At 37.3% G+C, this 72,089-nt stretch overlaps 2 protein-coding genes across 3 annotated transcripts; one reads left to right on the top strand and one right to left on the bottom strand.

The window, feature by feature from the left end:
* Positions 1 to 27,121: 27,121 nt before the first annotated feature.
* Positions 27,122 to 43,319, top strand: POU1F1 (POU class 1 homeobox 1; the record flags this gene model as incomplete). Its single annotated transcript, XM_063305499.1, has 6 exons — positions 27,122 to 27,254; positions 31,294 to 31,407; positions 38,718 to 38,963; positions 39,129 to 39,293; positions 40,548 to 40,608; positions 43,106 to 43,319. Coding segments are annotated over 6 exons (933 nt in total), but the record flags the coding sequence as incomplete, so codon positions are not given.
* On the bottom strand, positions 43,075 to 59,921 carry CHMP2B (charged multivesicular body protein 2B). Of its 2 annotated transcripts, XR_010068088.1 has the most exons (7): positions 59,754 to 59,921; positions 49,489 to 49,580; positions 49,044 to 49,238; positions 47,375 to 47,477; positions 46,831 to 46,937; positions 46,516 to 46,700; positions 43,075 to 43,225 (listed from the first exon to the last, which is right to left on the bottom strand). XR_010068088.1 is itself a non-coding variant. In XM_063305498.1 (6 exons), exons 1-6 carry the CDS (start codon positions 59,785 to 59,787, stop codon positions 46,587 to 46,589), a joined length of 645 nt encoding a protein of 214 aa, XP_063161568.1. In that variant the 5' UTR covers positions 59,788 to 59,921; the 3' UTR covers positions 43,265 to 46,586. The 2 variants fall into 2 exon arrangements, 1 of the variants encoding a protein (XP_063161568.1); XM_063305498.1 differs by lacking the exon at positions 43,075 to 43,225 and having other exon boundaries at positions 43,265 to 46,700.
* Positions 59,922 to 72,089: the final 12,168 nt, after the last annotated feature.

Raw genomic sequence — 72,089 nt, 5'->3', positions numbered from 1 at the left:
AAATGTAATATTAATACTGCAACTTGAAATTCTAAAACCACTTTGTCTTTTTAAAAGAAAGCCTCATTAAACTTTTAATCATTGGCAGTACAATTCTAATGTTAAACATGGAATGCTCCAGTGTTAGAGATTCTGCATCCATTCTAGGCTAGAGCAAAAGTGAAAGCAGAGTGTCATTCTCTTATTTTGTGTTTTCTTATTTTTGTTTTGCTTTGTTTCAAGCAATAAAAGAGGTGTTTGGTTTTTTTTTACCAAAACTAAATCTAAATATTCTCTAAAGAATAGGAGTTGAAGAACTTCCAGAACAAAAATTTAAACCTCTGCTCAGCCTTACACAGTACCTCTTTCCCAGTCTTTAGAACTTCAGAGGAAGCCAAAATCTGGAACAGCCAACCTGTTTACCAACAATGAGGTAATGGAAAACCAATGCAACTGATTCCTCCTGGATACTGTCCTTTTGGTTATAGGATGACTGCATACCTCTATGTAATGCCCATGCATGTTAAATAAATAGCAGGGAAATAAATTAATTGCAGAGAGATAAATTCTGCATTTGTTTCTACTGGTTTTCTTTCAATTTGATAAAAAAAAACATTTGCCTTTGAATTTTCTTTCAAAAGAAGAAAATTTTGTTGAAATTCTCATGGATGAAAGATGATCTTGAACTTATCTAGGGATTTTGTGAATGTCCTATTTTTCACTATACAATCATTTCACCAGCAATCTTCAGGTTCAGTGGCTTCTATTTCAATTAAATGCCAAAGGAAGATATCATGAGGGAATGCCTCTCAAGAACCTTTTTCAGTTATAGTTCTATTGTAACTGTGAAAAGGAAATCCCTCCTTGAGAAATAGTTAGAGAATTTCTCCTTCCCCTGGATGTGGGGAATTAAGATGTGTTTTATTTAAAGTTTGCAAGAAAATTTGCCCACTGGAAACATTTTTAAATGTTTCAAGTTGGCTGTGTTCTACTGTATCTAAACAAAAATCAGAAATGGCTTCCCTGTTCCAAGAGAACAAAAGTGTTTCAAGTATTCTGGAAATTATGGGAATACAGAATCAGTTGCTGCTGCCTTTTTCTCCCAGGCCAGTATTTGCAAGTGTTGTTTATTTTTTTGGAAATCACCTCACATGTCCAAGCCCCCTAAAATTACCTGAATAGCATTAATAGCATGTTACATTACAACAAGACCATGCAGAACACATGTGCATTCCAAAATTTAGCAAACCAATATTGTACTAGCTCTTTTCACATTTACACGTTCAATAGGATTATCAACTTACCTGCTACACAATGTAGTCTACAAATACACCTTGTAATATCTGCCTGCAAAATAAAGCACAGAATGCCCAGGTAACCCACTCTATCCACCTTATGAAGTCTTCCCCGTAGCAAAGAGTTTTTTGTAAAAACAAAACAAACAAAAAAAGACAGTGATGTAGCCAGATTGTATTAATGATAGTTTGCAGTTCATATATTATCCACAAGATGGCTTTATATAACATTTGAATAGAAAGCTTGCTGTGATAAAAGGTATGTGTATATTTGTGTATTTTGTATGTACTTTTATAAACAAGCATGAGTGTTTATATTCAAAGATTCTTGAATATGAAATATGAGTATTATGAAGAAAACTTCTTTAAATGGGTTTCTATAAATCCTATATTAATTTACCTAGACCTATGACCTCTATACCCAATAGGATTCATTTCTGAGCATAATATTGTGCTATTACTATTGCTTGATAAATATTAGTTTAAACTAGAATATTCTTTGAATAGGTATTTATTTTCTATTTTGTTGTAATTTTATCTTAAGTGTATTTATTTAACTAGAATTTTGAACTAGTTAAGAAGTTTTAATATATAGAATTTTGCACTGTATCCTAAAAGGATTGCTTAAACATTTTAGAGTTGTAAAACTTTTTAGGATATTGTCTGGAATAATTTTATTGCTGTTATCATTGTTAAGTTTTCGTAACAGTTGTAAGTTCCAAGCAAAACTTAAGGGACGATTACGTACATAGGTTTTTAAGATGCTGTAGGTAAATAAATGACACATCATGGTTTCTCCAAGTGAATCTTTATTTTAATCTTAACATTATCCATAGCAGCAGAGTTGTAGATGTCATCAGCGCTTACTGCTTACATCTTGAAATGTGGCCAGTTTGGATTCAGGTTACCCTTTGTGGAAGCTGGTTGTCAACCATTTGTACAAGATAGTTTGCTATTTTCCTCATTTGGGATTCAACCATTTTCAATTGTCTACAGTATAATTTCCCTGCATTTAAGCAAAATAAACCCTATTGGCTGGGATACATGTATATATACAATCTGAAACAAGCCTTATGGCTAGAATGAAACAGGTAGAAAATGATTGCAGGGTTTAGAGATACAAACATAAAAAACTAATACAAATATTAAAAAGAAAAAAGAAAAAGTGTGGAGAAAAAAATAAAAAGGAAAAATATATTAAAGACAAAAAGAAAAGAGATATATAAAGAAATGACTTCCTCCTTCATCACGACAAGGACAAACAATTTCAGTAACTTATCACCTTCCCTGATACTACCACAAAAGATCTCTTCTTCCCCTATCTCATCTCTTATCTAAAAAACACATTCTTAAAGCCTTGTCATTCAGTGGTAATCAGCAAAAATCCATTAAGAGTTACCAGAAACAACAAACCAACTTTATATTCCTTCCCTTTACTTTTAACCATCTTGATCTTTAATCCCTTTAAATATTATGCCAGGACTTGATTTCTTTTCATTTTCTCTTTGTCTCTTTTCAGAAGCACCTTCAAAACATTAACACATCTCTTTTGTAAATACAAAATAAGAAAGGCACTATTATCCAAGGCACTATTCTGGTTTGTTATTTGTATATCCCTTTTAATTATTAAGAACATCAGTCAGCTTTATTTGAAAATCCAGTGTAATATATTTTTCATGTAACCTGTCATTTTTAAATCCATATTCGAATCAGTCTCAGTCTCTCTTTTGTCCAGTAAAACCTGTTCCTCTTCTATAACCTCTTTTAAATCCATTTTTATAATAGCATATAATCTTAAGAGTAATTTCTGTGTATTGTTCCAAAATATTCTTGAATTATTCCTAAATTAGAGCATTTTGCTGTATTAGTGGGTCTCTTGTCCTTTAACTATAATCTTAAGTTCTTTCTGGTTCCCTCTAGTGTCCAACCTTCAAAGTCCTATCTTATCATGTCTCCCCCTGCCCCCACCAATCAACAACATTTTCCCATGGGAAGGTTTCTTATACTGAATTTCAAAATCTTCATATTTTTATAAATAGAATTCTAAACAACCCACAGCAAGGATTTTTGTCCATCTGACCTTTTAGTCGATTTAAAGCTTTCCAAAATCAATGTTCTAATTACCCTTTTGCTGTTTATTTTATTTTATTTTATTTTATTTTATTTTATTTTGTTTTGTTTTGTTTTGTTTTGCTTTGTTTTATTTTGTTTTATTTTATTTATTTTCTATCCTGCCTTTATTATTTTTTTATAAATAACTCAAGGCAGGGAACAAACCAAATACTCCTTCCTCCTCCTCTTTTCCCCACAACAGAAACCCTGTGAGGTGAGTTGGGCTGAGAGAGTGACTGGCCCAAGGTCACCCAGCCGGCTTTCATGCCTAAGGCATGAATACTTTAAGTCTTTAAACTTGCATAAAGCTTCTTTTGCCAAGGATTGAAGCAGACTTACATCCTTGGCATTCTGATGGTTCTTAATATCAAAAAAACCCAAAAACTGTTTACAAGCAATTTCCAGAAGTGATTAAGAAAGGAAGTATGTGAACCCAGTTTCCTTTTATAGGCTCCAACCATGGCTAAAGCAAAGATGGTGGTCCCTTGGCTCCTGGAGCTCTAAACCTACCGGAGACCACTGTTTTACAGTCTCCCCACAGGGAGCTGCTGTCTGGAGCATGTGTGGGCAATCCCAAGTCCTTTCCTTGTCCAAAGAGGAATTCCAAGAAGCAGGACCATACGCTGGCTTCTCATCCTGCCACAACTGTCAGCTCTGCTTCAGTTTGCCACTGCTTCCCCAGAAGCCTGAGTGATCTTATCTTGCATATTATCTTGTGCATCTTACTTAGCCTGTAAATGACTTTTCTTTGCAAAATTATTTCCAAACAATTTTTAACAATCTGTTAAAAGAAACGTTCCAAGCCCATGTAATTTGAAGTAAGCTAACTTGATTAGGAAGTGTGGTAGGTAAAATAGCTCCATGATGAAACAATTTGATGCAGGATGCATATGAAGATATGGAAAGATTGGCTATAATAATGACTTAAATCAGAGAAAGAATGACACTGAAAAGCAGCAGTGAACAAGCCAATTCTGTGATGTTTGGGATTTTTCCAAATTTATATTTAGCAAGATAGTGCCTACTTTTTGCCATGTTTATAAAGGCCTGCCTAGATCCATGTACCTTGCAAAAAGGAAAATAAATTTCCAGAGCTGAAGTTAATCAACAAGAGTAAGATGGATTTCACATCTAATTAACCTGCTAAGAAGTTGCACTAGCAACTTTGACTAATGTAATTTCCTCATGTGTCTCCCCTTCAACTTTTGTAGTGTTCATTGAAAAAACATCAGCATATCTATGGATCATATGCAGGTTGAGTTGAATGTCCATCTTAATGTGTATGTCTTAATAGTGAATGGAAATTGCTTTTGGAAAATTTGCAAAAATCTGCCGCTGTAAAGATAAATTCAGACCTTGAAACTCAAGTTTACATAAACTGGTGTTATAAATTATTTGAGTAGAAAAAGTGGCAGTGAAAATGGCTGAAATGTTGTGAACATGGATGTGTCTAAACTGTCTGTAATCTAACTTTGCCTGCTTGTACTCTTTTAGTCATTCACAGTTCATTTTTATGTCTATCTTGAAGTGTAAAAGAATAAAAATGTTATAAAATATGTTCAGTTAAGAAAGAATGCTGTGAACCACTTCTGTAAACTATGGGCAAAAGTTATCACAGAAGTCTTTATTACATTTTTATTGGTAAATTGTTTTATTTCATAAACAGTCATTACTGAAGATTCTCTGCACTGTTTACATGTGTACATATGTTGATATGCACGTGTGTGGTGTATATAGCTTGTCCTTGTTTGGCCACTGCCTTGTTTAGTGACCATTCCTAGTTACGACAGTGATGAAAACCTCACATCTATGACTTTCACAAATATGTAAAGTAAAGGAAAGCTGAGTTGTTGTTTCACTTAGCAACCACTTTACTTAACTACCAAGTTGCTGGACCTAATTGTGGTTGCTAAATGAGGACTACCTGTGTATATAAATTTAATTGTGGCTAGAACAGTTACTCACTATAAATTTTGTACTACAAATTTTCTTTTGTATCATTTTGCCATTCACAAGACCTTAGCAGGGAAAGAACAGCAAGTTTGTTACCAATTCCTTAACTTTTGTTAAGATTCTGATTACCATTTTAAAGCCTTTTTTGTCACTCTTATCGTCACAAGCTAGGCTCTAATGAAAGCTCTTATCTGTGTCTAGTCAGATTCGATCCTAGTGTTCTGCCTGTGGTGCCTTAGGCATCTCTTCTGTCACTTCATCCCCGTCAGGCCCTCTGAAAACCAAGCAGCAAACTAGGTTTGTGCCCAAAGAAGGTCTGCATAGGCACAATCTGATCTAAAGCTTCTGTCGCTGCCTCATTCTAGGTAGCGACCAAGGCTTCAGTCAAACCTTGTATCAAAAATTCAAGAAGAACACCATGCTCCCTCTGAAGCCCAATAGAATCCATTAGGAGCCTGGGGCAGGCTGATCAAATACCCTACCTTCCTGTGGGGAGTAGAGGAGGGTGCTACAATAAACTTCAAAGTTACAAGTTAGTGCTCTGTCCCTGAGAAGGGATAGATGGCAATATCCCCCAACTACAAATCATATAGCCAAATCATATAGCCACTGCCCCTAAACAAAAGCCCAGTCCAAAGTGAGCCTCCCCACCACCACCCATGGATTGAACCCACAATAAGCTGGGTCAAGTCCATGATTGTCATGGTTGCCATGAACTCCCACGCCATCTCTGAGTTCACTCCCAAGGATGGCAGATTGAATTCCCCCAGAGTCATAAGTCTGGGGAACTCTATCGCCAGGCTGGATGAATTTCTGCAGTGCAAAGAAAAATGAATCTGGAGTTATCTGGTATTCAAGTGTAGTCAACTGGATATTTTTATTAAAGGAAGAGTACCTAAGACCTTTTTTTTTTTGGAGATAGATACTAAAAGCTCTGGGCCAGACTTTTGTTATCTTTACAATTGATAGAGACTATAAAGCACTTAACAGACTTTAGTCAACAAACTATTTTTCTCCCTAAAAAACACTGTTTTTACCAACAGGAACAAGGTATTTTTAAAAAGCGTAATGCGATGGCTTAGATCTCTTAAGTTATGATCTGGGAATCATTCTTTAATGCTAAACACTAAATTAAAGAATTCTCTGGCAGGTGGTGACCCCAAGTAATATCAAGTAGTCTTCCATTCAAATATGAAAATATTCATTTAATAAATTTATATATTTATTTTCTATTTAGAGTTTGCTAACCATGACATGCATAGAGCTATACACCTAATCACAGTTCTGATACTCTGCATGTCTCCCATGCAAAAAGTTTCAACTGGTTTGGAAAGAAATTTAAAAATTATGATATTTAGAAGATATAAAGAGGAGATTCTCAAATGTTGCCTGAAGAACAAGACTAAGTGTTGGATTTTGAGAGCACTTCTGTCCAGGTATAAATTTTTCATGTATGAACAAGAGGTATAATAGGCACTGGCAACAGCTAGTGTATTTCCTATATTTATCTTATTAAGATATCTGTTAGAGCAAGTGCATGCCTCCTGAATTTAGCTGTCTCACATTCACTAGTAACTTATTAGAATAACAGTGTGAGGAACTAATTCACAAAGCATAGTTATTTTGTTTTTATCTGATAGTCTGTCTGAGAACTGTGTATCATGCTACATGCTTGTGTTAATGACATGAGGCTGGTCATATAAATGGTGAAACAGTAAATCAAGTGTGTACTGGGAAATTCATTACATATCTAGTTTCTAACACACACAATCTTTCTGCTCAGTTTTTATATCTATATAACTAAAAGCAATATTTGCAGTCGGGTTAGAGATCAACATATTAAATATCATGAGGACATATTCCCTTTAGGCCACTCAAGCATACATTAATGAAGTATGGCTTCAAAAGCCAAAAAAATTGTCTTTTTTTTTTTTAACGAACTCCATCATCCTGATCTGACAGCAAATTATTATATGCCAGTCTTGAATGTTTGCTTTGAAACAACAGCATCGGAATCTTCATGGTTTCTCCATATAGGGGGCAGTGCAAGAGACATGACCAGCTACTGTATATCATTTGTTCAAGATTCTGTATGATAACTTTCCTTCCAAAACTGCCACTGCAAAAGTTACAATGAGCCAAGCTAAGAGGTCTTCTGGTATAGAGCTATAGAAATATCTTGCCAGAGTACAACTCTTCTTTCCTAGAAAGACTGTTAAATACACATACTAAGCTTAGATCTCTTTGCCACTTATCCTTTGTTTGAAAACACATTAGTTTTGGAAATCCTGCTCTAAAGATTTCCATAGCATAAAATGAAACGTGTTGTACGGAACCAAAGACACCAAGCTATTGTAAGAAAATATACTGCTCTCTGTTGCTCTGTATATCAATATAATGTATATATATGTGTGTATGTATGTATGTGTATGTATGTGTGTGTGTATATATATTATATATATATATATATATATATCAATACACAGGCATTAAGGGTGACCATTCCTGTCTCCAAAGGAAGAAACACAAGATCAGATTAGATATACAATAGGACATTGCAAAGTTATCTCTTAGAAATTTAGATTGGGAATTCTATTTATACATGAAGGTTTGTAAGCCACGTATCATGTGACTTTTGGGGTGCTGAATTTTGCTTCAGATTTGCAAAATCTGAACTCTTCATGGTCACGGTCCAAATGTGATTATTGAGGCTTGTCATACTATCTGGTTTGTGGACTCTGATCAAATTGATAAGGTGCTATCCATTCCATCTGTGGGCTAGAACCATGATCCTCCTGGCTCCTCCAGGTGGTGGCATGGTTAGTTGGATTCAGGAAGTGGTTAATGCCTCACTGCAGGAGAGACTGATGCCAAAAGACTTGAAGAAGGCTATGGTCTGCTCCCTCTGTACATCTTCTTTTTAGAGAAGGTTGTTGAGATGATGGGGAAACAGCTGAAAAGTATCCTAGGAAATGTGAATTATACAGAGTTTGGTCAATCAGGTGTCAAGCTTGGGCAGGACTGTGTTCTGCAACTGAAATCAACCCATTTGATATATGTATCTGGTTGTAGTTTCTCTTTTGTGGGGTGGTGGAGGCTATGGCTTGGAGGAACTAATGGCTTGGAGGAAGTGATCATGTCTACTCTTCAGAATTGTTTTCCTTCAGAATTATTATTTGTCCATTAATGATTAGCTAGAGAAAGATTAATTACTGGCTCCTGGTACTATTAATTAGCAGTCTAGATATCTTTTGGTGTCTTCCTTTTTTCTTTAATGTTTCATATTGCCTTTTAAAATAATAAGTGAATAGGAATTGAAGGACATTTTTTTCTCTGTGCATCCAAAGGCATTTATTTAAAGTGTTCCTCGCTGGACATGTTCCCAATCAAGTCCTGATTCAGATGCCAGTTTACTGTTTGGGATCACTGTCTTTTATTGTGAAGGATTTTTCAAGCATTTGTCATACTGCTTAGAAAATACTCTTGTCCATTTCTTCTTGCTTATGGAGTTGCATCGTTGCAGAAGGTAAATTGCAGAAATTTGAAATTTCTATCTGTATTTCCCTGTCAACCAAAGGCAAGCACTGCCAGGATAAACTCAGGCAGGAATCTGAGTGTATCAAATTGAATCAAAATTTCCCAGAACGTTCTGGAGAGTATTCTCCCCATTCTTAACCAAGCTGCAGACTCTAAGGAAAATAAGACCTAATATGCAAGGGCTGAAGCTGGTGAGGAAGAAGCTCACTGCTGCTCATACTAGACAGACATATTGTGCAAATATGGGGCAGGTACATTTCAGTTTCAGGGATGGAAAAAGTTATCTCACTTAATCTCCAAAGCAGATATTTCCCATTCTACAAACACCACAATCTCATCATTTGTGGATTGACTCCTCAAGATACCATGCTCTTCTTAGTTATCAGTATGTTATTTTATTTTTATTTATTAAAAAAAAGTTTGTATCAGTTGAAGGAAATATATGTGAGTTGAGAAATTCAGCCATTTTTAAAAAATCAGTAAATAACTGCCGTGTTCTAGAAATAGAAGTGAATTTTTTTAACCCTGAAACATGTAGAACTATTAATCATTCCTTTTATTTTGCATGATGAATCTTTTTTGTTGTTCTTAATCTTGTGTTTATGGAAGGTGGTATTTGAAGATAAGAAACCTGCTAGAAATCAGAGGAAGCAAGTGGATGAAATCATGCTGTCTTCTTTTCTCTGTTCAACAGATTTCACTCTATTGTGGATCATGGAAAGCAAGTGCCATGATTTCAGTTGGATGAATACTTTGTTTCAGGAATATATGATTAGGATTGTAGGATTTTGGGGGGGAGGTATGGTGACCTGAAGATGGCGCTGCTAAAGCAGAACTGACAACTGGGGCAAACACCAAGGAACCAGTGAATAGACTGTTTCCTTGGAACCTTTTTGGATAAAGAAAGGTGGGAAATTGCCCACACGTGCTCTGGACAGCTGCTCTTTGTGAGGAGACCACAGGACAGCAGTTTTTCCTGAGCTGGAGTACCGGGATACAATGGGATCAGCCATCTTGCTTGCAACTGCAGTGGAGACTTTTAAAGGACACTAAGTTTGCAAACCTCATTTTCTAATCACTTTTGGAAATTGCTCATTAACCACTTCTAAGCTATTAGAGACCTTCAGAACAGCAAGTGTGAAAACACTGGGTGAGTCTGTGTTGAATTCTGAATGAAAGAAAATTTTATCCATAAGCCTAAGAATTTAAAGAATCTAAAATAAACAGCAAAAAGCTAAGAGTCCAAATAAAATTGGAATATTGAAACTTTACAATAAGATTTTGGAATTAATCATAAATAACAAACAGCTTCTCGTGGGAAATAAATCCTGTTTTGGTTTTTACAAGACATAACATAAGCAATTTTATGGTTTCAAGAACTGGATACTAGAGGGGACTAAATATTTTAGGTAGAGTAAAGATATACAGGCATGTAAGTTGATGTAAACTTTATGAAAATAAAAATATTGCAGGAGACTTCTGAAGAATGGAATCAGAAAATAGCAGCCACCATACCAACAATGTTAGTAATGATGTCTGCTTTTATGGATAGATTATCCCCAAAAGATGTTATTGAAGAAACATCATATGTAGAACAAATTTTATATGACAAGATAGATATGGTATTGAAAGTATATTTGCAACTGACAGGCCAACAAAATGATTTGGAGAAGGCTGTTTCACTCGATCTACAAGGGAAACTGTCTGAGATATTGGAATTTGAGGGAAGAGGGTACAAGTGATACACCAGGAGAGTGTCCTGGATAATTTTTTTCTATTGGATTTATAAAAGAGGCTTGTTAAAGCCTTGAAGAACTCTGTGTGATGGGACAATGAAATGAAGACAGGTGAAGTCCTGTGACAATATTTGAATGAATTAAAGATTAAGACTGTTAGAAGTGAGAGGAAGGAATAGGAAGTTGGTTTGTTTAGTCAAGGTTAAAACAAGATAGGTTGTTGCTTCTGGCTACCATTTGTGGACTTTCTGCTGACAACCCCAGGGTGAGTGATGATTGCTCCATCCTGGCAGGGACAATTGAACTCTCTTACGGCCCTAGAGCCATTGCGGCCAAAGCTATGGTGGATTCTGGGTGCTCCAGAAATCTGATCCACCCGGACATTGTCGCCGCACTAAAATTGCCTTGTTTCCCCCTCCCTAAACCGCTGGCATTCCATCAACTAGACGGTTCTACAGCGGGGGGGGGGGGGGAGACCAGCCACTCAGAGGACTGGAATGGTCACCCTGACAAGGGGCACCCACAAGGAATCAATAAACTTTGTGGTGACCCAGATAGGATAACTCATAAAAGTGCTGGGGATCCCCTGGCTAGCACGCAACAACCCACACATAGACTGGAGGACACGCTCCATCAAGTTCAAAGACGGGGTCTACCAGGCACCAACACCGGACAAACCATCTGCTCCGACGGTGGGGAGGGCAGAAGTCGTCGACCACACCCACGACACCCCCCCCCCCAGAAGGACTGCCGGAGCAATATGCAGACTTTGCAGATGTCTTCGGAGAAGAGGAGGTGGACCAATTAGCCCCCCACCGCAAGACGGATTGCACAATTGAACTCCCAGACGTCCCATTACCCAAGCCCAAGATCTACCCCATGACCCAGAGAGAATTAGCGGTGCTGCAGGAATTCTTGGATAAAAACCTCTCCAGGGGCTTCATAGAACCAGCAAACTCACCTGTTGGAGCACCCATCCTATTTCGGGAAAAGAAGGACGGCACCCTGAGACTATGCACCAATTACCGTGGATTAAATTCCGCTTCCCTATCCAACAAATACCCCCTACCCCTCGTAAAGGACATGCTAGCACACCTGTCAAAGGGAAGGGTGTTTTCCAAACTCGACCTCCACGACGTGTATTACAGAATCCGCATCAGGGAGGGGGACGACTGGAAAATGGCATTCAACTGCCCCTTGGGCTCCTTCCAATACAAGGTACTGCCATTCGGTCTTGCGGGGGCCCCGGGGGTCTTCATGCAACTCATCAATGAGATACTGCATGAACACCTATTCAAGGGTGTACTGGTTTACCTGGATGATGTCCTCACCTACACGAGGACGCAGAGGGAACATGAGAGGTTGGTGAGGCAAGCCCTCACTAAGCTACGGAAAGCCAAACTCTACGCTAAGCTGTCCAAGTGCGAATTCCACAAATCGCGCTTGGACTACCTAGGGTACAGAATCTCTGACAAAGGAGTAGAAATGGACCCCGCGAAGGTCCAGGCAGTTTTGAGCTGGGAACGCCCATGCACCAAGCGCCAGCTTCAAAGCTTCCTCGGGTTCGCGAATTTCTATAGGTCCTTCGCGAGGGGGTTCGCGGAAATCGCCCTACCCTTAACCGATTTGCTCAAGACCAAGGACGTTGGGGAGATGCGCAAGGTAAGAAACCCGGGGGCCGTACTTAATTGGACTCCTGCCTGTCAAACCGCATTTGACAGGCTAAAAGCGCTGTTCACAGCGGAGCCAATCCTAGCTCACCAGGACCCCGAATGACCTTTTGTGGTGCAGGTGGACGCCTCTGACTTCTCAATAGGCGCCATCCTGCTGCAAAAGGATTCCGCATGAATCCTGAAGCCATGCGCCTACCTCTTGAGCAAATTCTCGGAGACAGAGAGGCGCTGGCACGTATGAGAAAAGGAAGTGTTTGCGGTTAAAGCAGCGCTGGAGGCTTGGTGTCACCTTTTGGAAGGGACGACTTGCCCGTTTGAGGTCTGGACAGACCACCGCAACCTCGAGGCGCTCCGTACGCCCCGGTGCTTCAGTCCCAAGCAAATACGATGGGCTCAGTTCTTCAGCCGGTTCAACTTCCAGCTGAAGTTAATACCAGGCAAAAAGAACTTCCTGGCAGACGCATTTTCCCGACTACCCCAGGATGTGGAGCCTATCTCCGACATTGTAGGGACGGTGCTTTCTGATTCCCAGCTGGGTATGGCAGTGGTCACCCGGGGTTGTGCTCGGGGACAGCCTGCCCCCCCTCACAAACAACTATGACACAACCCGCCCCTAGACGCAGGCAACCTCTAATACCAGGGGGGCTATGGGCAGATTTCGTAACGGCATTGAAATCTGACCCCTGGCTCGCCAACCCCAACAAGGTCACCATGGACCAGGACCTCGCATGGGCGGAGGGAAGGCTATATGTACCCAACTCACAACGGCAGGCGATCCTCAACAGATCGCATGACAGCAAACAGGCTGGTCACTTCGGGTTCCTTAAAACCCTATGCCTGACTCGGAGACAGTTTTGGTGGCCCTCGCTGAGGAAGGATGTCAAGACGTATGTGGTGTCCTGCCCAGTGTGCGCTATGGCCAAGCGACCGGCTGGCAAACCCCAGGGGTTACTGCAACCCGTAGCCAAACCCTCCCCCCTTGGGATGAAATCTCAATGGACTTCATAGTCGACTTACCGCCCAGCCAAAAGAAAACGGTCATTTGGGTGGTAAAAGACTACTTTTCAAAACAAGCGCATTTCATCCCCTGAGCCTCGATCCCGTCAGCCCAACAGCTGGCGAAACTGTTCCTAGTCCATGTGTACCGCCTACACAGATGCCCCTCCCGCTCGGTGACCGATAAGGGCACACAATTTACCTCGAGGTTTTGGCGGGCTTTTTTGAAAATGATAGGTACCCAGCAAGCCCTGTCAACCTCCTGGCATCCCCAGACAGATGGATCCACAGAGATCCTTAATGCCACACTGGAGCAATTCCTCCACTCCTACATAAACTATCACCAAGACGACTGGGTAGACCTCCTCCCATTTGCAGAGGTCGCATACAACAACGCGATACACCAAAGCACCGGAAAAACCCCCTTTGGGGTGGTGTCGGGTCGGGAGTTCGTCCCCATCCCTGAACTACCTCAGCCTCTGTCCCCAACAGTGGCCGCCTGTGATTGGGGTGAGAAAATTGCAGATTCCTGGCCGGTCATCAAGGATGCGCTTAAAGAGGCACAAACAGCGTACAAATCACAAGCAGACAAACACCGGCGCCAGCAACCAACATTTCAGGTGGGGGACATGGTCTATCTATCCACCAGATTCATAAAATCGCCGCAACCATTGAAGAAGCTGGCCCCCAAGTTTATTGGACCATTCCAGGTGATACAAATAGTGAACCCAGTCACGGTGCGCTTGGACCTGCCCCATAATCTAAAGAGACTGCACCCGGTATTTCACTGCAGCTTACTCAAGCCAGCAAGTGATCCCTCCTGGTGGCACCCACGCATGCCCCCCCCACCAGTGATGATAGACGGGCAGCAACACTTCGAAGTAAAGGAGGTGCTTGACTCCCACAAGCGGCGGGGCTCCCTCCAATACCTCATAAAGTGGAAACACTTTCCACACCCTGAGTGGGTCGCTGCCCGTGACGTCCAGGCTCCCGACCTGATCCGCACCTTCCACACCGCCTACCCCTCCAAACCCGTGGCTTAACCTTCCCGATGGGGGACAGTATGTCATGATCACCATTGCGATGCTTGTGACATCGCAACGGCTCACATAACAATACAGGGAAATGGGTACCGGGCAGATTAAGGGAAAAGGCAACTAGCTAACAAAAGAGAGCAACAGGTGCTGGCAACAAAGTATCGACTCTAGCCGGAGGTGCGGAAGAGAGAGATACAATGTTGCAAAGAAGGTAATTGACAAGACCAGACCACGAGGCGCGCCCGAGCTGTCAAAAGATTACGAACCTGATCGCCCGGCAATGAACCATCACCGGCCGGGAAAACAGTCCAGGAAACGCCCGAGGCACAGGAGGGGCTCCACGACCCCTCACCTACCGGCAACGGAACCAATGGGGCTCAGGGCGCACCCGGAGTAAGAAGGGGTGGAGCGCTGACCAGCACGGGCTATTTAAATCCCGTTCCGGCGCGCTCCACTCACTCTCAGCTTTTCTATGGGCATGCATCCTATACTCAAATAAAACCAGAACCTAAGCCTACACTAGCATCTGTGTTTTTACTGGGTAGCAGGCAGAGCCTGACACTGGTCATCTTAATGATAAAAGTAGAAAGGCACTGAAAGTATATACAGGGGCATTAAAAATGAGACTTGACCCTGAAAAATCTGAAGATCATTGGTTTTTTATGCCTGTTTTCTCCTGTAAGAAAAAGAAGAAAGCATGCAGTACAAATTCTGAAAGGAAAAAAAAGCTCATCTATAGGTAGAATATATGATTGCAAAGTTTTATTTTATTGCCAATGCTTGAAAAGTTAATTAACAGAACTTTATCCTTTTTTCAGATGAGTTATTACTCCTACAGGATATTTTAAAAAAAAACACTTTATTTTTTAAAGTCATTTCAGTGACCTTCAAACTAAGCTGGTTTGCAGCTTGAATATGCTGATGAAATCACTTATGTTGAAAGTTGTTTTGTTTTCTAATGAAACTCTAAACGGCCAGCCATGCTGAACAGATGATGTTTTCTTCATTATAACCTAATATTCATTAATACACTCTGTAACCAAAGTTCAAGTATGAATATAAATGAACAATAGGATTTACAGGGTGTTCATATGATAATCTCCATTAGGTCTTTAACTTTCTATTGTTGTTTTTCTAAAACCAGCATGACCTTTACTTCAAGCTGATTTTTGAAAAGAGAAAACAGTATCTTACTATGACAAATACTGAAGCAATTTTTTTCTCCTATGATTACTGCCAATTTATAATAATAATAATTATTATTTATAAGTATAAGTTAGCTTCATATAGATTACCCAAAGCATATCTCAGGATGTGTTATTGTATAAACTGAAATCATTGTAGGCAAGCATGAAGTTTTGATATGGATACTATTTTCTTCTCCCTCCCTCCCTCCCTCCCTCTGTCCCTCCCTCTCTCTCTCTTTTTCTCTCTCTGCTTATGGTAAATACATTCTGCCAGATCTATTTGATGATAAGTTGAGACAAAGGGCAGGGATTCAAGACGACAACTTCCTTTATGAGCCAAAGGAAAGGTAGAGGTCATGTGGTAGACTAGCTAATAGAGAATATATTTTTTTCCATAAGTGTTGAAAAGTAAATGATATACACACATACAAAGCAAACATACTAACCAATAACTATAATAAGGGTCTTTGGATAGTAAGGAATCCATGTTTTGCAAAAGAGAGTTTTGCTGGAGATGCTATTTCTTCTCATTCTTCCCCACCTGCATATATCCCAAATTTTATTCAACCTAGTTTGGTCTCTTTATTGGGGAGGGAATTGTTTCTTTTCCATTACATATTCAGAACAAATCTGCTAGCATATAAACTACAAGAAAGGGAGATGCCGCAAATGATACTGGCAAGTTTTATCATGAATTTCCATAAAATTAAGTATATTAGCATTGTATCCACTATGGAATTTCAATAATATTGAAATTTGTATTGTATTGTATTGTATTGTATTGTATTGTATTGTATTGCATTGCATTGCATTGTATTGTATTGTATGCAAAATACAATAACTTTCATATTAATTAGGTGTAATTCTATGTTTCTCCCTTCTATGCTTCTCCCTTCAATAAACATTACTAGCTTTGTAGGGGTTCTGCAAGACCAAATATTTGAATAAGCAAGGTCAATAATACCTAATAGTACTATTATATTACCTAATAGTACCTAATAATCTGAATTTTAACAATTAGTTGGACTGCTTGGTTATCTATATACAACATATTTGAAAAAAAATGGTGTATGCCATTTCCAAACATGGAATTTATGGAAACTAGTATTTTACCTTATACACTTGTTGCCCATGCATTTGTCTTGTGAGAAGCGTGGGAACACCCTTTTCTTGACTACCTGATATTGAAGCTGTGATATACATTCAAAGGTTGTTTTTCATCAATCTTGTGTGAAGCAGGTGTCCCAGGAAAACAAATTATCTTACATTTTTATCCTTTAGCATGTAGGCCACAGCTTACCTCAATCAGGCTTTAAAACTATTGTCAACTATAATGTAATTATCCTGGTTATAGTCCAAACCTAATGAAGCAAGGCTTGGCAACAGGAGTTAATGTGCCTTCTATATGTTTTTAAAAGCTACCTGCACAGCTTTTCATCCATGGGAAAGTGTTTTCCCATAAAATCTCTTAATCCTATCTCTTTATCAGTTTTCTTGGCTACACTGGAGGTACCCGTCTTTGATATGGCTTGTTAAGAAAATCATTCTTTTTGTCCCAGTAATGTAAACTGTTAATTACAGTATTCTTAATGCATATAATAAACGATCAGGTGTTTCGTTTAGACTAATTTGATTGAATTTTGGTGATTCATGACTACTGTTTTACTATTGCTTAATCAAGGCTACCACTGGAATATTCTCATCTATTCGTATTCTAGATGGCTATGATCCTTGGCTCCATGACAGGTTTTCTGAATTTTGCTTCTGTCTCCCCAAACTCCACATCCTCTCCCCTTCAATAATAATGTGCTTGCATTCCTATTAGATGCCTCATCTTCAGACCTGGCTTTGTCCATTTCTAACCTGATATAATTATTCCATCTTGATGTTGTCTTTTATCCTGATTTCAGGTTAGAACAATGAAGATATGGTAAATATTCATCAGTTTTGCTGGTAATTCTCTTGTAATGTAGGGTAAGCTTCTGTGCAACTGAAGGAAACTCCTCTGTTCATAACACCTAGCTATGAATCTAAAGATTTTCATTAGGTTTAGGTCCCTTTAAAAGAAACTTTAAATTTAATCGACTTTAGTAGACTGTTTGGCACAGTCCTAATTTCACATTCCCGATAATATGAAGCTTGATGCTATGGGGTATTTTTCTGGTGAAGAGATGTAGACATGCAGCAGACAATGTCTGTCTGTCTCTGTGTGTGTATACACGTTCATCTGGAGAAGGTCTGTCTATATGGTCGGTAAGAGTTGACAACGACTTGATGGCACATTATCTCTTGGTCTCTTTCTCTCTCTTTCTCTGGTATAGCATTCTTTAACTTTTCCCAGAACTGCATAGGTGGCGTTTATCATACATGCACCAGAGTTGTATGACTACAATTCCCATTTATGTTAGCTACTAGTCTATATTTGGAATGACCTCACCTTTATTTACCTTTACCCTTCATAAGCATTTTCTTGGCATTCCTCCAACTGCCATATGGGCCCTGGAAATAAGGAATGGATTTTTTCTGTACTTACTAACATTTATTGTAAAAGTAGAAATTATCCATGAATGTAAACATACTGCTTTGAATTCCAAATGGGAGAAAGCCATGAGAGAACTGTAAATACTGTAAATACTAGAATAGTTTGATCCTCAGTTGAATTCAGCTGACCCACAAGTGAACAGGCAGGTAACATGTAAATATATAGAAAATAAGTTGTATATCCTGTTGATAGTATTATATTCTAACTGGTGACAGTGTTTTTTAATTTATATTTTTATACGTTTGTCAACACAATATTTTTATGCATAAAGAACTGTAAATATTATCTGTAAATATTACTTCTAAATACAGTATATCAAAACAAAGTCCTGTAACAACCATACATAATGGATACATATATCCATTTAAGTAAACGTGAAAATTCCTTCTTGGTGGTCATAAAACAATATAAAACTCTGAAAACACAGTTTTTGAGCATTGGCTCTTAAACTGCTTTTCTGGTAATATTCTGAGAGCTAATGTGGTGTGGTGATTAAAGGAGTGGGGAGACCCAGATTCATATCCATGGCTATGAAAGCTGGGTGTCTTTTGGCCAGTCACTCACTCTCAGCCTAACCTTCCTCATAGGGTGTTGTGGGGAAAACAGAGAAAGAACTTAAAGACAGATACCCAGTGCTCCTAATGAAAGGCAGACTATACATCAATCAGTCAATCAATCAATACTTAAATAAGCCCTAGATTCTTTACCAGCCCCTTTAAACCAGCATAAAAGTACATCTTTATCAGGAGCTCCTTTTCAACCTTTCACAGGGCCTTTTTGGCATAATCTTTTTTTTTTTCCTTGAAAAAAAAGAGGGAGAGGGGAGAGAGAGCAAAGCAATCTTATGGTCTCTGGAACAGTATCCTAGAGGGCATAGGATTATTTATGTCTCTTCCTCCATGATTGGAGATGAAGGTGACAAGATGAGTAAACCATCAACAATATTATTTGCATCATTTGGGTTATATAAATATATTTCCTTGCTTTGTTTGCAAGCATTGTTCTTTTACTGGCAGAACCTTTGGTCTGTGATGATGCACTGCCTAAGACATAATGTTATTAAGTGAAATTAAATGCACACAAAAAATATATCAAGAGAATAGCTGATATTGTTCCAGTAAGACCTCAATGTAGTAATTCTGCTCTTCAGTAGGAGCATTCTAGAAACAGATTGATCTGAAAAGCCCCAAACTCTTGCCGCCAGAGTGGGAGGGAGCCAGAAGCAATGTTTATTGTGGTGGGATATTTTAAAGAAAACAAAATCCCTCTGACTGTTTGCTTGGTTGTTAGATTCATATCTCACATTTCTGCGTAGTAGCATTCACGATACTTTTTCCTCCAATTCTATCCCTACAGGTACCGTGAGATGATGATGATGATGACGACGACAACAACAACAACAACGAGGGTAATAATATATTTGATAGGCTGTGAAATAAGGAGTAGAAGCAGCATACAGAGTTAAAAGCTCATGCACTGGAGAAATATATAAACATAATACCAGTCACCCATCATCAACAAGGCACTTATCACGAAAGAGTGATTGGTCCAAAGTCACCCACTGAAGCAAATCCAAATCCAAATTGTCCCAGCTCTAGTGCTGTAGTCCAAACAGTCCATCATATGGATATCATGTGGGCAAGGGGAATAAAAAAGGTAGTCCAGCAAACTGGATAGTCTAATCTTGGACCATGGATTAGACCAGGGTTTTTCAACCAGGGTTCCGTGGAACCCTAGGGTTCCCCAAGAGGTCACTAGAGGTTTCCTGGAAGATCACGATTTATTTAAAAGAATATTTCAAATTTGGGCAACTTTACATTAAGGAGGTAAGTTTCATTCTTTATTTTTAGTTAAGAACACTGTTAATGCATAAATATAGGCCTACACGCGAAATGAATATAATCATTTTGTAACTTCTGGCCTATATTTGAGCCTGAATGTGCAAGGGTTCCCTGAGGCCTGAAAAATATTTCAAGGGTTCCTCCAGGGTCAAAAGGTTGAGAAGGCTGGATTAGACTGTTATTCTTAGATTTGGGTGGATTTGGATCTAAGTGTCCGTCCTTTCCTGCCCCTCTGCCCTGGCCTGTTCTCAGCATGCTTCTTTTGAGATTTTCTGAGGTTGGATTTTGTGATTTCTAAAACAGCAAGCTGTATAAGCTGGCAGAACCAGGAAAACGGATGTTTTCTTGAGTCCTAATAATAAAGACTGGTACATAAAACAATATATCCAACCTGTTTTTTTCCCCAGACTCTAAAATATATTTAAGATTATTTTGATTATTCATATTTATATTCCCCAAATATAAAGGAAAAAAATACGATCTCTACAGTCTGGGATTCAATATCATGTATAACATTTAGCTTCTCAGCATTTACTGGGGATGGGGGAATCCTAGGCAGGTGTTCATAAGAATGGATAATGCTGAGGAGCTTTCCTCCCCATCATGAACAGAAATTGGGGTAAAATGACTCCCTTCTACAGCTTTATCCAATATTGTTCCTTCACAAAAGCCAGCTTGAAAAATCTGCAAAACTCACTCTCTTGTTTCTCCTCATTAATTGGGTGTCTGTTGCCTTTGGGTGGGAAAGAAGGAGTTTCCAGAGTGATCAAGCAACACAGCCTAGCAAAGCCCATTAACATGGATAAAAGGATTTCCTGGTGGTATAAATGCCTGCACACAACTCACTGTGCACCATAACCCGCATTATGTATATATGCAAGTAATGAAGTTGGCCAACCAAATTTGAGCTGCTGTGAACTGTATAGGATAGTCTTGGGAGGAAAGCAAGGCAAGGCAAATCTGCATTCCTCTCTTCCACTCTCACTCTTGTTTTTCGTTTATTTTTGGTGGGAATGAGCTGTCAAGTCTTTTCTTCAGCTGACACCTTCATCCCTTTGACTTCTGACTCGTCTCCCACCCTGCCTCTGATAATGCATCATACTGCTGCAGAGTGCTTACCCGTCTCCAATCATGCCACTAATGTGGTGTCTACAGGTACCTTTTCTCTTACTATAAAATTGCTACTTTTATCAATATGCCATTTTACTGGCTTCAAATTAGCATCTTTTCTATGCTGTACAACTACTTCAAGAAATTATTCAGGCAAAATCTGTATATAACTATAACTGTATTTAATTAGCTTTTAGTATCTTTTAATTACCACATTGATTTCACATTGCAACTTGAGGCTAATCTTGTAATCAGTATTTGAATGACCATCAAATTGATGTCATTTTATGCGTTGTTTAATGATTTGAACTTAATGAAGCAATTGAAAATAATACAAACTTTCTGCCTTCCTTTCTAAAAACTTCTGGCATAGAATGGAAAAAAAAAATGGAAATTTTACATTTTATGAAATGACAGGTAATGATTTAAATGACTGGTAGATATCTGTGAGTGCTCCAGTCCTGAACTAATCTATTTTGATGCTAATAATGCAAAATTAGTTTATTTTAAGTGATATGAAACAACTTGCACCTGCATATGATTCTGTTTATGCTTCTTTTCTCAAATGGATGAAATTTAGTCTACAAAATATATAACACATTTATCAGTATTGTAATAATCAGTTCATTGGTATAGAAAGCAAACTGTCTTGCTGTTCATGTAAAAAATATTGAAATTCTTCATTAAAGACTATAAATTAATTGCAATTCAATGAAAATTTCACTCTTCACCTCCTTCTATCCTGCCTTATGATTTTTTAAAAAATGTTTTAGTTTTTTTCTGTGCTAACCCTCTATCCATCTACACCTAATTTACAAGTATGGATAAAAGATAAAACTTGACCTGTACTTTAAAATAGTAATAGCAATGTTAGTAATTACTTCTAGAACAATCTTTTAAAATATTAAACAATAAAAGTTATATACAAATTTAACAGCTTTGTATCCTACATCTTAGTATGTTTATTCAGAAAAACATTTTCAATTTCTATCTTCTACTCATTCTTCAAAAGGAGTGTGAAAGTCTTGCTGATATATGATTTTAGTATATTTTATATAATACCACATCAATTTAATCTCTGCTAGCTTAGGGTTGTATCTGACATACTGTAAGTCTTCAGAACTTCAATGAAGTTTTAGTTGAATTAGAACTACAGATATTGAAATTCTTGATTGCATTTGAGAACTTGGAAAAGTAGGAATTATTACCCAATACCTCTTATGGGTACCAAGTTGGAGATCCTGCCTCAATGTAGTGTTCATATGTATGTATGTATGTATATGTATATGTATATGTATATGTATATGTATTTATGTATGTATACTGCCTTTTTATTATTAAAAAAAACTTCAGAAAATAATGTTTAAATTATTGATGGAGAAGCAATATAACATATTTTCTTGCTGAAAGATTTTAATTTCATCTGTATTTTATTTTCTTTATTTCCCAGTGCTATGCTTGTTTAGTTAAAATAAATCTCAATGTATTCAAAGAGACTTAATTTCAAGTAAGCATACATAGACTTAATTGTTTTCTTTCTAGTACAGTTTTCATCATGCCACTGCAAAATTAATCTATAGATGATTTTCTTGCTGTGTACATCACCTGATATCAAGATATTTTAGGCATTTTGAACTGTGTTTGTCAGTGCACATTCATGGGAGTTCTATTGAAATTGCCTCCATGCAAAGAAGTTCATGATCAGGATGCTGAAATGAATGAATGGAAACTATCCAAATTAACAATATAATCAATTTAAATAAGTGCTTTAAACAATTTAAAACAACAATAACAAGATAAGTATCCTAGAATGATTTCTAAACTCTCCCTTTTGCTTTTCTAAAAAAATATTTATTTTTATTGCTTTTTAAAATAATGACATAAAAAGGAAAAAAATACACGTTATATATGTCATAAAAATATATAGCAAGTGCTTAAAAATAAGAATGTAACAGAAATAAATAAATAAATATATAAAATATGTGTCATTACAACAATAAAAAAAATCATTTCTATATATATTTATCTAATGCAAATATGACACAAGTGTGTGTGTATGTGTATTTCTAATACAATTCTATAACCAACATGCTTTTCCCTAAACCAGTATATTTTGTAAAAATGAGTCCCATATTTAATTATACTTACTCATACAAAGTCTATATCTATAGGTAATCCTTTCAGGTGGCAAGTGTAATCAGGTCTTCAATCCATTGAGTAAATAAGGCCATACATTTATCTTTCCAATGTTGCAATATCAGTCTTTTGGCCATAGTAAAGGCATGGAGAATCCATTTATGTTGTCCTGTTGTCAAATTCCATGTACTAGGTTTGTAATTCAGAAAAAAATATTGTCCTCTGAAAATTTTAGCTTTTGTCACACAAATTTATATGATCCACTGTTTTCTTCCAAAACGTAGTAAGTATAGCACATTGTAAAAACATACGTTTTAAAGAAGCATTGTCCTTATTACATCTCCAACAGCATGTTTTCTTAGACAATTCTTTTCTATACAAATGTACTGGAGTCTAATAAATTCTAAATATAGTTTTTTGTTCTATAAGTCATAGTTTAAGGTCCATTGACATGCTTGCTGTAGAAGTTAAAACACTCACCCATTGTCTAGGCAATATAGGAACTTCTAATTCTTTATTCCATTCATGTCAACTTTCCCTTTTGTTTAACTTAAAAGACCAAAATTTTATGTGATAGCTTTTTGGAACTGGTAAATGATGCAAAATAAGGGACGCAGTGGTGCTGCGGGTTAAACCGTTGAGCTGCCAATCGGAAGGTCGGTGGTTTGAATTCGCATGACGGGGTGAGCTCCCGCTGCTAGTCCCAGCTCCTGCCAACCTAGCAGTTCGAAAACATGCAAATGTGAGTAGATTAATAGGTACCACTTTGGCGGGCAGGTAACGGCATTCTGTTTAGTCATGCCGGCCACACGACCACAGAAGCGTCTACAGACAAACGCCGGCTCTTCGGCTTTGAAACGGGAGATGAGCACCGCCACCTAGAGTCAGACACGACTGGACTTAATGTCAAGGGAAACCTTTACCTTTACCTTTTAAATGATGCAAAGGGCCAGGATTATTCTCAAGGTGTTAGTAAATAGGCAGGAACTGAGGTTTGGGGTATCCTTTAGATCAGAATTTTGATAAGATCAAATCTTAAATCAGAACTCTGCACTGAGCTTGAAGGAAACCAAAGGCATCTCCCTATTGATAAGGAAATCAATATTTGGTTTGTTTCATTACTCTGGCATTTTACTGAATTAACACTTTAACACATTTACATCTTTTCATATATGATCTGCTACACAGTTGTATCCTGCAGAACAAGTTTTCAAACTAAGAATATGCTCAAGGAGAACCAATAACAAGTCTGAAAGCTGTTTTGAAAGGTGGTGTGCTCTCTCTCTCTCTCTCTCTCTCTCTCAAATGATAACTCCAGGAGAATTACTTATGGCATTAGTTGGTGAAAATGTGCTGATATGCAACATGTGGGTGAATGATCATCATTACCTCAGCCAGCAATAGCACCAGTGCCCTATCTTAGGAGCATTCTGATACTTTCTGTGATTCTGGTCAATAAAGATTGCTTAGGGAGGCTTGAGCATAGTGTTCTTATTACCTTAATTCTGCAATTCCCAGTTTTGCTCACATCATCTTCGGTATCAGAATTATTATTAGCACAGAAGACATAGTAAGTCAAAATAATTTAATAAATCATTGGGAATTGTAAAAACACTGAGTCTAGGACAGATTCTCCACCCCACAAAATCTAGTAGTTTCCAGTCATGTTGAGACTGAAGCACCCTTAATTCCAAATCCAAAAGTCTTTTTGACTAAAATTGTGATCCAAGCACAAATGGAGGGTGGCAGTGTGGAGAAGGTTAATCAATGCCATAATTCTGCTGGAATAATAATAATAATAATAATAATAATAATAATACAAATTACCTGAACACTACTAAACTAGTAACCCAGTGATTCTTCCCAGACAGGGATGTGTGGTGACCAGAGACAAAAGCTTCTTCTATATCTAAACAGCTGCACTTCTGAATTAGAGGCATATGAGAAACGCTATACCTCACTACATTGGCTGTCCTGCCAAGCAAGATTTTAAGCACTGCAATCAGTTCTTCCTGGAAATCCATGATAAAAAAGTCCAGCCCAATGAAATGTCACTGATAAATTGTTCTTTTATAATGCTCCCTCTGAATTATTTCAGTGATGCATGAAAATCAGTATGCCTAAAAAAAAACAAGCTTCTTTCCCATTAACACAAATTAAGCTTCTTGAAAATTGTGTTTGATTCCTAGATTTCTAGCTGTTAATTTTGAAGTAGTATTAAGACTCATGAAGCAGACAATCCTGAAAATATACTCTACTATACTTTTTAAACATTAAGCTCTGACCTGTAGTTACAGCAGAAAACTCTTTTTGAATTCAAAAGAAATGAAGCAAGTAAAACATTGTGTGGAGATTTTGATTTACTGAGCTCTTTCAGGAGTATAATTTATTTCTGTTTTAATTATTTTAAACCTGCTCCATATATGTAATAATTAAAATCAAAAGTAGCCTACCACTGAATTGTTTATTTTCAGTTGGTGTTAGTTATCATATGCAGCCTTCTTTTTGAATGGCTCAGTGTATATTTGGATTGTAGACACAAATATTCTTTAGTAATTTCACTTTTTGAAGTTCCCAGGAAAGGATAAACCCTTAAACTGCACATATTTGCAAATTTGCATGGATGCTTTTAACTAAGAATGTTGGTTTAAAATATCATGGCTTTTCTTTTGCATAAAAAAGGATGATTAATGTATTCAGGAAGACATTAGCCTGGTTAATTCTTAACACAACCCATGAATATATTTTTTATTTATTTTGTTTTACATGATTTGATCTTATTTGTTAGAGATCACAGTGCTGGTCTGTCTTAAACATGCCCTATTATTATGCTTCAATGCATAATCTTGAATGATTCCTAGAATTTGTTTGCTTAGCCTTGCAATATGTACTAGTAGAAGAAATGGAGGGAAAATTAACAGGAACTGACCATGATTATCTGCAAGACTTAGTCTGGAATAATCAAACAACATGTCATTCATTATACAATTGACACATGAGAATATACTCATAATGACTATTCCTAATCTTTACACAGTCAGGGTGCCATTTATACAGAAAACAATACATTTAGACTGAAAGATGTAATCCAAACTTTCCAGTTTTGTAGGATACATATTGCTCAGATGTTTCCTTGCGGGTATACTTATCATTCTCCTTGCAAAAAGCATCTTCAAGTCAAAGACGCTATGGGCAATTAGTCAGCTGAACCCAATCTTCTTTCTGTATGTGGTTGAGTGCTTTCAATGATTTTATCTTCAAGTTGTACTATATTTCCAAGTAAATCATTCTTTCAAAGTGTTTTACAGAAAAAAATAATTTAAATTTAATTTTAGGGAAGTATGTTTATAGATTTTAAAGCAGATTACTCTGACCAAAGGTTCATCACAGAGAACTAAATACAGCTGTCATAATATTGATCTTTGTCATACAGTAAAATACTTATTTTATGTTACATATTTGAAAATTGATTGTTTTTTAAATTCATTAGTATGCTGAATAATAGCAAATAATATTAATAATGTATTAAATTTTTACTCCAGCTAACTCCCAACAATAATAATAATAATAATAATGATGATGATGATGATGATGATGTTATATTTTGGATAATAACTTTTTTTAATAAGTCATATGGAAACCAGTTCACTAAATTGATATGTAAATATGTGACATGAATGGAAACATACATAATTCAACATGTGGCAAATGTTACTTTCATTGTTTCACCATCTGCCCAGTTTGAACTTATTCCATGTCCCAGCCTACAACTTTAAGCAGGCAGAGTAAATGTAATTGAAATGTAAACTGGGTCTGCAGACATTAAATTAGATGACGGAATTGCTGCATGTACAAATCAAGCACTATCATATTTTTAAGATGTTCAGTTTGGAGTCATGACAGATCCAAAATCTAATGTTCATATATTTTGATAGATATATTTTATGAATCCATGTATATATTCTTACTGGTCTCATCTATTTGTCTTTGAACCCAACCCTTAAATGTGCCCATATATGCTTTTCCATGGCAACTATGGGAAATATGCCATCAGGTCTGCATTATTCCGTTCCTTCTTGTCATTATGGAAACCAGCAAACCACATATGGGATGATGGCAGGTAAGAAATACTTTCTGAAGCATACATGCCATAGCAAACAAATCTGTAACATTCTGGATCTGTGTGAATAAAGACTATTCCAAGAGATTGTTCATTTAAACTATGGCCATTGCCAATACCTATTGCCAAAGCGGGTGCTAGTCTAAAAGCCTAAAAGTTCCATAATCATGGGTACTTCAAATTCTTTTTTGGTCCTATATCTAGCTAACATTGCCATGTGCTTAGTGTTATCACATAGTACTGGCACAAAGAGAAAACATGGGTGCTAAGCATAGTAAAACTAAGCCCCATTATCTTGATTGTCTCTCCATTAAGGATTTATAAATTCATACAGAAAGAGGTCTGATCCATGGGAAATACCTTGATAAAGGTCTTTATTTGCTCGTGTGTCATTATTGTAAAAATAAAGTCCCCTTCGAGTTGAGCTGAACTCCCAGTATCTTCAAAGTTTATTTATGTACTTTTCTTGACAATATGCCAGAAAAGGCTTCCCTTCAGGGATGTTTTTTTTTTCCTTCTTTTTTTCAAATTCCCATTCTACTTTATAGACCTTGGAGGACTCCCATCCAAATATTAATTAAGTCTGGCCCTGTTTAACTTCCCAGAACTGTTACTGCTACTTTCTTAGACTAGTGCCAGGATGTATTACATACTTCAGTGAAAAATTGTTTTGCTTTATTGTAATTCATTTATTTATCTTTAAGACAAAGAGGAGCAACAAAAGAAAAAGGAGCTGTGGGAAAGGGAAAGAAGCAGGCATTCTATTTAACTAGTTTTTATGGTGCATTTAGAACACTCTGTAGACCAGTGTTTTTCAACCTTGGCAGCTTTAAGGTATGTGGACTTTAACTCCCAGAACTCCCCAACCAGCACCAAAGTCCACACTTCTTAAAATTGCCAAGGTTGAAAAATACTGATGTAAACCTTTGCAGAACAGTTCATACTACTTCTGATTATTCACCTACTCTACAAATTTATTTATGTGTTTATTTATTTTTCAAATTTCTATCACCGCCCATCTCTCCCGAAAAGGGGATGATAGCAATTGATAGCAATTCTCCATGTGGAGAAATAAGTAAACTTCCTAAAAGAATCTTGGCATCCATTAAAAAGAAAAAAAAATGCTTCCAGCTGTAGCTAAAGTTTTTTAAAAAATGCAGATAAGAAATGTCAGTACACTAGTGGAATAATGTTTCTGGGAATCAGAATCTGGGTCTTCAGTTCCTCACTAGAGCTCTTGACATCTCTCTATGACTAGCAGAAAGAAAGTAAAGGTAAGGAAAGTAGATATATTACATTTATGCCACATATTTCTCCAAGGAGCTCAAGGAATTATGGTTAATGATAGATGGATAATTTGATTTGATTTATATTCCACAATTTTTACATATTAAAGTACTCAAGACAGCTGTTTTCCTTTCCATTTTATCCACAGCAGCCTAGTGAAGAAGGGGAGACTCTATAACAGGACTCAGATCACCATTTTCCTGCTCTTTAAATTCCTGCTTACTGCTGAGCAGGAATTTGAAACAGATCTTGGCAAACCTCTAATCATGCTGTTTGATACAAAATAGTAAATAATATAGAATGTAGAATGTGTGAATTTTATTGGTCTCAGACTGGGAATTACCTTGATGTAGTAGGACAGCTGAGTAGCTTTAGTGACTGAGAAAAATGCCATTGGGAGAAGGACCTTCTGGTAGGGTCATGTTAGCCAGTAAGGTCTAAGAAACTAAGAAGAATCCACAGTGGAGAACAGGGGAGGACTGGTCCAGGTATAAGAGATTTCAACAACCCCAGAAGAAGGAACTGCAAAATCAAACCCAGAAGAAGGCATAATTAGATCTGGAGATGATAATGTGGCCAAACCAGAATTGAAAGGAAGCCTGGTCATTAGTGGCATCAGTATTAAAACTAAGTTCTTAAAAGAACACATACAATTGGGACTTGGAATGTGAGGAAAACAACTCAAGAAAATTAAAATTGTCAGAGCATAAATTAAGCATAATGAACTGAAAGTTTTAGGAATAAGCCAATTGGATGGATAAGAATGACCATTTGGTTTTTTTTAAAATCACATGATTACATGATAATATCATGATTCCATGCTTCAAGGTATGCATGAGACCATATGAAGGTATGGGATAGCAATGATACTCAGAATGACCATTAGTAAGTGCTTGGCTCTAACTCAATAAATGGTAGGATCATATATATTAGAATTATTGAATATTCAGTGAACATGAATGTTATGCATGGGAATATTCACTTACTACAGACACAGTGGTGGAAAGCTGTGAGGAATTCAAGGGAAAACTGCAAGAGGTGCTACATAAAACAAGAAAAACACATAGTGTTACTAATAGATGATTGGAATGCAAAAGCTGTAGAAATGTAGGAACTGGAAATTACAGAAGGATTTGGATAAGATTATTGTCAACATCTGTGTCAAGCAACATGAATGTAGACCTTACCTGTGGACATATCCAGATATTCAATCCAGTCAGTCCAGATAGTTCCAGATGCAGATTATGGAAAAGATCATGATTTATTGGTATGAGGATAAAGGATAAAGCTATAAAATTAAAGAAAGTACACGTTCTTTCTCACTGTAGCATAAAAGTGTTGTTATCAAATATACCAACTGGCACAAAATATGCCATCTCAAAGATGTGCTAACTGTACTTTGGAATCATATTCTGCCTCCTGAGAGAAGGAGAATAGGGATACTGTCCATACTAAGAGGCCCAGGGGAGTAGATGGGTGGGATGGGGAATGCCTCCTTTATTGACAGTTACTGGGAGCAGAGGACCAATTGGACTTTTGCCCTTAGTTCTTCATTCTTCTATGTGGGATTGGAGACCAAAGAAGCCATTCTCTGGTGCTCCTCCCCTCCCTACTTCTCCCCCCTCATTTTTCCTGATGCCCATGTCAAGAGAAGTGGGGAGAAGAGAAGAAACCCAGCCCACCTTCTCTTGCCATGGATGGCCATTGAAAGGGGGGGGGGGGGAGAGAAGAAGGGGAAATAGGTATTTTATTTATTTATTTATCTATTTATTTTCTATCCTGCCTTTATTACTTTTATAAATAACTCAAGGCAGTGAACATACCTAATACTCCTTCCTCCTCCTATTTTCCCCACAACAACAATCCTTTGAGATGACTTGGGCTGAGAGAGAATGACTGGCCCAAGGTCACCCAGCCGGCTTTCCTGCCTAGAGCAGGACTAGAACAGTTCCCTGGTTTCTAGCCTGTTACCTTAACCACTAGACCAAACTGCAGGTGCAGGCTGCACATTAGAAACCTGCTCTTCCACCTGATTTCCCTACTTGAAAAAGGCAGGCAGAGAGGTTGGGAAATGGTTCTGCTGCCTGCACTCCCGTACCGCTGAACTGTGCAAGTACCAGAACCACTTTTCATGGCTTAAATGCCCCACCCCGCAAGCATTGGGCATGACTGTGCCTAAGTTGCAAAGAGTATTTTAAACATGTACCCAATAGTGTACCAGCACATAGCTAGGACATCCTGGTGACAAGTAATCTCATATGCAAAATAACCATATCATAGACTAGTAAAAGCAACTGTTGTTTGCAGGGTTGAGGGCAGTAGAGGAAGCGAAAGAAAATGCGTAATCTGGGTAGATGGGATGAAACTACAGGATTGTTCTTGAAAGAACACAAGGTGTTGCTGGAGATAAGTCAAGATGGCAAGCATTTGTCCATACAGTGATAAAGAAGTTAGCTTGACTCAATGGCACCTAATTCTCTCTCTGCACCTCACTGGCTTCCTCCTTGCCTAAGGAGAATGAGAGGCGGTATTTTGAACTGAAATATTTCTGAAGTAAGGTTAAATATCTAAGGAGCACCAGACTGACCAAGCCCGCAGTAGATGGATACAATATAATACATTTTTTTAAAAAAAAAGTTGCTGGAATGTTTCTCATTTATTAATGCTACCATGGGTTAGGACTAAGGTGGAATTCTTCATCTATCAATTGCTATTCTTGCAGTCTCCTCTCCCCCCCGCCCTTCTCTAATAGGCATCAAGCCTACAGCTCCAGATATGCTGGCAGCAAGCCTCTCTCAAAGCCGTATTTTGCAGACCTGCAGTATGTCTCATCCCAATGTTGTGAATGGAGTTGGCACTTTGCAAGGCAAGTCTCTCCCTTCTAGTGACATTGTGCATTTCTTATTTGATTCATTTATTATTATTATTATATTATTATTATTATTATTATTATTATCATTAGATTGATTGATTTAATAAATTTATATGGTTGCCCATCTCATATACGTGACTCTAGGTAGCTAATAGTGAAAACAAAATAGGAACCAAATAAACACAACCAGTGATTAAAAACATAAACAACCTAAGACAGCATAAGAGAAAAGCCAAGAATAATCAAACAACGGGGTTACCCACACTATCAGGGCCGCAGGCTTGCTGGCAAAGCCAAGTTTTTAGAAAGGCCAGCAGGTTTGGGACAAGTCTGATCTCAGGGGGGATGATATTCCAAAGGGTGGGGGTACGGTAGAAAAGGCCCTCCTCCTGGATCCCACTAGATGACACTGTTGTGGATAGGACTTGGATCATGCCTCTCCTGCTGGATCTAACAGGATAGGTAGACTTCACTGGGGAGAGTCAGTCCTGTAATTAACCCAGCAGCAAACCATGAAGGCTTTAAAGATAACCATCACACCTTGAATTGCACCCAGCAGCATACTGGCAACCAATGCAGCTTGCAGAACAGAGGTGTCATGTGTTGAGTGACTGGCACCCATAACAGCCCATTCCACCACCGTATATTTACTATTTATCTGAGTAAAATTTTGTTCAGGGATTAAATATGCTACATATCCTGATCTGTAATCAGGACTAGCCCTATGTTAGACAGCATAAGCAAAGAATGTGAAGTGGCAGATACTGAGTAGAAGATCATCATCTCTAAAACTGTTCTGGGCGGGGAAGCAAAGTTGTGTATGTCACAGAATCACCTCAGGGCTCCGTAACCTAACCTGCTGTTTTAGGGGCTATAGAGGATTACTCATCAGCGACAAAGTTAGCTACTTTGTATAAATGGAGAGAAGGCATCCTCTTATCTTTTGCCTCAAGAAGCAAAGTAATTTTAAGCAGCTGTTCTTGAAATCACTTATATTATGAATTCAGCTATAGTAACCCTGCACATCTTAGAATCAAAATTAATAAATTGTGATTCTCTTAATCATCAAGTAATAATAATATCATTAGTTCTTGCTCTTTCAGCATTACATAGCTCATGAATTGACTGTTCACATGACTGGCTATTTTTGCTAGTTGGCTAAAATATCACTGAAACTGTATTTAAGGTGTGGCTAACTTTGCATCTAACTCCAGCCAGCTAAGTTTTTGAAATCCTATTTTTTTTTTTAAAAAATGTGCCTTTTATCTCCACCCTGTATAAAATCAATACAATATTCTATGGGGGAAAAAATCTAGTTTGCTTTTTAGTTTCAGTAAAACAACCATCCCGTATATTCAAGTCCAAATAACCATCTTCTATGTAGTTTTTTTCCCCCCAAATTAGTTTTCTGTGACTTATCTCAGTGGCACAGCTTGAGTTTCATGTGTGGGTCTCTCTCTCTCTCTGTGTGTATTTATGTGCCATAAAACTGGTTTTGAATCTTAGTGACTACATAGATATAACTTCTCCAGGATGATCTGACCCCAACCTGGCCCTTCTGGTCTTCTAATGGTGTACCCATTACCACTGGAATCACAGAATTATAGAATCATAGAGCTGGAAGGGACCTTAGAGGTCTTCTAGTACAACCCATTGCCCAGGACAGGAATCCTCAGACTATTCCAGATAATTGGCTGTCCAATCTTTGTTTGAAAGCCTCCAGTGATGAAGCACCTACTACTCCAGCAGATGGGCAGTTCCACTGCTTAATAGCTCCCATGGCAGGGAATTCCTCCTTGTTTCGAGTTTGGCTCTCTCCCTATAAAGCTTCTATTTATCAATTCTTGTTGTGTCCTTGGGCACTGTGAAGAATAAATCCACTCCCTCTTCCCTGTGACTGCCTTCAAGTATTGGAAGACTCCTACCATGTTTCCCCTTAGCCCTCTCTTCTTTAAACTAAGTATTCTCTTCCTGTAGTCTTGACAAGGTTGCATTGTCTCCTTTGGCAGCTGCAGCACATTGTTGGCTCATGTTTAATCTGTGGTCTACCAAGTCATGTTCCATCTATCTTGTAGCTGTGCACCTGGTTTTTCCTAATGAATGTGGAACCTTACATTTCTTACCATTGAGCAGCATTTTGCAAATAGGTACAACCCTATCAAGATCCTTTTGAAATTTGAGCCTGTATTCTGATGTGTTACAGTCTCTCTCACCTTTGTATCATTTGCAGATTTTCTTAACATTTTTCTAGCTCAAGTAATTTATAAAAAATATTGAAGAACACTATGCCCAGGACAGTATTTTGAGGGACCCCCATGTGTACCTCCTTCCATGTAGACATAGATCCATTAAAGACCATACACTGGGTATTGTTGTTCAACCTACTGTGAATCCATCTAGTTGTAGGATTATCCATCCTACAGTGTTTATAAAAAGACAGGGTGTAGTCATCTTTTTCAAATGCCTTACTTAGGGTAGGCTTAGGTATATTACATCCACAGCATTCCCTTGGTCTACTAATCTAATCACTTGGCTAAAAAAGCAGTAAGATTTATCTGGCATGATATATTTTTAACATACCCATGCTGGCTTCTAGTAATCACCATGTTTCTTTCTAAGTGCTTGCAAACCCATTATTTTCTCATCTTTTTTAGGATTTTCCCAGGTATTGATGTCAAGCTGACTGGTCTGTAGTTTCTGTGTGGTTTGTAGTTTCCTTCTTTATATTTTATCAAGTCCATCAAGCTTGCTGCTGGTTGTTCTCTTCTTCTAGTTCCTTCCACCTTTCCCAGAATTATAAACTTCTCAATCAAGCTAGGTCCTTTTCATAATGTGCTGAAAATATGATAATTTGAGCCTGGTCATTTGTGCCTCAAATGAGAACTCTGGATTGATTTGTTCTATAATCCATTTATTGTTGTTTTGGCTATCTTCGATATTTTCAGGAGCCTTGTCCAATACTAACATTCAAGAGTCAATATTCTTTCTATCCCATTTCTTCAAAAGTCTTTCACTTTCACTGCCATACAATATCACAGGGCATTGCCTGAATGATACTGATCTTTGTATGGATAAACTCATCATAGCATCTAAATATCTTTACAAGGCCTTTATTGCTATCCTAACAAGTCTATAGCATAGTTCTTGACTGCTTGTTCCTTTACAGTTGATAGTTGATCCTATTAACTAGTGTAGATAGGCAGAAACTATCTACTACTTCATTATCTCCGTTGTCAATACTAAGGCTGAAGGCTGCATTTATTGCCATTAATTTGGTGTTTGTTATATTTTATATTTTATATATTTAATATTTTTTACATTTAATCTTATGCCACATTTTTTCACTGTGTTCCTTGATTTTCATTAGTAGAGCTTCCAGATCATTTGCATTATCAGAATATTGTTATAGGGCCAGTCAGTCCCTGCTCAGTTACCTGTGGTCTGCAGACCACCTTGCCTCTGAAGATGCCAGTCACAGTTGCTGGCAAAACATCAGGAAATCTGTTGTATAGACCATGGTCACTAAACCCTGAAGCCCAACACTGCCCAACGTGCTCATCTTCTTTCAGTCCAGCCTCCCTCAATATATATTCAGCATACAGAATGAATAAATAAGGAGAGAGTACACAGCCTTGTCTCACTCTTGCCAACCTGGAGCTAGTGTATTTCACCATGTTCTGTTTCGAATATGGTTTCTTGTCCTATGTATAAGATTTGCATGGTGACAATGGGATGTTCTGTTATTCCCATTCTCCTAAGCACATTCCACAGCTTCACTTGGATGAGCCAATCAAAGGCTTTTCTATAATCAGTGAAGCACATATTGACTTCTTTTTGGTATTTGCTGGATTTATCAATCATCTAGTGTGAATCAGCAATGATGTCTCTTCTAAAACCAGCTTGAACATCTGGTATTTCCCTTTCATATAAGGCTCTAATCTGTGATAGATGATCCTAAGCATTATTTTGCAAGCATTTGATATTAAGTATATTGCATGATGATTTGTACCCTTTGTTAATCCTTCTTTATCTTGGTTGCTGTGTTGTTCTCCAGATTTGCTAGAATCGCTTGGTTAGAACTTTTACTCTTCCTCTTCTGTTGCTTACCATATTTCTGTGAGTAATCCATCAATTCCTGTTGTCTTGAAACTTGATAAGGACCAGATTGTTGATCCACCTTCATATTCTAGTACTACAGGTTCTTGTAATTAGGGAATATCTACTAAAATATCTTGGATGTCAGTATCTCTACTGTATAGTATTTCAGTATACTCATTCTATCTTAAATAAAGATGGACTTTCTTTGAATCAGTTACTATCTGTCCGTTGCTGGCTTTCCAATTTGAGGCTGCAACATCCTTCTGAATTCAGAGAGCTTTTGAAAGACTTTCCTTCTTTCTTGTCTGTTTCCATCTTCAGTGTCTTTACAGATGTCATTGTAATACTACTTCTTGACTTTTAACAACTCTCAGAAAATCCTTAAGTTCTTTCCTAAAACCTTGGTTTTCTTAGCTTTAGCTTCTCTTCTCTTGGCAATTTCCACAGTTTGTTCTGACCTCTAGTTTGCTTTCTTCTGTTGCTTGCCTTTGCCTATTTTCACATTCATCCTCAATAACTTCTTTGATTTCATTTCATAGTTCTTCTGGTTGCCTATCCATGTGGTTCAGGACTGCAAAGTAATTCCTGATTTTCTCTTTGAAAATGGTGGATATATACTCAAGATTATATTTTGAAAACTAGTTGGCAGTTTTTCTTCTGCTTGAACTTAACTTGGAATTTGCACATGAAAAGTTTGTAATCTATTCCATGCTCAACCCCTGGCCATATCTTTGCTGTTATAGTTGAGTTCTTCTATCTCATGCCAATAATACACACAATTTGATTTCTGAGTACTCTATCTGGCGGTGTCCATGTACATAGGTACCAATTTAATCTTTTGAAAACTATTAGCAGTGAAGAAATCAATGAATTGGCAGAGGTTTTCCTGCTTCATTTCTGTTTCCTAGACAGTGCTCTTCAGCTAGATTTTCCTTATTTGCAGATTTGGCATTCCAGTCTCCAACCACAAGCAGCACATCTTACTTACATGTTCTGTCAGTTTAAAAATTGAACTTGACTATGTAATTCATCAGCCTCCTCTTTTTCTGAATCACTAGTTGGAGGATAAACTTGGATAACTGTCATATTAAATGATTGTCCTGAAGTCTAATTAATATTATTTGATCATTGACTGCATTGTACCGAAGTACTGGTTTTGCTCTATCCTTTCTAATTATGAAAGCAGTGCCATTCCTTCTTTGCTTTTCATGTCATGAGTAGCAAATGGTATGATCTTCTGACTGAAAGTATCCAATTCCAGTCCATTTCAATTTGCTAATGCCTAAGTTATCAACATGTAGTTGATTCATTTAATCTTTCATTGTGCTGAGCTTTCCCATGTTCATGCTTCTTACACTCTGTCTTTACAGTTTTGGATTTTCTTTTCCTGCATAGCAACATAAGCAACTATACATCTTGGAAGTTTTTATCTAGCTATGTCATAAACACTTTTAGTAGTCCAAAAGATCCTCAGCTCTTCCTCAGTAACGTATGGAATGCCATCCAACATGCGGGGCCCACCATCCAACTGTATATTGTCAGTCACCTTATCTTGTGGTTTTCTTGATAAATAAAGGAGCGTTTAACCTTCTCCTGTGCAATATGAAAGTATGCCTTTGTCACTAAAGTGATCATCCACTTCTTCCTGTATTGCTGCTGCCCAGTTTAGATGCCTACTTTCTTTAGGTGGGCAACTGTGATGACCTTTATGTCTTGGGTGACCCTGCTGGGAGTATACAGTATACTCTTGGCAGACACTCTTGGCATTCTTCTCTCATCTCTCCCAAGAACAGATATGCACACCTTTGCCATGATGAGGCAGCACAGCATGACTTGAGGGGGATATATATTCACAGGACCTTGTCAAAATGATGAAAGCAGCATTGTGCCATCATACTGCAAAGTTCCACCCTTTCATATGTATATGCGATGTCATAATGCACATACAGAAGAGTCAGTACTTGCAGTACCATGCTACTTTTGTCACTGCCCTGTCTCCTCCTGCAGATGTCTCTGTATCAAAAAAAAAGTTAATAACATAAAAGAATCTCATTAGCTGAATTTAATTTTTTTAAATATTTTCCCTGTAGGTTATGCACTATCCAGTGTTGCTTCTAAAACATACAATTAATTTAGTTATACACAGTTAAGAAAGAGTGATAAAGACTTCTGTAAGCTTATACTGATCAATATACATTAGTTTAACCTAACAATTTCAGCAGATGGCTAATTTACCATATTTCTCAAGTTTACTCATTTGAAAATTATTGATCCCAGGAAGTAAAGATACAAATCATATGTTTTTTTTTTCAGTATGGTATAGTGGTTAAGGCAGTTAGATTAGGGACTAGGGGGATTCACAGTCAACAATTAGCCATGGAAGCTCACTGGTGACACAATCAAACCTATTTCACTAGGTTTTTGTAGGGAAAAATTAGAGAAGGAATGCTATGTACACTTCCTTGAAGTCCTGGAGGCTGGATATGCATCTCTCTCTCTCTCTCTCTCTCTCACACACACACACACACACACACACAAACACTACATACATACAAACATCCGCAGACCATATCATTAACTATGATCTTGGCAGTTGTGACAATGTTTGATTTTACAGAATTGGCTGTAAGTATTCTGGAGATCACATCATTTCTTTGCACCTACAAACCTATTTGAGTACAAGGGCAACTAGCAAGAGATAGATAAGGATAAGCGTCTTCACATGCTTTCTGTTTCTCACCTGGCCTGTTATTAGTTTAAAAAGTCTCTATGTTTAATAAATAAAGACACTTCCTATTTCTTTCTCTTTTGTGCTTCCCTCTCATTAAGATGAACTTTAGATAGAAGTGGTCGTTCATATATTTCTTAATACATCTAGCTTTTACTACAGACATATTGAATATCTGCTGGTAGTCACTGATAGCTGGTCTAAGCCCACACTCTACATCCAAGACAACTCTGTTACGAACATTTTTCATTTTCATTGGGACATTTTGCTATGTACTTACTATTTTTTCAGCACTTTGTTAATGTTCAGGCACATGTTCTCTAACAAGAACTGTGGCTGAATTCAAATCACCAACGAAGTAAGCTTCCATTAGCCATTCTTACCAATGTTTGATATACTCCTAACAAAACTAATACACATTTTATCTCCTTAACATTGGTTTTTAATCAAAAGTTGTACGTGTTTTGTTTCTGGACAGGTGGTCTCACTCCTTGCCTGTATAAATTCCCTGAGCATGCTCTAAGTGCCAGTTCATGTGCTCTAGGCCACAGCTTTACTTCCATGCATCCATCTCTACTTGGAGCTGATCCTACCACCACTGATTTTAAGCAGGAATTTCGGAAGAAGGCCAAATCACTTGAAGAACCAATAGATATGGATTCTCCAGAAATTAGAGAGCTGGAGAAATTTGCCAATGACTTCAAGTTGAGAAGAATTAAGCTGGGTATGTGATTCATGCAACTAAAGAACTGAAATATATTTTGGTTTATTCTAAAATATTTCAGTGATTGAAAATAACAGCAACTATACCTATACAGCCAACTCTCTCTGTCTTTTCTTTAGCCTTGGATTTTTGGTTTGACTCTTTAGGCCTATTTTCTTTTGGCAGGTTATACACAAACAAATGTTGGAGAAGCTCTGGCCGCAGTGCATGGCTCTGAATTCAGCCAGACAACTATTTGCCGGTTTGAAAACTTGCAACTGAGTTTCAAGAATGCCTGCAAACTAAAATCAATATTAACTAAGTGGCTGGAGGAAGCAGAGCAAGTAGGAGGTATCAAAGACTCTTTTTAAAATTTTGTCAAGACTATTTTTGTTCGTGTGTGTGTTAAGACTGTGCAGCATTCTGAACCTGAAGAGGAAAAGATAGTTCAGAACACACATGGGCACACACGTAGCACCCATCAGCAACTTTCTAAACCAAATGCACATTTTCCCAGGATAGTGCTGTAGTTATGATGTGCAGCCACGCAATTTAAGGAAAAGATGCAGCTATTTTAAGGAGCTGCTGACAGGAGCAACAAGAATATCTCTTTGTGCTCCGAAGAACCTCTTTCCTTTCAAAACCGAAACACTACACAGCACTGTATTTTAAAAATACAGTGAAAATATACAACATGTTTGATTACTCAAACAGTAATCCACTTATTTCTTAAAGGAAGATCTGGATCACCATCCATGTCCCAAACTAGTACCAATAAAGCAGGCCTGTAGAAAAATACCATCTTTCAGCTAAGATGTATGTTTGCATTGTACCAAATCTTGTGTTTGTACATATCTATATACATAGATCCCCCTTCACACTGATGTAGATTTTGCATTATTAATGGAGGCCAGATAAGAGGGCACATCCATGTTGTGGAAACAGTGTGATTCCTCTTGCACTGTAGATGTTCACTGAATATATGGGAAAGGTTCATATAAACATAGTCAGATAATGACATTTCTGCAGTACGCCTCTGCGCAGCCTCGCTGACAGAATCTGAAGTCCAATCTACAGCTTATACACAATAAGGCTAAACATGTTCCTGAATTCCTCATCTGAGGAAATTAAAAGCTTCTTTAAGAAGAAGTAGGGTTTCCATTTTTAAATTGAGAATACATGCAGATAACACTGTTTATTTTGCCCGACAACATACGTGAAAGCAAATTGTGAAGCATTTCCTCAGAAGACTATGAATGTGTAAAGACTAAATTTCCACAACTGCGAGGTTTCAGAATAGGTTGCAGAAATAATGTCAGTAGAGCAAATGTTCATGGCCAAATATATAAACTTGTTACATGCTTCTGATCTATTCACATGGCTTCTTCCCTTATATTCATAACACACAAAATAATTCTAAACCATTGAACTTTAGTTTGAATGTTAATGAACTTTATTGCACTAATCTCTCACAATCACTTACAAGCATGTATTATGTTTGTTATTGAACACAAATATTAAACCTGATGCAGGTTGCACAAGATGTTTTGCAACATTGTCATTAACTATTGGAAGTTAATCTTTTTTTAATGTTCCACTGTATAGCTTTATACAATGAAAAAATTGGCGTGAATGAGCGGAAAAGAAAACGCAGAACCACCATTAGGTAATAAGCAATGCACCCTTTTCGCATGTATAGTACTAATGACTGATAGGGATTCTATCTCCATGATTAGGCTCCTATACTGTATTTCCTCATAATGATCTACAACTTGCAAATGTTTGGGCACCCGTAATTAAACTGTACGTTTCAATAAATTTCTAAATGAACAGATGCTGACACAACTTCTATGTGGTATGAAAATAAACACAAGTTTCTGCAAATTTGAAAACAGTGAAACAATTGAAGTTGAAAAAAGGATTGGATTTTACAGCAATACAACAATTCAAAACATACCTCCAGATCAACTATGAAGTATTCAGAAGAAGGGAGGCGGGGAGGGGTTTGGAACTAATTCCTAGACCTGAATATTATTAAAAACCTGTGGGGAGATCTCAAACATGCAATACATGTGAAGAAACCTAAGAATAATTTTGACCTAGAAGACTTCTGCAAGGCAGGGTGGGAAAAATTCCAAAGAAAGAATGGAAAGACTGTTAACTGGTTACAGGAAATGTTTGGAAACTACTATTTCTGCCAAAGGTGTTACAAAATACTGATTGGGAGGGATCCTAACTTCTCTACCATATTTTTATTTTGAATTTCAAAACTGCACTTAAATATTTGTTCATATTCTTAGAAAAGTATCTTGTTTAACTCTGTACCTTGTAGAGATTATATCAGCTTCTGTTCACTGAATGATCCATATCAATATTTTGATCAAGGGTCTTTAAACAACCGAACCTTTTCAACAATCAAAACAATGGCTGCAGGTGTTGTTTGTACTATATTCTATCCACGTTAATGTTCACAATCTCTGTACTGATTTTTTAAAAAAATATATATTATTCACAATTTCATCAGAAGAGGCATACAAAATGGATGCAGAAGTTTATATGATTCCCTCAAACTCTTCAACATCATTATCAGTATTTAACAGAACACTGCTTTCATATCAAAACTGAAGTACAGTGCTGTCCTCTTGTGGTCAGAATTATTGGTTAGAGTTATGTTATCTTACAGTACTTGCCTTTGAAAGTACTTTAACTTATGTAATTGTTATATCCTATAGAATCTTTTAGGGCATTATAAGTCAAATCAAGGCAACTGTAATTAGAGCAGAAAAGGATGGTGACCTTATGAAAAACATGGACCAAATTGCTACAAAAAGCAAAAGTACTCACTCACAGAAATTAAGAGAAAGGCAGACATTGTCCTCATTCTCATTTGTCCTTATTGTTTCCTGGATGACTGGAACTGTTCATGTTCACTGTTCCCAGGAAGATAATCAGGGAACGTGTCAATAATAACATCAAAGCAAAAGTAGAGGGAGAGAGCAGCAGCAAAGAATAAAATACAAATAAATACACACAAGCACCCATTTAGAACCACTGAGAACCATGAGCATTGGCTCCTCAGACTCCACACAAAGGTCATCTCTTCATTTCGGTTCCTTTAATTCATTACCACCCCCACCATCCCCATGTAGAGGGAGAACATAAGGCAAATAAAGGAGATGGCTCTTCTCACTATTGGCCCTGAAGTCTGGTAAACAAGCACTGACAATAAGGTCCAGCAGCAGCAAATGGCAGGGCAGCAGCAGGCCCTTCCCTTAGTGGTCTGTCTGTCAGCTTGTCCAATAATGCTTCTAATTGCCATCAGCCCTAAGAATCTTGTATAAAATTTGGCAGTAGTAATATAGGCACAAAATTAACCAAGCCGTATCTAATTAATCATCTATTCAAACTTATATTCTAGAATTTTTCTTAAGGACAATTTTCTAGGAAAACTGCAAGTCTTCTGAATTAGAGGTTTAAATCACAGTAATGACTATGTAGATCAACAGTAAGGGGATCAATGGCAACATAGCACATTCATTAGAGTTGCACCAATTGTGCTTCACTGAAATAGGGATAATAATGCACAATTTTTTTTGTCCGTCTTACACCTGACATGTGTATCATGTCCATGTCATTACTCAGTAATACAGAATGCTGCCCAAGTATATTTTTATAAATATTAAATTCTGATCCAACTCAAGTGTGATGCAGTAACCATAGTACTTTTGTTGTTGCAAGTATGCCATTTAAGTGTGTCATAGATCAAAACGGAAATGTGGTTGGGGATTAAACTTTTTCCTGAGGAATTTTTTCGACAAAATGTTGGCTAATTTGCTTTTTTTATTAAAGTGTTCTCATCTTTCAGTATTATTTTGAGGCCTGCCATATGCCCTTTTCTTTTGAAGATGGTTTGGCTCTCCCTTGCTAATTTCTCTTTATGCTACTTTAGGCACTGACTGGGGTAAACATGGAAATGTCCTTCCCCAAAAGTATTGTTCTAGTCGATCTGTTCTGTACACAGCCATGTAAAAATTACATATGATTTTGTGCTTTTTTTCAACACTGAAATACTGATTATGTATGAGAAGCTGCCCACTGTTTTCATGTAGCAAGAAAACAGCTCTGTTAGGAATATGATTACAATGTGGTATTTTATTTTCCAGTATTGCTGCTAAAGAAGCTTTGGAAAGCCATTTTGCAGAACAAAGCAAGCCTTCATCTCAGGAGATCATGAGGATGGCAGAGGGGCTCAATTTGGAAAAGGAAGTGGTGAGAGTTTGGTTCTGTAATCGAAGACAAAGAGAAAAGAGAGTGAAGACAAGTTTACACCAGAACACCTTTAATTCCATTATTAAGGACCATCAAGACTGCCAGTAGAATTCTTTCCATAGACAAATGGATTTATTAACTTTAACTGTATGAAAAACTTCTTGCCCCACCTCACCATCAAAGAAAACAAAATAGTACATAATATACATTACCTTTATAAATGTATTAAATAGTGAAATAATTTTAAATTTATGCACTTCTGTAAGTACCTTTACTTAAAAGGCATTAGAACTGTATGCTTCAAAAATGATTCAGAAGTGCTTTGCACCTCTCTGCTATTCATTAAGGTAGCCCTTCTCCTCAGGATTCTACATCATCCTGAAAAAAAAGGTCCAGCTACTTAAGAGTCACATCAACTTTAACGTATCAAGGCTTGTGCAACTTCTAAGCCTTTCTTCAAGATCATTTGTGAAGGGTCTATAGCCTTGGAAGACCTGGTAGTCTGTTGCACCATCATTTTAGTGCACAAAGATGAAATATTTGGAAAGCTCACAGAACATGCATTTTTAAAGATTCCTGGAAACTGTATTTCCTGCTATGAAGACTGCTTGGCCATTTTAGTGCCTGCATTTTTAGTTTTTGCAAGGAGTAATTCTTGGTGCTGAAAAGGTAAACATCTCTAACATTAAAAAAAATAAATATACCAATCAATTAAACATACCAATAAAAAGGTCTTTATATTTTATTAAGCAGCTTTTTTTTTTTGCAAATTATATACTGGTGTTTAAATAAGAGGCATTATGCAGGGTCCCATTTGGAATTTTGAGGACTAGTTGTTGTCACATGGCTATCTTGGGTATGTATAACTCATTCCCAAAATGGCTATCACAGTAGAATGGCCAGTCACAAAACCACCCCGCCCCTGATCCCCAACCCCAAATCAGGTGGAATCTGTAGCCTGCATGTGGCAAGAGAGAATTCTACAAGCATATCGATACCCATGTGCACTATATGGGGACTCCAGCATTATAAACAAAATAGGAAACTTGTTTCAGCCAAAGGGCTGCATTTCCCAATCTCAGCTAAACTGCATGCAGGACTCTGGGAAAGTGATGGTAGAGTCTATATGCTATAGTTGTTTAATCCAATACCCTTATTAGCACCATTTATATTAAACTGAATTAGTAAACCAAATTACAACATTAAGTCTTTCCCTCCCCTATAGGAATGATATTTTGAAGGAGAGGTAGAAAAATTGCAGAAATTAAGAGATTCCCAAAGCAGGAAGTGAAGGATGAGAGGAAAAAAAAATGTGAAATTGAAAGGTTGCCACATTAATTCTGCCTAATACTGGGTGCATTCTTCCTGTCCTCTTCTCCCTTTAGATGTTCCCTTTCAACAATCTGCTATTATAGAACTAGTTTTCAAACACAATTTTCAATATTTTAGCTGAGGTAGTATTTTCAATACTTTCCCACCAGATGAATTATTTATCCTAGTAACTAAGTTTATTCTATTCAGATTATTAGAGATTTTTTGCAAGCAAAAAGAAGAATCACATAGAGATTTTAAAAAAATTGGAACTTGGATAAAAATGATTTTTTTCAAAGATTCATATATTCTTAATTTAACTAACATCAAGGACCTGACTATAGGAAAGTACAGGTGAGATGATCAACAGGATATAGATATCTCTTTTTTTAAAGGTAACATCTAGTTCTCAAATGCTTTATAACACAATTCCACACATGCCTGCACAGAACTCCCATTAAGTTAAATAGCGCTTACTTTTAGATATTAGCATGTATAAAACTGCATCCTAAGTTACTGACTGATGAATAATTTTAGATCTTTTTTCAGTCATACAAATTAAATCTATCAAATTTGAGTGGCAGTGAGAAGTTAAAAACCTTTTATTTCATTTTTACAAAATGAAACTTACCCAACCTGACCACAGTGGCACATACTGAATATTTCTGTAGCTATGAAATCCAATTCCATAAGTACTTGAGAGTGATTTGACCCTATGTTTAATCAAATAAAATAACTGCTTCCTTTTACAATTGAATCCTAGGCTCTCAATTGCTGCTGACAATTTATGTAGTATATGGTCAAATGATACAGCCATAGCAAATATTTTGTTATGTCATTCACTGACTCTTCATCCTTTGCACTTACAAGATCAGTGCCAATTTTACAATGCAGTTTGAAAAGATACAAGATTCTCCCTTACAACCTGCTGTTCTATTGCTATACAGTTAAAGTGAGTTATAACACATCAAATATGTACTACTTAACCATATTAGATGCAATTTAAATCCAAATAAATCCATTAACTTCAGATAAGCCAGTGTACAACATTCAAGTGAGTGTAAAAATGGATATAGAGCATATTATATTGGACAATAAAGTATATTTTGAAAGGTAACACTTGTTTAGTGAATAATGCTACATGATATTATATACAAATGCTATTTCAGGAAAAAGATTATCTTTTTCAGGTGTTATATACTCCACACCCAATCATGGAGTTTACATAATTTCAGTGCTAATGTAAGTTGAGATAATGACTTAATATTACTTTTCTTACAATTCAAAACTTAATTAAAAGAAACCAAGCAATATATACACAAAGGCACAGACTTCTCTTCAAGTCAGCTATATTGCAGTGCAATGGAAATTATTCAGTATTTTCCTTTTAGCAACATTTTTGCTAACACGAAATAAATTTTAGACTACAGCCCTGCCTCCAGAAGTTCCACTAATTGGGTATCAGCACTATACCAGAACCTATAATGGAAACATATGTATCATTTTAACATTAGAATGAACTAAGAATAAAACGTGAAAGGTGTTTAATGAAAGACTGCCTAAATTTTTGCTGAAACTTTTGTAATCATTCTGCTGAAGATGACAACTGTATCTTCCAACTCAGAAAAAACAAGGCTTCATTTTAAGTCATGTTATTTCTTAAGAAGTGTGTTTACAATTAAAACAGAGCTGAAATGCCTTCAGAAAGGCTACTTGCAATAATTTACAAAATGTAGAAATCTAAAGACAAATGGAATAGTTGTCAAGCTAAGTACTTCTTGTCCAAAGAATAAATTGACGAAATCAAAATTTAGACCGTATGTAAGAAATCTCTGTTAACAAAGATCCCAATTTGATACGCGATATACCAATTCTTCATCACACATATTTGTACTGTTCTCTCAAATTTAGTTCTTCCAGCTGTCTTTAGAAATTACTGTCACCAATAATAGCTTAGGCAAGATTTGCAATGAAATCTGGTTTTTATTGAAACCTGCACTGGAAGTTTGTGCTTATGCCAATGTTGGAGCAACTGTAGAAGTCAGGCTTCATATTAGCATACAGCTAATCTACTGCCAAGGCTTTAAGCTGCCGTTCAATCTCCTCATCTGAAATTGTAGCATTTTTTGATGTAGATGCAGATGGCATGCCTCTCGCAGCTGAAGGAGCCTTTGCCATCTAATAAAAAGAAAAACAATATGGAAAAGTAGGTAACCAAGATAACATCCATCAACTGTAAGCATAGAGCCAAAAAGGCTGCTATTACAAAGGAGATTAAAATGGGCAGTGGAAGGACATTTCCTCATACCTTTCCAGATATTTCAATTCCAATTTCATCAAGGACTTGGTTAACAATATCCTGACTTTCTTGTTCTTCATCAGAATCATTGAAGATATCATCTAGGGTATCGTTGACTTGAAAGATTAATGGAAGTCAATACTTAGTACAGTAGCTAGACAACTTCAGCATAGTCTTTCACTTTTATGTCACAGAATTTTTATAGCATAGCACTAATGTCAGGAAATACCTAGTAAATATTTCAGTTATTCTCACTCATTCTCATAAATGGACAGTGAAAAGATTCACTTCAATGCTGCATAGATCTTTCCCAGAATGCTGTCATTCTTTCCCAAGTCATTTCCCCACTATTGCCACTTGTACTTTTTGTGTTTGCTTCTTTGAATCATACTTTTTAAAAGCAAATAAAATGACATATTAAATTAAATTATAGATGTTCAGGAGTTTAGTAACTTCAATCAAAACTAGTTTAAAATCCATGCATCAATTAAATGACAGGCCTGACACAGAACTAAGAAAAAAGTTTAGCATAGTATGGAAAAACATAGCTTACTCATTTCGTCTGTCATTTCCATTTTCATGTTTTCTTTCTGGAAGTTCTGCATAGTTTGCAGTGTCTTCTGTGGATCCATCTTTTTATTGACAGCTAGCATTGTCTACCAGTATACAGAGAAGGTCATTTCATATTCAAAGGACACTGCATTCAAATATAACATAAAGATCACACCACCATTACAATTTTATGTTATTTAAAAGAAGAAAATTCTTATCTTGTTTGAAATCCAAGTTTCAACTTCATAAACAGTTGTTAGCAAGTACACTATCTACAAACTAGATATTAATAATAGCTATTTATAATTTTGATCTGGCTTGGTCTAACAATAAATTAGAATTACAGATTCACAGATTTGGAGTAGGCTATTTAGACCAGGAAGTCCAATCTTTACTCAATAGACAAATTAGATTAAAATATCTCTTACAAATGTCCATCTAAGCCTCTTACCAAGGAAAGGAGAACTTGTTACCTCCTTAAGTAATTGGTATTACTGCTCCTATTGATAGGAAGTTTTCCTAGCATTCAGCTGGAATCTGCTGCCCTGAATTTATGACTATCATTCCATAACCTACTAGGATGTTTGAGAACAGGTCATGCCCTTTTTCCTTGTGACATCACTTCAGGCATATGAGAGTGTTAGCATATTCTCATACAAGCATCCTTTTTATGGGAAAACACATACCTTCCTTCATTCTCTTTTTTTAAATAGGATTTTGTTTCCAGATCCCAGCCATCTTCATTGGCCTCCTCTAAGCACAGCCAGGTTTGTCAGAATCACTTTTAAAGTACTGGACAAAGTAATCAGGATGCTCTAATCAATGCTACAGCATAGCTTTATCTCATCAAATCTTGGATTCATAAACTGTCTCCTTTCTGTATTCTTTCTGGGACTGAGGTTTTCCCTTTGATTGTAATTAACTGCAGTTTAGTATTATATCTAAATACTACATTTATTTAATCTTAATTATGGTTATTGAGACGAGCCAGCTTCAAACAATGGCTCATAGTTGGCTTGTTTCAATTCAATATGTGTAAGTGTAATGGAAAGTGGCAAGTCCAAGGATCGTTTATGTAATGCTAACCCATAGTTAACTCTTATACATTAATGGAGACGTTATGGGATGAGTAAAAACTTTGGAACGCAAGTAAAACCTTTACCATAATATTTATAATATACAGTTCTTACAATTTAATGGAGCAACAAAAAATCAGGAAAGTTTTAGATTTTTAATTAGTTGCCAACTTTGAAATTGCCTTATACTGATTATTAGGTCATTGTTTCTGTACCACTTAATTCTAACCAACAGAAATGCTCTAGATCAGCAGTTTTCAACAGCTATGTCATGGCACATTTGTGTGCCATGCAAGGTCTGCTGGTGTGCTGCATCAGCAAGCCAAAGTAAATGACAGGAAGTGCTGCACAGCTGAGCAGCCAGAATCCCACTTCCATGACATCACCAGGGCAGACTGCCTCCATTTGAACTCCCAAGTCCCAGCAACCTGTGACATTATAGGACTTTCAGTTTCATAACCTGGAAGTCCTCGCCTATAATATATGTGCCATGAAATGAAAAAGGTTGAAAACCACTGCTCTAGATTTTCTGGCAATGGTTTCCCCTAACTACTTGACTCCCGGCACTTGGGTTAGTTAAGCTCAACTGCCTACCTTTGCTGTTGTTGACATTGCTCCTGCCATCTTCATCTGGGAATTCATCAGTTTTGTCTGAGTTGACATGGATGTAACTTTTGAGCTAACAGCATAGGTTCGAGTTTTCTGTTTTCTCAATTGTACAAGCTGTTTTGCTAGAACCTTACAGGCTTCTTTGTTTCCTGTTTTAGCCATTTTCTTTATTTCCAATTCCTGTTTATTGAAAAGAAAGCTGATTTTAGTCTTTTTTTTTTTGTATTTTATCATTAATATTATAATAAATAGCCATAGACACATAACCAGTAATTAATTTTTACTTGAACATCTTCAGGTAAAAAGAGAAAATACTGTTTTACAAATTAAAACCTATAAAATATTGATAATATAATGAAATGCCTTTTTTCCCCCATAACACATCTGGGTTTCTTACTGTGAACAATGAACAGTTATCTAATACACTTACCAGTTGCTTTTCTTGTCTCTCCAAAGCTGCTCGATCTCTTCCTATAGCCCTCTGTGTACCTCTTAATTCTTTATTCTGTTCTTTAATTATATCTAAAACACAAAACATTTTCAGTTAATTCCATAGATATGAAAAACATGAATAAGACACAGATTTTCCAACAGTGAAAGAGAGTATCCTTAGTTGGGTTGCTCCTTCTCCTTGCTCCAGGATGTGAACAATTTTTCTTGAGTTCCCCAGAAAGGGAAAGAGACCAACTTCCCACCCAATTTCTGGTCCTATCTGCCCTGGAATGAAAGTCACCACAAAAACTCTTCTGCTTCTCCCTTTTACCTTTTTTGTAATTTTAGTTTGCTGCAACATTTACACTCACTGATCTGTAAAGGTCCAAATAGCCTTGTACTCCTTCTGACATATTGAAAGAAAATTCAGTTGGGTGGGGTCACCATTATCAAAACTTTGTCCTGTGAACAATTGCTATCATCCCTCCTCTGCCTATCCAATAAATAGGAGCAGTAACCCAAATACGTTTTTCCATGGTAGATAAAGGATATCCACGTTTATTAGATGGGAGCACATGTACATTCCCATAATAGTATTACTGGTGATACGAAGGCAGGTATATTTCTATCTAGTGCAATTTATTTTATTTAAAATATGAATAGCCTATTCCAATCAGGAAGGATTTTGGGTGGGATACAGACAAAAAAGGAAAGAAAAAAAAATACAGCACACAATTATTCAAAACCCCAGTAAAAAATAAAAAAACCTCACAGGCACCAAATAACTTAAACTACCCTGAAGGCCAAACAACTGTTTTCATGGCACTGCTTTCGCCAGTTTGTGAGATAGCACTGGGGCCAGCCAGCCACACCCCTGGGGGTGGGGGCAGAGGAGTATTCAACAGAATAGAGGCCACCACTGAGAAAAACTATTATTCCATACCTCATGTAACTTACAAACTGCTATATGAACTCTCTTCATGACCAGATTGGATGGGTAGATTTCTCTGGCATAGCATTGCCTGTTATATCCTAGCACTGCACTATAAAGGACTTTAAAAGTAATGGCCCACACTCTAACTTGAGTCTGGAAGCCTACTGCAACCAATGTAGCATTTCAAAATCAGTTTTATTTTAGCCTGAGAGGATTGTCCCATCAGTGGTCTGTCTGTAACATTTTGTAGCAGCTGCAGCTTCTAGTTGCCTCCAATAACAGCCCTAAGTAGAGTATTACAGTAGTCCAACTGCATGCTGATCAAGGCATGAGTTATTGTTGCCAGAAAACATGTTCTGATGTTCTATAATAGCATATACTTTTATCACAAAACATGGAACTGGTATTTTGATGAAAGAATTAAAAATGAACATTCAATGTATTGCCAACAAATTTCTAATACACTCAACTGATCAATAAAGCAATTAATTAAAAAAAATTAAAAAGTAACTTTCCTAATAGAGGTAAGTTGTATATATACATGGTGTGTGTCTGTTTAAGTTTGAAGTTGTGAACAGCAACTAGGATTTATATCCTGTTTTTCTCTTTCTTCAGATTCAAAACTTATAAAAATGTTTCAGCTTAAATTAGTATAGCTAATTTTCATACAATAAAGCCTTAACTGGGATTAAACAACTGGTCATAAAACAGGGAAGCACAACTTCTCTTGCAATAAAATTGGTGAAATTAAAAAAAAAATCCTTGGCATAGACCTTTATCACTATAGACATCCTTTAAAAGAAAGTGAACATACAATTAAAATTAATTTTAAAATTATATACATATTATTTTTTATTCAGAGGAAGGGAGAGGGTTCCACTCATTCTATCTCAGGATGCTTTTTAAAAAAAAAATGAATTATATACGTATATTGCAGGGAAAAAAGTGAATGCAATCCAATCAACTATCTGGCTACTCATTTTATTCTGTTGCTGTTCAAGGACAACTTAATTATATGTACAAATAATAATACCCCACTGAAATATTAACTATTATCTGTATTCACCTTAATTGTCATTATTAGTAATTCTATTATCAGAATATTCAGACTGTAAGTCACAATGAGATTAAACAGTGATTTAGGTAAGAATTTCAGCAACATTAAGACTAACTTTAGAATGATATATATAGTCCACCTTCCTTTTCTTAAGTTTTGGGGGAGAGGGGTTCTCAATTTTTACACAGTACATATATCACAAATGACGGCACGGCATATGTAACATCCATATCTCTCTGGGTCTGAGAGCTTAAGAAAAGAATAAACAATACATTTCATAATTTTGTTGTAGCATGCATACAGTACTAGCTAGTGTGGCTGCTTACTAAGATTTCAACGCCAAAATATTTTACACACTCTAGGTCCCACCTTATCTTATAATGATATTGTGCATGCCCCTGGCTGTTCTGTGATATCCTGGGTGGTCGAAACTACAACTCCTAAATTTGGTCTTTTCCCTTGCTGAGCCAGCTCTGTGAGGTAGAAGTAATGAAATGGATGATGTGGGTAGTTTAATACAGCAACATGGTTTTTTCCAATTCTTTTTTGTTGGTGTGTATGAAGAATGTTTTTTATTCTTTCCAACCTAAGGGAGTACTGGAAAGAAATCATGTAAAAGGGCTTAGAATTCTGTTGGTGAGAAAGCTAAATCTCTAAAACCAAAACAGAATAGATCCAAATTTGGTGTAGCAGGATAAGCTGACAAAAGAAAAATCAAGTCAAAAAACTAGCCAGATCTGGCCAGGGTTGTAGGGGTAAAAATCTAGAAAACACTTCCCTAATGCAGCTCAACTGGAGAGGACAGTGGACAGCGGCTTGGAATGCTAGTGATTGCTTTATTATTAATCACCCTTCCTCTATTCTTAAGCTTACCTCCACATGACTTGGAACAGAAACTGCTATTAAGGGACTGGAAAGAATTCCAGAAGCCATGCTCTACTTCTATCATATTATTCCTATCATATTATTCTTTACAGTCCAATAGATTGTTGGAAAGAAATTATGCAAAGGGGACTGGGGCTGTTGATCCATCACTTCATCAGCAAATAGAGTATGTCCAACAATAATTCTCTGAAATCAATCATTATTGCTAGATGGACTTGCTGTGTTTGCCAATATTGGATATAGACTTGGTTTACTGAAAGTGCCAGGAAATGAAATGACAGAGGAGACAATTAGAACATCAGTGGATAAAGACTAACAGTGAACTTATTAAACATGGTAAAACTCACCACATCAGCAAAACCTTACTTCTCTTCATGTATTTCATTGGTGGACAATGATCCAGCAGCCTTTTTTAGAAGGACCTGTTTCCTTTTTGAGTATTGGCAAGATCTGCCATCAGGCTGTGGGACATTTTGCTAATAAAAATCATTCAAATTTGCTCAAATTTTGACTCCAGATGGGTGGACTCTATGGACGTAACAGAAGTACAGACTTGCAATATTATTTGGAATTAATTTTTTCCTATGGATTCCAAAGACATAGATAGGATGCTGGGCAGTGTTTGCCCTCTTGAACAGGACTTCCCTAGACCCAGCTGTGTAAGATAACTGCCATGCAGTCTTCAATTCTGGGTAAGATTGTCGAAAGGATGGTGGATCTTCATGTATAAACCACCCTAAACTAAGTGGATCATTTTTAATCAGGTTCAGGCTTAGGCATGGGTGGAAATAGCACGGGTCACACTGGTGGACCTGAGGCTGGTCTCCAATGTCAGGAATGCATCTCACCCTAGTGTTCTTAGATCTCCCAGCAGGATCCAGTACTGTAGACTGTGATATGCTTCTGGGCTGCCTGAAGGGGAGAAACGGGCTCAGACTCAACTCAGGCAAGAAAGGGTGGCTGTTTAATCTAAAACCTACTGATTCTGATATCACTTTAATGGGTGCTTCTGGGTCCAATTCAAGGTGTTGGTTATGACCTTTAAAGCCCTTCATGGCACGGGCCCAGGTTACCTGAGGAACTGTCTTGTCTTGATCACATTGACCTGTCCCACCCGGCCCAGCAGGAAGGGAAAGTTACAGACCCTGTCAGCTAAAGAATTCTGACTTGCAGGGTCGAGAAGAGTCTTTTCTGCCATTGCCTCCACCCTGTGGAGCATCTTGCCCCCTGAAGTGAGGTTGGCCACCCCACTTCTGACCTTCAGGAAGAGCATCAAGACCTGGCTCTGCCAACTAGCTTGGGGATCCAAGAGTGATAGGCAGACCTGGGGGTGATTGGTGGCTTAAAGACATTCTCTCCACCTTTTAGTTTCCCTCTTCTATCTTCTTCTTTCTTTTTTTATAATGGTTTTGTAACTTTTATTTGTAAGCCACCTAGAGTCACTTTTATGGTGAGATAGGTGGTGTATAAATTTGAAAATAAAATTTAAAAAATTAAAAAGTTTGCTATCTGGGGCTCCTCCGGGACTCATGGTTCCTACTGAAGAAGTAGGTGGAGTCTATGGCCAGACCATTTTTCACTGGTGTGCCAGTGACAGCCTTATCTATAGCAAAGAGATCTGAAGAGTCAAGCCCTTGCCACCTAATGCCTGGAATAGTGCAATTTGCATTACATGGGGCTCCCCTTGTAGACTACCCAGAAACTTAAACTGGTGTGAAATGTATCTGCCTATGTGTTTTTGGACAATCATGGTATTGCCACATTACACTACTGCTACAGAAGCTGCACTGGTTATCATTTTGTTTCAGAGTGCAATTAAAGTACGGGTTGCTGTTTTTAATATTATTGCTGCCCTACATGGCTTGGGGCCTGGGTATCCCATTCCAAGTGTCTTACAATCTCTATGTGGAGATTGTGTGAAAGCTGAAGTAGAGGCATCTGGATATTTCTCTCAGAACAGGCAACTCAGTCCAGCTGCTGAGAGAGATGTGAAAAAGCATTTGAAGAGGCTCTGCCTTAATTAACTCACTATAACTGAGACTGGGAATTCCTCCTACAGTTTTCAAGATTCTGTATTCACTCCTAACTGGCATTAAATATACCTTAATGAAATCCATGTCATTCCTGTTTCCTTGATCTTTGCCAGCTACTTGGACTTGATGGTCTATTCTGCCCACCCTGAAAAGATGAACAAGAAACACCTGCTGAAGGTTCCTCTCTGAACAAGGTGTAACATGAGGGCACAGAGAAGTGGACACAGGGCCTTTGGAACAGCCTATTCCCATTCTTATGGTCTTCTGGTGAATAGCAAAACCCCAACTTTTGTAGGATGCTTTTGGTGATTAAGCTGGTTAGATACACACTATTACTGTCCAGTATTAATACAGCTTCACTGTTTTCATTATAATGTTTTATACTGTGTTTGATTTTGTACACTGTCTAGAGCCTCTGGAGTAAGACAGCTGATAAATCTTAAAAATAAACAAAAATACTTATTTAGTTTTCACATGTACACTCCTATGAATACATGTGGAATGTCACAGTATATTAAATACTCTATTGAACATAAAAATACAAACTTCTTCCTGTCTACACATTAGTTTGCAAGCTAATGACTTATATGGATTAATTTATGAACCTAATACAGTAATTTATACTAGGTAAATACTCCAGCTACTTCTAAAAAGATTGTTTTATGCAATTAGTGCAATATGATTCTAACAGTTTCATTAGGATATATTCATTTAGAGATGCTATTAGAAAACACATTTGCAACTATCAATTAGAAAAGATAAGATGATATGTTATTAACTATAAACACCGAATAGGTAAGATTGTGAAACCAAGATGGAAACTTACTTTGGAAATACTGGTAATTTTTTTTTAAACAAACACTAAAAAAAAAAAAAAACACTATAGTGTTATCACACGTTACAGTTAGGCTGACACCACTTACTGTATCTTTTTTGACTAAAAGAAAATGAAGTGACATTCTTATGGATTAGAAGCAGAGCTACAGCTTCTAAAGAAAATGAAGTTTTAAATTATACAGCTGCCAGTCAATGATTACATTTATCTATTTCTTCATAAAAAATAGTTTGTGGGGGTTTCTTTTTTATCCCTAAGGCCATTTCAAAGTAACACACGATAAAGCCAAAATAATTCATTTGTAGCTGTTCAGAAGACAGACAATTTCCTCCTCTCCTACAGAGAAAAGGGCAGTCTTTTTCTATTAAAAATCCCATTTCTTTTGAAAATGAAATATTTCCAAAGTAAGTTTCCATCTTGGTTTCACAAGCTAAGGAAAAGGACAATCAATAATGATAGGAAGTGCTCCTGCTTCCCCCAAGCTAGATTGTGAAAAATGAATAAAGTATGAATTGTAGCCATGGATTTATTTTAAAGCTTATATTAACCCTTCTTGAAATATGATTTTCCACACCAGTAACAATTCTAAAATAATTCAGAGTAAAATTATTTCAATAACAATAAGGTGTGAACTGATCCTGTTAGCTTGCAATGATTGGATTATAATTTTATAATTGTATAAAACTAAAAAATCTATATTTAAAATAGTTTTTTATATTATAGTTTTAGGAATGATTGCATCCATATTTCCCTCCAAGGAAGAAACTTATTTTCCAAGGCACAATGAGTTTATTTAATTTATTCAATTTAATATGGCTGTCTACTCCAGAAGATTCTGGGAGTCTTACAAAATCCATAAAAAGGAGTAAAACAGTTAAAACAATTAAAAGCTACATAAACAGGCAGCCTGGACTAAAACAGCTAGAAAACAAACAGTAAGGGACGACAAAATAAAGAGTTTTAAAAGCAACATATTCAAGTATGAAAACACACGTGCACACACACAAAACCAACCCTCTTAAAACCTTCAATTTATTGTACACATATGTTAGTCCAGGTGAAATAACTATTACCATGCTAACTTCTGATGTTTGCAAGCTATGAAATCGATTCTAAACTCCTACTGAAGACTAGGTCAGGAAATCATGCTGGTAGTTGGGTCTTAAATGAGTTTTTTCAGGAGAAGCCTTGAATTCACTGGTTGCAAAAATATCCTGTTTTTGACATGATCTTGAATTTGACACATAATGTTTCAGTTCAATGGCAGGAGATTAAAAGAGAGAAACATCAAGGTTTTACTATATTGATATATTAAATACGCCACTATAAACAAATTCAGAGTGATCAGAGAAAATCAATTAGTAACATATACCAAGGCATGTTCAAGACAGTAGCTTCCTTCTTTCAGGATATAAATATGGACCATTTCCATTATTGTATTCTACACCTTAGGGTTCAGGCCCAGATATAAATCAGAGACAGCACTGGTTCTCTTGGATGATTTGAGACAATGGGGAAAGTGTGCTTCTCCCGGTCCTATTGAAGCTTCTCAGCGGCTTTTGATACCATGACCAGGGAGTGGCAGTGTTGAAGGCACTGTTTCAGAGTGATTCCATTACTTTCTCAGTGGATGGTTTCATTATGTGGGGATGGTGAGAGATCAGTCTGCTGGCCCCTGATACCTGGGATGCCACAATAATCGGTCCTCTGTCCTCTACTTTTCAACTTCTATACAAAACCACTGGGAAGTTTGTAGTGTGATATCATCAGTATGCTGTTGATACCCAACTTTATATTACCATCCTTAGTTGTAGGGGAGATACTGCTGACATCCTATCTCAATTCTTGGAGAACAGGTTGAAGATGAAACTAAGACAGACACAACTGTTTTTTGTATGTTGAGATCAACAGCAGTATTATTTCTATATGGGCAAGCAATGCCCAGAAAGAAGCTGATTTGTGATTTAGAGGTCCTTCTGGCGTCATGGGTTCTGCTTGACCAGGAGGTGGATGCTACGCATAATGGGGCCTTTGCCTAGTTCTTGTTCATGCACTTTATGTGCTGCAGGAAGACTGAGATATAACAACTTACGTCTTCATTATTACCCAGTCAGACAACCCGATACATTTTACATGGGGCAACTGCAACTGTTCCAGAATGCAGTGGCCTGTGTACTTACTGACTTCTTGTAATTTAAACCCTGTGCCTTTTACTTTTCTCTATTTTTATTTGTTGTTTGTATATGGTTTTTTTGGGGGGAGTGATGTTATTGTTTTTAACTGTACTGTGAATATTTTAATTTTGTAATATTATACACTGTGCAAGTTGCTGAAAGTAATTTGATTGCTATGAGGCTTACATTCAATAAAAAAAATAAAAATAAACTTGGATCCTGTTTTAGGTTTATCACCATCACAATGGCGTTGAAACTTTGGAATGAACCTCATCCCTGAGAACTATTATTCCTTTTTAATTGATTCTCCTAAGAACAAAGCCATAACAATTTTATTTGGTCTTCAGATTTTCTGCTCAGATTTATTTATTCTTACTGATACTATAACACTAGTTATACCTTTAATATTGTGTTTGTTTTGTTACCATAACTGCCTTCCATGCCAGAAGGATGAATAATGTAGGAGGACAGCCTTATCATCTGATCGCTCCAAATTCATTTTAATAAGCAAACTAACCTGTGGATAGTAACATTGTGGGATAGCAATACCAGCAGAACTCCAGAAAGAGCTTTACATATAATGCCTCTAGCATTGTGGCCTCTGAGAGTTCTAAGTGTTCTAGGAACCACTGATACCATCTGCACAGTGAAATCATGGCAGCAAGAACATTTAGAAAAAAGGAATCTGAAAAACACCTGCCTCCCCTCCCTTCATCTTTACTATCACTAGCTTTCAGAAGCCACGTGAGATTATCAATGATAGTTTGGATTTGTCTCTGTCAATGTATTTTCCAGTAGACTTAATTGTATGAGTTGAAAGGGTATCCTTAACAAGAAGAATTCATATATTGTAAAATGGATACTACTTTTCCACAATAATCTATTTTAAAAATAAATCAATATGAAAATTGTGAATATTCTAAAACTCACAGGTTTAAATAGTCCATGGTATGTATAAAATACTCAGCTTTCAGTAAAGACATTCCAAAGCACCATCACTATTTTAATTTCAGTCTCAGTTCACAATAGCCATAAGATACTAGCACTTGCTTCGGTCATAATAAAATTCCCTTTGCCCACAAATAAATCCTGCTTTAAAGCAATTTGAAACATTCTCCTGCAGTCACCTCTTTTGTAGAGAGGGGAAAAAAAACCTAATGTAAAATGCAGAGATTGTTCCAGCTTTGATATAACTATAAATAGCTTGTCAGTGTGTGTTTGTACTCTTCATATAAAGTTACCTGGAAGAAAATGAAGATACACTTTTTCTTTCAAGAAATATCCAGCAATGCTAATAAAGGACATTATTTTTTTGGATACTAACTTGTCTTGTACCTTGAAAAAAGTTTGTTTTTTTTTAAACTATGCCAACATTGCTGTGCCCTGGAAGTTCCAGACTAAGGGCTTTTGGTTTTTTTGTTTAAAAAACCCTTTGAATGAAACACTACATTTTCAAAATTTAGAAATAGTCTAAACACAAGTATTTCTAACCATGCTTTCAATTTGTTGTAAAAAAGCAACTTTTAATTTCTCATCATCTCTTTAAATAATACCTTTTCCATTTGAGCAGTTTAATTCTCCATAAAGTTTACTTAGAAATACATTCAGTATTTATCTGAAAAGGGATTCTAGCTTCCTCAAATTCCTTTAGATTTAAATTAGTTTTGATGACAATTTTTTTTTCAGTCTAAATTTATGGCTCATTTGTTCAACAGGGTTTATAGTTATAAAATGTGCCAGAGATCACAACTCCAAAAATCAAACAACCTAGTATGTCTGTTTCTATTAATTCTACACAACATTTCAACATACTACTATAGCAGGAGCCCTTTCGCTTCCGCTCCACCCCACCTTTTTAACAATGCAAATAAACACCCAAAGCCACCTAAATATTTAAATCTAAGAACAAGCCAAACTGAAAGTGAGAAACATGTAGACCAAAGGGCAAGGACATCAACCCAGAAAGTATCACGACTGCTATTTAACATCCAGAATATCCTGGCAATCACGGGGGGGAGGGGGGAGGAAGGAAAAGCCAAGACATAATCTCGCCAAGAGTAATACAGATAATGATGATAACATAAAAATAGGCAGATTCTCTCAGAAGCAACATCTGACCTGGATTTCTACCGCCCCCATATTAAAATACAGATTAGTTCCCTAAAAGCTCTCGGGAGACCCAGGGGCGAAGGTAAGGTAGTCCAGGGACCTGTGCGCTTCTGACATCAGAAGGGGGCTCCACAGCCGAAGGTTGCTATGAAGAGGAGAGACACATCTGTAACAAATTAAGGGAATTGCAAAAGCCGCGGGAGCCACACACAAAATCAAGATTCGGCCGCACTCACCGTCCACCGTTTTCTTCTTGAAAAGCGAAGCCATGGCGGCGGCTCAGCAGCGAGACGAGTCGAGCCACCGGCCTCCTTCCTAGTTCTCAGGTGACCAGGAAGCTGCTTCAGCGCAAAGAGACGGAGCGACGAAAAACCCGCCTTCCGTACTCTGAAAATGCCGAGGCCCTGGCGACTAGGAGCGAGCGGCAGCGCTGGAGGAGGAGCTGGAGCTAGCGTTGGGCTAGGCTAGGAGGCGTCTCTGCCGTATTCGCCCCTCGCCTGCCCTGCCCTGCCCTGCCCTGGGCTGCGGCTTCAGTTGCGCGCAGTTTGGCGTGATAAGAGCGCGCTGAGCGTGAGCTGGTGGGCGGCTCTGGGGGTGGAGTGCTTGTCTGAGGTCCGGCTTGATACTGGCCGTCCAGAACTGTGACCCTTTAGGCGAAGCGGTAACCCGCTTCATTGTACGATCGCTGCGTATTTGGGAAGGCTGCAGTGGCACACAAACACCCCCACCCCTTTAACTGCATTCTCCGTCCCAAAGAAGAAATGCTGTCGAAATGCACATCCGGCTGACATTTTTAGAAGGGAAGAAATATAACAACCTATAGACCTAAATCAGCCTTTTTTACAACTTCTTGTACCGCAATAGCTTGAGACAGAAAAAAAAGCAATACCTTGAAGATAGAGAAAATAGCAGTTAGCCAAAATTCACAGCTCGTGGTTGAATTTTGCAGACCATCTCTCTACATAATGGTCTTACTTTGATTTACAACACCTGTAACAGAAGCCTTTCGTGTAAGATGATGGGTTCATGAAACAGCCCTTTCAGCTCCACCTTCGCCAGAAATTAGAAATGATCCTGTACAGAACTGCCTTTTCTAGTGTAATGTCAGGTACTCTTGCTGCCTAATAGAAGGATCTTACAATAATTTTTTCTAGATGTGTAAATATGCTGGTTGTCCATGGCTGAAAAGTAGACTTACTAAATTCTTGAAGGTCACAGTTATGCACAGTGTGCTTCATAATGGAAACCAAGGCTGTGCAAATTCCAAGCAGCTATTCTGCCTGGTGATATGTTTTGTGCATTAGTCAGTCTTTACATTGATTATACACTCTTGAAACAGCAGAATTATTTGACAAATGGTTTAGCTGGAGTTCTTTTAAACATCCTCCTTTTATATTTAATAGATTATTAGACTGAGAATGCAGCATATATGATGACAGGGAATTGCCAACTTTCATATGCTGCTAGAGGCACTAAAATTCTTGCTTGTCTTTTGCCACCCTATTTGGGAATGATTTTTGTAAATACCTTCATGAATCTATACAAGCAATATGGTATGCAACAAACCAATTGACTTAAGGTGATGATACAAACACTTAATCCATCTCCCCCCATCCCATATATATCACCAAAGAAAAAACAGTGCAAATAACGTTACATTTTGGGATGATATTGAAGAACCGTGAAGTGAACACCATGATGAATATATATTCATATTTTGAAAAGATCACCAGTTATAAGCTACAACACAAGATACAGTAATTTGGAGGAAATGAAAACATTTTTTATATAAAGGACAGCAATTATGTTCTTAGCATTTCATAAATGATATATTTTGTCCTTCCAAATAAGTAGCTAATAAACGTAATGCACTAGGCATTAATTATTACAAGATTCATGTCCTAAAAGTGAATTGTAGGTTTTGCTGTAAAAAAGATTTTCTGCTATAATTCATAATCACATTCCAGTGACATACACTAACATATGCAGTCATATGCAAAAAATATAGTTATATATATATATATATATATATATATATATATTTAGTATAACTTTGCTATATTTTTAAAAATCATTGCGAGTTTTCTTTATCTTTTTAGTAAAATACATTTAGCTGTGGTTTTCAAAATACCCTAAGAAGACTCAGAATTAATGAATATAATGACATAATTACCTTAGAAATTAGACATGTTGTTTTAAGTCAGCTTCAATAAATAGTCCTTTCGTGTCCTGATATCCAGCTGCTTTCTTGCTATTTCATGGCATTTTTGGTTCTCATTGTCTATAGTTGGAAGAAAACTCTTCATATTATTTTGCAGCAAAATCTGAAAGCATCTGACTGATACTATAGTTCTGTAGCCACCTTTATTTTGAACATTTGTATCTAGCCATCCATCCTATTTTCAGATCTTTCATGTAAGCCTGAAGATTTGTATTGCCAACACCACACACGTTGAAGTGCATTCACCAAGAGAGCTACTTCAGTGGATATGCAGGACAAGCCGTTCTCCATATTACTTACTCTCAATCCCTGTCATCTCAGGCACATAGAACTGTTTCAATATAGTTAAAGCTCTGACCACTGAAGTACTCTCTATGCTTCATAAATTATACTTGCATTTTCTTGTTATACTCCTTGAATCATCGAAATGTGTGAAATGCCGATTCAGGTAAAAGATGAGTTACTAATTCTTACTTCAGTAGCCTATCATTTCAGTTCCATTGCTTTGCATGATGTTACTACATCACATGTGACAATAAAGGCTTTTACATAACAACAGTGAGCTGATTATTATTTTTTTTAAATAATTTTTATTGAATTTCAGGAAAAAGACAAAAGATACAGAAAAACAACAAAAAAAAAACCTACCAAAAAAACCCCCTGAAGTGTGAAAACACAAGAGAAACATTTTTAAATAGATTACAGAAAGAAGTGACTTCCGATTTTTAAACATCAAGGATATACAGCAATTTTCCATAATCCCTTACACTATATTAAACCAAAATCACATTATTTCTATAAGTCAGCCCCTTAGCACATTATAAAAATCACTAAATAGTATTGCTCCATCCCCTTATATTAAAAGAAAAGAAAAAGTATAAATCACCTAATCAACTCCCCCCCCAAAATAACAGTTACTTAATTATCCCCTCCCTACTACTATTCTGTACAGTCCTGTCTACTGTAATAAAAATCAAATATAAAAAAGCATGTAAATTGTCTGCCATTATAATTAATAGTACAAGAAACATGAATTAATATTAATAAAAAAACCCAACACCTTGATAATTTTAATCCCAATCATCAGCAATAAGTAGTCATCCAAAACCAAAAGACCATCCAGATAAATATTTTTAATCCCTTAACCCACTTCAAAATAAAACGTTTACATAACCCTGTAATAAACACAGAGCTAATTTCTTAAAAATCAAACAGCCCAACTGCTCCCCTCACAAACACAGACTTCTCTTAAAAAAACCTCCCATACATAATAACCCCTTCTTTTCCATAACATTCCATCAGAAAGTGAAATTCACTCAAGTCTTGCAACTCAATTTCTCTGTTAAAGGTCTTCAGTTCAGCATTGTCCATTTCATCCAACATTTCAACAGAAGCCCCAAACTCACTCTTAGACATTTCCATCACTGTTAAATTCTTCAGTCCACACATCCCCAACCAGATGGAACATTTTAGATCACATATTTTCTACAATGCTCTGAATGTCTTGCATAACTTGGCAGGAATCAGAAAAAAATCTGCTTAATATCTGCTTTAATATCCTGATGGAAGTCAGAGAGCCTAGTTAAGATCCTCCATGTTTCACACATGGCCGTAACTAGGGTCTGTGTCACCTGGGGCAAACATGGATCCCACGCCCATTTTGGCACACACACTCCTCCAGTGTGGCACCCAGGCCACATGCCTTGCTTGCCCCCACCTAGTTGTGGCCCTGGTCTCACACAGTAAATTCTGGTGCCCCCTAGGTACTTAACTGGCAAAAGTAAAAGGTAATGGAAAATTTCCAAACTGAGTTAAGATAACAGAAAGTTCCCCAGAGAAAGTAGCAGCAGGAAAGTAAAAGTTCAGAACAGCAGATTCAACGTGTAGGAAAAATGCTAACATCTTCAAAATTAGCACAAAAATAGTAACAGGGAAACAATAATATACTCTCAACCCTTCTTAGTATTGGATGGAAAGCAAAATCCAAAGCTTAAAAATATTTTTTTAAAAAAAATAATCACAAAAATAACGATAAGCACCAAGAGAAATCATTTCTCCTTAATCTAGAAAGCCTCTCTGAGGATAGAAATACTTTAAAAAATAATAATAAATTGAGTGCTTTAGAAATGGGGTGACTGGACTTAATGTCCCTTTAAGGCTGCAGAGCAGCTTGGAAATGGGGTGGTCCAGCCACCCAGCGAATTCTTACCTGTCGATCGTGAATGTTGTTTACGATCTCCCAGCTGCAATTCACTGTCTGGAGGACAAATGGGTCAATTCCAAGCATTTTCTTTCATCCAGAAAAACTCTCCTGGGCTTCAGGAGAAACAAGCCTGAGCCCGAAAAAACCACCACAATGCCAGTTCTGCCTGCAAAGCTCATGGGCACAGCTGTTCAGTCCACCATGTCTTCACCAGAAGTCAACAGTGAGCTGATTCTTGATAATCAAGGTTTATTCTTGATTCAAGGAAATATCAGAGGTTCTTGTGTCATTTTGGTGTTCCATTTTTCGAATCCTCTGTAATAAGGTGTATTTGCTGAATCAATCCTTATAATCTCATTTTGTACAGTTTTATGTACTCTTATAAAGGACTAAGACACCCTGAACACAATGGAACTCACTTGAAGAAACTATGCACAGGATTGCACAATTGATTGTTTCCTTATCCCAAAACTTTTCCTGTATCTGTTTTCTAATGTCATACAGTAAAAAGAATGAATTAGAATCCAAGAAATCCTGCTTCAGAATTATATACATACTTTTGCTATTTCTTCTCAGGTTAAGAAACAATATGCAAAGGTTTAAAAAGGAGTAAGAAACATAGTTGAACCTTGTTTACATCCATGCTATTCACTCTTCAGGACCTCTGCATACCTTGCTATCCTTGATTCATTGCCTTTTGTTATTCAAGCTTCTTACCCTCTCTGTTTGAGATGTCATTAACGTCACTCAACCCCAACTCTTTTACTCTTCCTTTTCCTCTTAACTTATTCTCTCTTTTTTCGTATTTTGCAGTTTGATTCTTATTCATTTATTTATATAGCTAAGCTACCTCAGTGTAATTTTCCATATTGTTAATATTCAACCTACATTTATTAAGCACCCATTGTTTCTCAAGACCCTTGACTTCTTGTTCTGCCAGATAAAGTTCTTACAAAAATATTTGCACTGCATTCAGTTTGAATGTTTCTTGTGATATACCCAACTTTCACTCCCAGATGTGGGCAGTGGGCAGAAGCATATCCAGACATCTTTGCTTTTTCTGGCAAACATTAATCCCTCACAACATACGATACACCATCCACTACCTCTCTACCAGCATTTGCGCATCTTAAAATTTCTCCATCCGTTTTCCCAACTTTAGCAAGCATTCTACCAAGGTATACAAATTCATCTGCTTACTCTAGTTTTTCCCTATTTAGGGATAATATGGTAAACCTAACCACATTTTAACACTTATGCAGTTAAGATAATCTACATCTGCAGTCTCAACATTTTCAGCATTCTTGCAACTGATTCATACTTTCCTGCAGTTAGGCAATTCTTGCTAAGCAACTCTTCTTATGCCTGATTCTTCTATTGGAGTGTGGAGAAAATTGTTTTGGAAAGGTTATGCCTATTTAATCACTGTGAAGCATTGTGAAGTCAGAAATATTCAAGTTCAAGGATGAAATCATATTTCTTTACAAGATGATACTAAATTATATCAATACTTCTATATAGAGAGCTTTATGCTGTTTTGTTCCGTAGCATATTGTAATAATGAAGTGTCTTACTAGGAGCAGAGAAACTTGTATACAAATCTACTTAGCCATGAAGCTGATTGGAGCCCTCGGGCTAAATACTGAACATTTCCAGATGGTGATTTGATGTGATGCAAATTTCTAAAAACCTCCAATTCCCCAACATCCTCAGAAAATCTATTTGGATTTTTTTCTGACTTGCTTCTGAAATGAATGAAACTTGATATCCAACGATTTCATCCTGTGCTTATAGGCATCTGTTTCCTACTTAGTGCCATGTCCCTATTCTCAACAAATAGATGATGTTTCATATAGCCCATTTTAGTAACCTGCTGGGACCTTTGGTCCTTGAGAAAAGCCCTGAAATATTTTTTTTTTTTTCTTCTGTGCTAGTCTTGCTGGGTTGCTGCATGTATACTTCCTTGGACTTGCCAGAATGCTGCTTTACAGTGCAATGGCACTCTGGTGAATGGAAAGTTCTTGTGGCTTCTGAATACATTTGTTAACTGCTTTTTAAAATGATATTCCCCTTCTGGCCCATTAGAAGGATCATTTTGTAAACTGCCAGACAAATGTACACAAATAAATGTGAACAAATTATTACTATAATTATTATTATTATGCATGAACAATGCATATAGGAGGCAGGAATGCTAAAAAAGTATTGCTTTTCTTGTCCAGGTAGGATGAAGAGCAGTTTGTTAATTCAATAGAACACTAGAATGTGTTTCTGTATGTGTGTGTTTGTATATACACACACACACACACATACATACACATACACAAACAAACACACTAGAAAACCAATGACCCGTTTAGTCATCATTTCAGAGATATTTCCTAACCAGATTCCTCAATGCCTTCAACAATTGCAGAGCTTCTAATGTATTGCCTTCACTGGAAAAGTTCTTAAAAATTCAGGGAGTTATTCAGAAATGCATCTCCCTTGAAATTTGCCCATGTAATTCGTATTGAACTGTATAGCACAGTCAAACATCAGGAGTTGACCACAGGAAATGTTTAATGACATTTTGTATTATGCCATAAAATGTTTTATAAAATTTGCCAAATTTCAATTCCACAGGAGTCATAGATCCTGGATTTTGGTCACATTCGGTAAGTTAGCCTATTTGAGGTACCTTGGTTCAAAAATTGTTGGCCTGTGATGCACCATTTTGCCTAGTTAAAGTTTACAAACAAACAGACACGAGAGTTTTAGTAGTATATAGATATACATACACATGCACAAACCTCTCTTATTGCTGAGTCATCTTGAAATAGAAAGGATGAGAACTGATTGGCTGGCACTCTGCTCAGTAATTGGCTATTATGAAAGAAAGTATCTCTGCAAACTCCAAATTTGCAGTTGCATAGATCAGTCGTGGTGGACCTATGGCACACGTGTCAAAGGTGACACACCACGGCATTTTGGGTGACACACCAGCATTCACCAACACCCAACAAGGTTGTGCCTTGGCATTAAGGAGCATAAAGGGGTGCCTTTGCAAATTGCAAGCAGCTTCTCCAGGAACCGGCTTTGTGTGAAGGGGCAATAACTTGGGGGTCCTCCTGTGCTCACAGCTCCTGCTCGAAAAGCAGGTGGCAGCCGTGGCAGGAGAGCCTTTGTGTAGCTACGTGCTGTGCACCAGTTACGCCCCTTCCTGGATCGGGAGGCCCTTCGAACAGTCACTCATACCCTTGTTATCTCTCATATAGACTACTGCAATGCACTCTACATAAGGCTACCCTTAAAAAGTATCCGGAAGCTTCAGCTGGTCCAGAATGCAGCTGCGCAAACTGTTTTTGGTGCCCGCAGAAGGGCACATGTAACACCGCTGCTGCTCGAGCTTCATTGGGTACCAGTTTGCTTCTGGGTTCAATTCAAGGTGTTGGTTATTACCTTTAAAGCCCTGTATGGTATGGAGCCAGGTTACCTGAGGGACTGCCTCATGCCTATTACATCATCCTGTCCCACCCAATCGTGCAGAGAGGACATGCTGCAGACCCCATCTGTAAGAGAATTCCATCTGGCAGGGTCCAGGAAGCGGGCCTTCTCTGCAGTAGCTCCTGCCCTGTGGAACATGCTGCCCCTGGAGGTAAGATTGGCCCCATCACTCCTGGACTTTCGGAGGAGTCTGAAGACCTGGTTCTGCCGCCTCACTTGGGGTGGAGAGGGGAATAGATCTACATGGGGATGGTTGCTATAGACCACTCCTCCCACACTTGGACTGTTTTAGATTCTTTCGCCACTTGGACTTTTTATCCTTACCCTTATTTATATTATTTATTATTGTATTTTTATACTGTGTATTTTATGGTTGTTGTAAACCGCCCAGAGTCCCCCAATGGGAGGAGATGGGCGGGGACAAATTAGATAGATAGATAGATAAATAAATAATCGCCATCTCACCTTGCTGCCTTCTTGGTCCCTCTTGTGTGAAGCCAGTTCCTTCAATTTGTAACAGGCTTCTCCAGGAACTGGCATCGAGCGAAGTCAGCAAAAGCACGCCCCTTCACTCAAAGGCGCTACTTCGCACCAAGGTACGCCCCTTCACGCCCCTTCGCACAAATTGCAAGTCGCTTCTGCAGGAAGCAGTTTTGCGCAAGAGGGAGCAAGAAGACAGCAAGGTTTGCTGGGGCAGTGGACGGCAGGGCAGCAGGGGTCTCCACTGTAAAATAACTTTATTATTTTTCAAAGCATAGTTAAAATACTAAATAAAGTGTAGATAAGACAGAGTTTGGACCTAAAGAAAAAAGAGAACTATAAAAGTGTAAGTTAGAAAAGAATAGAAAAAGAAAGTGACTTCCGACTTTCTCCAATACAGATATAAATGCAGTAACAAATCTAACCTCTTACCATTAGTTAAACCTTAGTATACATTATTTCTATAAAATCAAGCCTTTTAATCATCAAAACCCAAGATTTAAAGCCTCATTTTTTTTCTGACATGAGCAAATAGTCTAAAAGTGGTTGCCAAGTAGAAACAAATCCAGAAATGGTATTTTCTCTTATCAGTGCTGTTAACTTGGCCATTTGGGCCAGTTCCATCAATTTAATAACCCAATCTTCCACTGTAGGAATTTGTGGATCTTAGGGCAGCGGTGGTCTCGGAGGTGGCAAGGGCAACTGTGGCTGGGACTGGGCTGGGGCGGCTGCGGCTTCCCAGGCGTGGCAAGCAGCCTCAGAGCTGCACAGTTCTGGAGCTGCTTGCCATCCCGCAAGGCAGGGTGGCCAAAAGGGAAGAGATGGGGGGGGAGATGGGGTGGGGTGGGGTTGCAGGGCCTTTTGTTCATTCAGTTTCTTTGGTAACTCAAACCACACCACTCATGATTGGACTGTATTTTTTTTTTTAATGAATATGTAAAAAAATGTTTCTCTTTTGTTTGGGGGAGGGGGGGAGATGCCTGCAGAGTCAGGTTAGGCATTTTCTGAATTTCTGACATGCCAAGCCCAAAAGGTTTGCCATCACTGTTATAGATGGTACCAGGCTAGAAGCATTTCAAGTCTTTGGATGAAGACAAGGTAGATAAATACAGATTGATTTTAAAGTATATTAGAAATTATTAGGTAACAAGAACACTTGTCATGTGGCAGATCTAATTCATAGGGTAGTTGTGCGGATGCATTAGGATGACTAATATATAGATATAGACATAAATATAAAGATATCTGTGATCCTTGGAAGAAGCTTGAATAAAAATTACTGTTGATATTTACAAAGAAGCAAGTCCTATTGTGCTAATTGTTTTTACAGCCTAAGATAAATGCTAAGAAGTGTATTGATCATGTGATCAATTCATGATTTTTAAGAAGTACACACTCTTCATATTCAATGTTCAGATTTGTGAGTATATGAGCTTTTTTGCCAAAACTGCTTTGCTTTTTATTTCTTGACATTAATCTCCTTATGCAGTTGTTTCCCTGCAGCTGCATATTTTTATTCAAAGGCGTTTAAAAGATAAGAGCATCATTTTGAAGAAAGTACACAATATTTCCTGAAATTACTAGAATTACATTATGTAGCTATTAGGAAGAACATTTAAGTGAAATATTTTTCCATTAAAGTTTTTTCTTCTTTTCCTCTCTGATGGTTTTTTTTTTTAATACTCTAATATTGAATTTGTGGCAGAATAAATAGGAAGGAATAATAATAACCATTACCCATTTCATGGAAGTCTGAAGAAGGATTATAATGAATCCAAACCCAGTAAGTAAGTAAGTAAGTAAAGCAAGCAAGTAAGTAAGTAAAGCAAGCAAGTAAATAAGTAAAGCAAGCAAGCAAGCACATGACTTGAGAAAGACCATAAAGATATTGTTTGTGGCAATTTGTCCAAATCTAAGCAAATTTTCCAATTGTTACTTTAAAAAGTTTTCATGATAGGCCTTGGTGAGTGCATTTGTATAGTTCTAGTATGCTTATGTCAGGTAAGCATACAGAGGAAATATCAGATGATCAGTGAAAAATAATGATCTTTGTAAATCTCATTAGCAAAATGAGAACTAAGTATCTTCCAAAGACAAATAGTCTGGGAGAGATTCACATTGCCATTATTAGAGCAGCGCTACCGTGTCCCATCATCTGTTTAAGAATGTTTTGTATAAAAAGAACAAAGTTACTAAAACAAGTTTTTGGCTAGAAATGCTAGTCAGATTCACAAGATTTAAACTGTTTAATTAGACACTGTTTTCTTTGTTTATCTTATATGGTTTTTGCCAACAGGCACAGGGACTCGGGAATGTAGTAGAGTTGACACAGTGGCTGTATTGAATGTTATTGGTAGGTATGATTACCTTAGCTGTGAATTTTCTGAGTTTTTAATGATGATTTTTTATATCCTGCTGTCTTGTCTTTTATTGTTTAAATTATTGTATTGTTTGGTTGTTTTTTCATTGTTTTAATTGTTTGTAAGCTGCCCAGAATTATATATATGAGATGGGCAGCTATATAAATTAGACAGACAGACAGACAGAGAAAGAGAGAGAGAGAGAGATAAGATCACCCAGAACAATTTTGCAACCAAATATTTCAATTTCAAGTCAATAAAAGTTAAATATTATTTGCTTATTATACATTAAATTGGTATTGGTCACAAATAGAATACTAGTTTGACTTTAAGGCCTCACTGTCATAGCCCACTAACCTGCAGCATGAATATATTCTGCTAAATGTTTTTAAGTGACATGTCTTCATATTGTTGCCTTCTTTCTATCCCAGCCCTATGGAGACAGTTTCAGGTTATCATTAGCTGTTCCACTTTTAAAGTGGCTCCCTTCTCCCAATACAATTTTGGTCAAGGACACTATCTAGAACACTTTGTCGATGGTGTGGCTGGTGATGCTCTCAAAGGTAAGATCTGATAAGCTCCTATTGGCTACTTTAGGCTGCTACAGGCATGTACCTCTCCTTTGGTCACTGGGAATTGTCCTGTATGGCATTTTAATTTGGACTGATGGAGACACTAGCTGCACTAGCAAAAGACAGACTTAAAGTAATACTTTTTTAAAAGTATAGTTTGTCTGTAAAGTTTTCCTATTCATGTAACATAGCCATACTATCTGGAGGCTGAAATGAATATGTAAAGCTCTACATATTAATTAATTTTCTATACCTGTTTAAGAAACCTGCTTTCCCAGAACTGCACCTTTTATTGAACACTCCCTCCTGCTTTACCCTGTACCCTTCATCTGGACCTGGGAGTTCACAGGTAGAGGAGGAGCATGGGATAAAGCAGCAAAGAATCCCTCCCTAAAGTTCCCCAAACCATTACTCAAAGCCCTAATCCTAACTTCTGTGACCTGTCACTGGTGCTGTTTATGGAGCCTAGCATTTTTTTGAAAGAGAGTCTAGACCTTGTGGAGAGCCCTCCTCTCACCTGGATATGGGTTTACAGCCCCAAGAGTGCTAGACACATGTCTAAACCAGAAATACTCTAAACCAGTGTTTCTTAACCTTGCTGGCTGGGGAATTCTGGGAGTTGAAGTCCAGACATCTTAAAATTGACAAGGTTGAGAAACACTGCTCTAAACGATAGGTCACAGGTGCAGAGTGGTCCTCACCTTTCACCTCTCACTCCTCCAATTTGGTGAGAGCTTTCCTGCTTCCTCATCCCACAAGTTAGCCACAAGCCTAATGTGTGGTGTGGAAGGTGCTGCCCAATAAAGCAGGAGAGGGAAGCCTGGCACAGGGTGCATTGTAGGAAGGAAAGCAAGGCCAAAGAATCCGGTATCTTTCCTTAGCTTGTCCCACAATAAACTGTAATGACAGAACCACTTGCTAGTCTCATTCATGAGGCAGAATAGGGTTTGACAATGAAGGCATTGCAAAGCAGTAGCTGCTGGGAGTTAACAGAAAAACCATATTGTTCCAACTGTCACTTAACTTTTTTTCTCCAGAATTGATGGGACACATGCTATAATGTGATAATCAGAAGGGGGATCAAGGACTACTTGGTTGTATGCAAAAAGTAACATGTTGGTGAGTTTTTGTTTTTTTTCATTTTTGTTTCAAAGAACTACTAATGTATACTGCTAAAAGATTTAGTAATCAGCATAATTATCAACATCAGTATCATATCAGTTGGCCAGAAATCATTAGAAACATATAAA

The sequence above is a fragment of the Candoia aspera genome, chromosome 5 (genome assembly GCF_035149785.1).
Source record: "Candoia aspera isolate rCanAsp1 chromosome 5, rCanAsp1.hap2, whole genome shotgun sequence".
In the NCBI taxonomy this organism is placed as follows: domain Eukaryota; kingdom Metazoa; phylum Chordata; class Lepidosauria; order Squamata; family Boidae; genus Candoia; species Candoia aspera.
Note: the sequence above shows the minus strand (reverse complement) of the source record. Positions and strands in the feature narration are given on the sequence as shown.

What these genes read in the sequence shown, in the direction of transcription:
- CHMP2B (XM_063305498.1), bottom strand. Translation starts at nt 59,787, where the DNA reads ATGGCTTCGCTTTTCAAGAAGAAAACGGTGGACG. An exon ending in CAAGAAGAAAACGGTGGACG is followed by an intron (nt 49,581 to 59,753) that starts GTGAGTGCGGCC and finishes TTTGTGTTTTAG; the next exon opens with ATATAATTAAAGAACAGAAT. An exon ending in GAATTGAAATATCTGGAAAG is followed by an intron (nt 46,701 to 46,830) that starts GTATGAGGAAAT and finishes TCTTTTTATTAG; the next exon opens with ATGGCAAAGGCTCCTTCAGC.